Source organism: Neomonachus schauinslandi, chromosome 4, assembly GCF_002201575.2.
Source record: "Neomonachus schauinslandi chromosome 4, ASM220157v2, whole genome shotgun sequence".
NCBI lineage: Eukaryota > Metazoa > Chordata > Mammalia > Carnivora > Phocidae > Neomonachus > Neomonachus schauinslandi.
The window spans coordinates 138113732-138185820 of NC_058406.1; the positions used below are offsets into that span (position 1 = coordinate 138113732).

At 36.8% G+C, this 72089-nt stretch overlaps 1 pseudogene; it reads left to right on the top strand.

Annotated features, from left to right (window-relative positions):
- Positions 1–26748: 26748 nt before the first annotated feature.
- Positions 26749–32295, top strand: LOC110578847 (annotated as a pseudogene).
- The last annotated feature ends 39794 nt before the right edge of the window (positions 32296–72089 follow it).

The following is a 72089-nucleotide window of genomic DNA, read 5'->3' on the forward strand; positions in this document are numbered from 1 at the left end:
AGAAAATTGTAAGCTACCAACATACCACTGAACATGAAGTCCAAGGGATCCAGCCTACTGCTTCAAGTGCCTATTGTTAAAGAAGGTCAAGTGTAAGTTGTGGGCACCTTTTCTCTCAAACAAATGGAAAGACATAAGCAATTTCTAAACAAGATAATTTGCTGGATGTTGACTCTGGCTTGCTGGAGTCAGTATGCACAACATCAGAGAGGACAATTGTGTTTGTCCTTCCCTGTGTTCACTACATCCCTTGAAGGTCCCAAAGTGTTTGGAATATAGTATGTGTCTACTCCAATCCAACCAGGTCAACGGTGATGTGTTAAATGTAAATGTCATGCCCCAAACAGCTATCAGGTCCTGATTTTTTGTCAAATTCTTGCTTATGACATTCCATGGAATTTTTGCTTTTGATCTCATTAGTCTTATTTCAATAGAATTGTTATCATGGCCTGGCTCTTTGGTTTTACAGTCCTCCCCCTACCTCCTCATTTCAAAATCTGCCAATACTTACTTTCCCCAAACCAGATCCTTCTTGGTTCTTGCTCCTTAAACTGTACCTGGGCTTATATTATCACGCAAAGACCTTGGTTTTTCTCTTTTCTGTCAGTTAGACCACAATTTATGCCTACAGTTATCCTATTTACCTACTATTTTTTCCTGAGCAAAATGCCAAGCTCTCTGTGTCAATAACAGTGTAACATAAACCTATGACTAAAACATGACTATGTTGTTATGAAGGCAAACAGAATTATAGATATAATTATAAACATATTTAAAAATTCAGTGTATATATAAACATCATATAAATGATAGGATTTGTATTTACTGAGAATATGCATATATAAATTCTGTAGATGACTCTACATGACAGACTTTCCAAACAATGAAATACTGTAGAGATTTTAATTACAATTGCTAAAATTATTTATTAACCTAATAAAAACACATCAAAAGGATGGTGCTTTTACCATTTCTGTGAGAACTCTTGCATTTAAAAACTGATAATGCAGGACGCCTGGGTGGCTCAGTCAGTTGAGCGTCCAACTCTTCATTTCAGCTCAGGTCATGATCTCAGGGTCATGAGATCAAAGTGCCATGTGAGCCTCCACACTCAGTGGGGAGTCTGCTTCAGATTCCCTCTCTCCATTTCCCTCTGCCCCTCCCCACCACACTCCCTTTCTCTCTCTCAATCTAAAGTAAATAAATAAATCTTAAAAAAAAAAAAAAGCATAATCCTTACAAAATGACTGGTACTTTTTTACTGAGGGTAAATACACAAAAATGTAAAATGAAAACAATTTTTCCCAATATGAAGCTCAGTGAAGTTTCTAAATGCTAAATTAAAATGAAAGAGCAAAATTCAATGCTTTAAAGGCAGTATAACAACACTTTTTGAATACTACACTACTCAAAACACTAGATTATACACTAAAACATTAAAGTGGTTTTTTTCCAAGTTATAGGATTGCAAATGATTTTTTCTTTTCATATATTTTTCCTACTTTCCCCAAGTGAGCGTGTATTACTGTTACAATAAGATGAAAATACAAAATGATGTCCAAAAATTACTTTTTGAAAGGAATATAATGAAGTCAATTTATTTATTTCTATTAAGCACAATTAAAGTAGTTGAAAGAATTATTGGTACATTATTTCTTTTATTATGTTATGTTAATCACCATACATCACATCATTAGTTTTTGATGTAGTGTTCCATGATTCATTGTTTGCGTATAACCCCAGTGCTCCACGCAGTACGTGCCTTCTTTAATACCCATCACCAGGCTAACCCATCCCCCTACCGCATCCCCCTCTAGAACCTTCAGTTTGTTTCTCAGAGTCCATGGTCTCTCATGGTTCGTCTCCCCCTCCGATTCCCCCCCTTCATTTTTCCCTTCCTGCTATCTTCTTCCTTTTTTTTTTTTAACATACAATGTATTATTTGTTTCAGTTTTTAAATGAAGATAAAAGACTTCTTCTTTCATTAAGTGACAGGGCTGAGTTAGCCATTAAAAACTCTATGAAGAGGGCGCCTGGGTGGCTCAGATGGTTAAGCGTCTGCCTTCATCTCAGGTCATGATCCCAGGGTCCTGGGATGGAGTCCCGCATCGGGCTCGCTGCTCCTTGGAAGCCTGCTTCTCCCTCTGCCTCTCTCTCTCTCTTTCTCTCTGTCTCTCACGAATAAATAAACAAAATCTTTAAAAGAAAAAAAAAAGCTCTATGAAGAAATACCAAAAAATAGCAAAAGTTTGGATATAAAATGTTTTGAAGTTAAAGGAAACCACAGGGGCGCCTGGGTGGCTCAATAAAAATCTTTAAATAAATAAATAAATAAATAAAGGAAACCACAAAAAGCTATTTAATAATTAACAAATTTTGAAGGCAGAAGAAAATGTGAGTCAATGAAATGTTTAAGCTACTCTTCCTTTTTTTTAAAAGATTTTATTTATTTATTTGACAGAGAGAGAGACAGCAAGAGAGGGAACACAAGCAGGGGGAGTGGGAGAGGGAGAAGCAGGCTTCCCGCCGAGCAGGTAGCCTGATGCGGGGCTCGATCCCAGAAATCTGGGATCATGACCTGAGCCGAAGGCAGACGCTTAATGACTGAGCCACCCAGGTGCCCCTAAGCTACTCTTCTAAAGAAATTATTTTCGGGGAGCCTGGATTGCTCAGTCGGTGGGGCATGCAACTCTTGATCTCGAGTTGTAGATTCGAGCCCCACGTTAGGTGTAGAGATTACATAAAAAAAATAAAAAATAAAAAATAAATGGTTTTCAAATATTTAGTTGTGGACCTCTCCCTTCAAAGGAATTATACCTGCTGACCAAAGATGCCAAAAATGCAAAAGGTGAGCTGCAATTTTTGAAATAAGAATGGGACGACCCTCACCAGCTGCCCCTTCCATGATATCCCTGGGAACAAACTAAAAATCACTTTTCCGAAGTAAACAGAAAGAGCAATAAAATTAGAACTGAGAATATTAATATCAAGCAGGCCCTAGTGTATACAAGTATTATTTAGTTGAATAGGTATTAAAGTATCCCAAATCCTTGAGGTAAGTCTGTGAACAATGACAGAAAAGAAAGGAAAAAAATTAAAAATAAAGTATCCAGAGCCCAAAGCTTACCCTGGCTAAAGGGCAGAGATTTATGCTGGCAGCAGTTAATGAAAAAACTGACAATGCAGTGTTGCAAGAAAGCAAAAAGGAACACATTTTCATAATCACTACCTTATAGGAAAAAACCTCAGATTTTGAATACACAATTGTGTAACACAACTGTGGTGTGCATAAGGCACAAGTAGAGCAAAATAAGGTTTATAAGTCTTTAAAGATGAGTTTATTCATTGAAAACTGCAGTATGTACATAATACGCAATATAAAAACATGCTCAGGCAATTGTACCAAAAGATCAAAATTAAGCATGACATTTCTATAGAATACTGGATTGAGGAGGAAGAAAACCAGTACCAAATAATATATGCCAAGTAGAACATGCTGCATAGAGCTGTAATTAGTATGATGAACGAGTAGGATTGGCAGGAGGATTTACAAAAACTTCATTTTCTCCCTTTGCCCATTCAAACACTTTCTGTGGGACAAGTTCTGCCCCTGCCCCTGGATGGGATCCAGTGCAAACCCACTTGCTTTTCCACTCATTCTCAGATAATAAAAAAGGCCTCCAGTGTCAATGATTGGTATACTCAGGCCTGTATAACAAAATTTCATTTAACAAGCTTTCATTTAAAGGTAAATCTCCAGTTGAGGTTCAATATCCTCTATCTCCAGATCTTTGAGTTTTAAAAGGAAAGGAAAGACAGTTAAGGAAATTTAAGGAAAAGAAGGGAGCGGGGAGGAGGGGAGAGGAAAATCTCCCAACTTCTTTTAAAGATAAAACTCCCACCCCATTGAACCTGCTTCAGGTTAGCAGGTTGAAAGCTGGGCATCCTTAGCTTCATTTCTTTCTCCCAGTAGCTGGGTCCCCAACTTCTGCTCTTCAGGCTTCTTCTGACTTCCCTAAGGCTGAAGAGGAGGAGGGGAGGGACAGATGGAGGGGAGGGGGAGAGAAGTTATGCTTGACCAGTGTCAATCTAATCTGGTTTTCAGTTCGCATGACCTGACCACATGTTTAAAGCAGACTCTTTGTTCTCGCAGTAGATTTCCCGTCTGGGTGCTATTGACTGCAGCTGCCATGAAGAAGGGCAACCTCCTTTTTGGGTTGCTGCTTAAAATTCCCCATCAGGGTCTGCACCAGTCACCCCACTTGACACTGTTCCACAGGAGTCACACACTTCGGACCCACCAGCAGTGCAAGCAAGCTAATTCCCACAGAGCTTATTCTCTGCTGTGGTGGCTCCTTCTGCCACTCTTACCTTGAGTTCTGCTTGGTTATAAGAACAATTCAGACATTTTGAATTTGTCTACTATGCCTCCCAAACTCCAAGAGACCCAGGTTAATTCTCACACTTAGAGCGATTAGTAAGCCAACTGTCCATCTCCATGGGAGCGGGGGGGATCATGCCACAGCATTGCGACATGCTGTGTAAAGAAGCTCTCTTCCTGATCCCCAGACCACTTCAACATCAATCCTTTATCACCTCATGTGGGCGAGTGTCCACAAAACCAGTCTTCATACATCTCCTTCGCCAGTCCCACCACCTTATTTAGAATGTGGTGGTACTTATCACCTGCAGATTTGTACTTGCCCTTTCAAGCTTCAACAAAACTAAGACAAAAATAGTGCCATTTTGGGGCACCTGGGTGGCTCAGATGGTTAAGTGTCTGCGTTCGGCTCAGGTCATGATCCCAGGGTCCTGGGATCGAGTCCCGCATCGGGCTCCCTGCTAGGCGGGGAGCCTGCTTCTCCCTCTGCCTCTGCCTCTCTCTCTCTCTCTCTCTGACTTTCATGAATAAATAAATAAAACATTTTTAAAAAATAGTGCCATTTTAACACCCTAAAGTATAAATTAATGGGGCAGAAACTATTTTTGCCCTGTTCACATGAAATACAATTCCCTTGGGGTGCCAAAAGTATCATATCTGAAATGAAAACATGATTATAATGATAAAGAAATCTGTAAGTTGGATGGGTCACTTCATAATATCCATGAATGGCTATATTCATTCAATGAATATTCATTCATTCAATATAGCTATATTCAATGACTATATATATATGATCCTGGTAAATTAATAAATCAACTCTTATCGGCATACTTAATTTTAACAAACAAGCCAACACAATAAAAAGTAAAGGGCAAAAATTGAGTAACTATCTCCCTGAAGTCAAATTATAATATTTTCCAACACAATTCACACACACACACCACATTGCATTGATTAAATGGACTGTTGTTTCTTGTGATTTGGAAATGGATAAGAGCATATAAAGATTCTCAGTATCTTAAGGCTTGCATAATGACTCTGGCACTTAGGATACCAAGCAAAAGCCAAGCACAACAAAATAAAGCATAGTATATGTATAGCAACCAAAGAGAAGTGGATAATTGAAACAATTATCTTAAGCATTCATGCCTAATTTGCTGAAATAATCCCTGAAATATCCAGATAACAACAATCACGGACTGTGAGTAGGAAGCTTTTGTAGAGCAGAGTCATCTCAAACCAGTCCTCCACTGTTTGACAATGAAATGTTCTTTTTTTTTTTTTTTTTAATTTTCTGTTTAACATACGGTTACAGAAGGCAAGTCTCTTCCTCCAGGAAGAAACACTAACAAGCACTATGCTAAAAGACCTGAAATCTGATGGGAGGATCTGAAGACACAAGACAATCTTACCCTGATTTATCAGTGGATAATAAAAAATATATTTAAAATTTTCTGAAATTTTTCCTTTAAGTGTTGATTCCTGTACCATTTATTCCTCCCTCCCTACCTCCTTTCCTTTGCTTTCTGGTAAGTTGATCTAAGTGTCAGAGTGTGTCAGAACACATTTTTAATAAACTTTTACATTAGTTTCAGATTCCCAGAAGAGTTGGAGAATAAGCTCCCTTGCACCCCTCACCCAGTTTCCTCTACAGTTAACATCTGACACTACCAAGATACATTGGAGAAATGAAGAAACTAACATGGGCATATTACTACTGACCTAGCTAACATTTCACTGGTTTTTCCGCAAATCTTGTTCTGCCCCAGGATGGCATCCAGGGCACCACAAGATGTTCTATCGTCCTGTTTCTTCAGTCTTCTCTGGTCTGTCATGATTCCTCAGATTTTCCTTGTTTTTCATGAACTTGACAGTTTCTTGAATACCAGTGAGGTATTTTATACAATGTCTGTCAATTTGGGTTTGTCTGATGCTTTTCTCAAGGTGAGACTAGGATGAAAGACTTTTAGGAAGAATTGCATAGAAGTCAAGTGCCCTTCTCGCAGCCTAAGAAGAGTACATGTTATCGACATGACTTACCACCAACCATGTTCACCTTGGTCACCTGGCCAAGGTCATGTTTGCCAGGTTTCTCCACTGTAAATTTAGTTTCCACTTTCCTTGGAAGCAGTCATGAAGTGCAGCCAACACTCAGCGGGGAGGGGGGGATACACAATACATTTTAAAGTGCATAATTGTCCTTAATTGCAAAGTATTTTGAGTCTGATTATTTCACTCAATACAAAATCCATGTTTAGCGGTATCATACTTTGGGAGGAAAACAGAAATTCTATGCAGATTTTCCTATCATTCCAACCCAGACTTTTTTGCCTTCTTTATTGATTTCTTGAGTATGTACCACATGGCAATCACTCTTTGGGACATTCAAGTTTTAAGAAAAATTGCTGCCCGTTCAAGTCGTATTGGAGCATATTGTTTGACAGACACACCCCAGGATTATTTAATTATCTAGGTGAACATACCTTTGTTTGACTTACTATTTACTATTGACTATAGCTCAGCTGCTATTAAATTATGTGGTACTTATAGATTTTTGTTTAGCAGAAAGGCAAATGATTTTTTTCCTGATAGAAACGTATCCTTAACTTTATTATTATATTGTCTTGTAATACATTAACCAGTTTTGTTTCTAAGCTATTAATATTATTCCTTCTTCAGTGCCTAATATACTCAGTTTCTCAAATGTTTTACTGGTCTTACCACCCTGATGGTCCTTTCATTATTGATTTGAATACATCTTTAACACATTATTTATTCAGTATTATATGAGAGTCCTTTTACTTTGACATGGGAATACATTTGTGAACAAAATAGTCAAAAAAATCCTGTGTTCATGTAAACTACGCTATGGTGGGACAGAAACAATACAAAAATAAGTAAGATATGTTGTCCTAGAAATTGATAATTACTACATAGAGAAATAAAGTAAGAGAGTGGGATAAGGAATGCAGGAATGGAAACTAATATTTTGAATAGAGTGGTTAGGCAAGGCCTCTCTGCGAAAGTAATATCTGAAAAAATATTTGAAGGAAATGAGAGCACAAGTCATGGGAATTTCTAAGGGAAGAGCATTTCCAGGAAAGAAGCAGCATGTTCAAAATTCCTGCATTGGGAACACTCCCAGCATGATGGAGATAAGCTAGGAGAACAGAAATATATTGGGGAGAGAATAAGGATGGTATATAGATATTCTATTATTTTTTATAGTTTTTTTATTATGTTATGTTAGTTTTTATTATGTTAGTCACCATACAGTACATCATTAGTTTTTGATGTAGTGTTCCATGATCCATTGTTTGCGTATAACACCCAGTGCTCCATGCAATATGTGCCCTCCTTAATACCCATCACCGGGCTCACCCACCCCCCCACCCCCTCCCCTCTAAAACCCTCAGTTTATTTCCCGGAGTCCATAGTCTCTCGTGGTTCATCTCCTCCTCTGATTTCCCCCCCTTCATTTTTCCCTTCCTTCTCCTAATGTCCTCCATGCTATTCCTTATGTCCCACAAATAAGTGAAACCATATGATAATTGATTTTCTCTGTTTGACTTAATTTCACTTAGCATAATCTCCTCCAGTTCCATCCATATTGATGCAAATGTTGGGTATTCATCCTTTCTGATGGCTGAGTAATATTCCTTTCTATATATGGACCACATCTTCTTTATACATTCATCTGTTGAAGGGCATCTCGGCTCTTTCCACAGTTTGGTTACTGTGAACATTGCTGCTATGAACATTGGGGTGCATGTGCCCCTTTTTTTCACTACACCTGTATCTTTAGGGTAAATACCCAGTAGTGCAATTGCTGGGTCATAGGGTAGCTTTATTTTTAACTTTTTGAGGAGCCACCACACTGTTTTCCAAAGTGGCTGTACCAACGTGCATTCCCACCAACTGAGTAAGATGGTTCCCCTTTCTCCACAACCTCTCCAACATTTATTGATTGTTGCCTTGTCAATTTTTGCCATTCTAACTGGTATGGTTTTGATTTGAATTTCTCTGATGGCTAATGATGTTGAACATTTTTTCATGTGTCTATTAGTCATTTATATGTCTTCTTTGGAGAAGTGTCTGTTCATGTCTTCTGCCCATTTTTTGACTTGATTATTTGTTTGATGGGTGTTGTGTTTGAGATGTTGTTTAGAGATCTTGGATACCAGCCTTAGATTTTTACTATGATTGAGATGGAAAACTTTTGGCAGTTTCTGAGCATTAGCTGATGTAATCGGATTTCTTTTTTAGAGCATCATTCTAGTTGCTTCATTAAGAATGGGTTGTGAGGTCAAAGGACAGGAGGGAAACCAGTGAGGATGTTATTACAATACTGCAGAAGAGAGATGGCAGGGCTCTGGACTAGTGCAGTAGTGATGGAGGAGATGAAAAGTATATTTGTCTTAAATATATTTTGTCATATGTAAAGAAATAATATGTCATCTGCCAAAAGGATTAACCAGACTACCCACAGGGGCAAAAAATACCAACCCAAGGTGACAGAAAGTCTGCATTATGTCAGTAACATAGGGAGTAGAAGACAAACTGAGCAACTGAGAAGAGAAAACCATTTCTTCCCCCTTTGCAAGATTTTCTTTACTGTGAAGAAAGGGTTTTATGCTACCCTGAGAGATATTTTTCAAGTTTTATTTTTGGATTATGATACATGCTTTTTATAGAGCAATGGAAAAATATAAAACAGTATGTACAATTTTTTAAACAATGTCTAAAAGAGTTTCTCTTTCAAGAATAATTCAAGCAACAAAAGCCACCATGTACTATGACTTAGGCTAGTAACCCTAATGTTAGCATGTAGGACAGTGTATTTGGATTTTTGGTTTTTCAGTCATTATTTTAAGTCATTGAATCCTTTGTGCAAATAATATATTACTAGGAAGAAAATAAATAAAACAGTTAAAGGCAAAACTTCTTTACTTGAAGCTGGGATATGGGAAGAGGAACCCAAATTGTTTAGACAACAATCTTGAATCAGGCACCTGGAATATCCAGGACTCAGGAGAGCATGATGGCTTCTCTAACCAGCATTGCTTCACCGAAAGGAAAGATATATGTTCGGTTATATATTTTTCACAATAGATAATAGATTAATAAAAAAAGGTTACAAGCGGGGCGCCTGGGTGGCTCAGTCGTTAAGCATCTACCTTCAGCTCAGGTCATGATCTCAGGGTCCTGGGATCAAGCCCTGCATTGGGCTCCTTGCTTGGCGGGAAGCCTGCTTCTCCCTCTCCCACTCCCCCTGCTTGTGTTCCCTCTCTCGCTGTCTCTCTCTCTGTCAAATAAATAAAGAAAATCTTAAAAAAAAAAAAGTTACAAGTAAAAAAAATATAATAAAGCCAGGGACACTCATGAACTTGTCTTCTTTCTATTTAGCATTCTGAATAAATTCACTTGGTCTAAGAGTTTTAGGAGAGGCCATCCAGTAAAACCAAACCTTGGACCAGGAGTTGAGACACCAATCTAGTAGATCAGTCCAAACACATTGCAGATTTATATCTCTGGTTCTCAGTGATCTCATGTGTTAAATTAAGTGACAGGATAAGAATAAGCTACTTACAAAAGTATATCAACCACTTCTCCAAGAAGGAGTTGACCTTTTCGATCAGGTTTTTTAAATAAAAATAAAATGTTAGGGGGAAAAAAATAACATGATTTACTTAGTATATGCTATTAGGCCTCTATTCTGTTGTCTACCTCCAAATGCACAAAGTACTATAAGATTAAAGTGCATATTTTATTCATAAATGAAAAGCTAAGAGAGAGAGGAAATTGAACTCTTTTGAATGTCCAATAAACATCTAGCATTAATCTTATAAGATTGTGATCAATCAACATCATTTTCTTTGGCTATATTTTAAAGACAAAAATAACTACAAGTTTTAAGAAGATTTGGGGTCACACACGTATTTTAACTTGAGAATACAAACCACAAACATAGACAATAAAAATGCACCCAGAATCAGCCAACATTTACAATGTATATAGACAGTGGATTGATTTAAATAAAACTGGGTCACTTCATGACCAGGTTCATCACTTTGCTACAACTGCAAAGAAGACAAGTCCAACTCCAAATAACCTTGGCAAGGACTCTAGAGCTTTCCTACATGCATTTTTAGTCATCTTTTCTTATCACTAAAGCTTCATTCCACTAAATTTTCTCCTTCCTTTCTCTTCAAGCCATAAAACTGCCATTGGCCCTATTACTCTCTTCTTATCTTAACCGATGGGGTCCCCAGCCTCCCCACACACATTCAGAGTAGATACGTGCACTTTCTTGAGGAGCCTTATTTTTTCATCCATTCAGCATCTCCTATGTGCATCCCTATATACCAGCTTGCAAAATAAAATTTAAAAAAATTTTAAAAGACCATACTAGGGACACCTGGATGGCTCAGTCATTAAGCATCAGCCTTCGGCTCAGGTCATGATCCCACGGCCCTGGGATCGAGCCCCGCATCGGGCTCCCTGCTCAGCGGGAAGCCTGTTTCTCCCTCTCCCACTCGCCTGCTTGTGTTCCCTCTCCCTGTGTCTCTCTGTCAAATAAATGACTAAAATCTTAAAAAAATAAAAAAATTAAAAATAAAGACCGTACTAACAATTCCGCTTTAATAGACAGTGGGGTTATTACAATTTAAAATTTAATGTTTTGTCTCTATCACCTATATTAAACAAAAATAAAATCATGCAACATATTTTGTAACCCACTTTTCCAGTTATAATTATGTTATTTCCCCATATTATTAAATAATTTCAACAATATTTGAATGGCTATCTATTGTTTGCCGTTTATGTTGTCTGCAATCTTATTTGATATTCAAATATTTCTTTGTATTCATCCTTTTAGTTAAATTTTTTATAGCAACCATGATTTCTAAGGAGAAATTCCTAGAAAATAAAATCTGGGGTCAAAGCACATGAATACTTTTAAAGTTGTTAATATATCTTACCAACATTCCCTTTGAGAATTTTATTGATTTAGATTGTATTGCTTACTAAAATGTTTTCACATCTTTTATTTCTTAGATCTTATTTATCCAAATCTTTAGCTCAATCGTGGACTGGCATAGGCCATTTCATAGTTTATATCAAGCTTTACATAGAGAGTTCTCAGACTATAAGTAATAATTGTTCACTTTCCATTTTATTGATACTTAATACAAAAGTGTCTGAATGAGTTCCATTTGGCAGCTTACATGGTTTCATTATGGAAAACATCCATGCTCTTGAATATTTCTCGCTGCCTTCTTTATATTCTTTCTTTCTCTCTCTTTTTTTCTCTCTCTCTCTTTTTTTTTTTTCTGGAATAGTTTCAAACTATTTCAGACTGCACAGTAGGCCCTATGATTTGGAGAGTTAGTATTTCTGCTTTCAACAACTGGACAGCAACCATTAAGGTCTAGGTCATACAATTATTGAAAATTTTGCCAAAGCAGAAATTTGAATGGTGGCACTGTGAGTTTGGGTTGGGAATGAGTCATTTAGTTAATGCATCTGCATCTCTCTGCACATTTTATTTACTGGCAGACTCTTCTCTGGTATCTCTAGGGAAGCACTAATCCTTTTTTACTGTGACAAATAGGGTCCAGAAAAAAAAAAAATCACCTAATAGAGTTGGAACAGAAACAACAGACAAAACAATAGTTTTACTTATTTTTTTAAAGATTTTATTTATTTATTTATTTATTTATTTATTTATTTATTTATTTATTTATTTATTTATTAGAGGGAGAGAGAGAGAGGGAGAGAGAGAGCCCAAGCAGGGGAAGCTGCAGGCAGAGGGAGAAGCAGGCTCCCCACTGAGCAAGGAGCCCAATACGGGACTTGATCCCAGGACCCCACGATCATGATCTGAGCCAAAGGCAGACCCTTAACCAACTGAGCCACCCAGGCGTCCCAACAATGGAGTTTTAAAAGGTTATGGATAATTGTTGAAAAAGTAGAAGTCTTCGTTATATAAAATGGCAGAAACTCTAATTTGGTTGTGGATCTTATCTGAGCTATTTTTACATTTATCTCATGCTGAGTGGAGAAACCTGGGCAATTCTTGCCACTTTATCCAGCAAGGGCCTTGACAATATAGGGCATCAATATAGAGGTAAAATCTGAGAGAATTTAAAAATTATTAACCTATCTTTTAGGGATTTTCGCAGCACACACCTACCTCTTAAATAAAATGCAATTCAGGTTAAATCCAGGAAACTGCACAAACATTGCCATTGTACAAAATATTGCCATGAGTAAAAGTTGACGCTGAGAAATTGAATAAAAATTGAAGAGGGGAAGCAGCTTCAGCCAACTGTGTGCCTACTAAGGCTTAACCTCCTGAGTCAAGCAACTTCACAGAAGGGAAGGTCCACAGACCAGGAAAAAAATAGTCAGTGAAGATAAGCCTGTTTGTATTGGAAGAAAGTGCCTTCCTGACCAGGCAAGCATTTAATCCATGCGTGGCTCAGCAGTGATCATCATTCATCACCATTGATTCACTTTGCTGACTCAGAGAAGTTCAGAGTTAGGTTACTACAGCAATAATGTAATGTACTGTGGAGTTTATTTTAAGGCAGAATTAATTTTAACAGCTTTATAGATTACTTTAGTTCTGTATTTATAGAACCATTAAGGTTATGAAGGGGTCAGTCATATTTTCAGTTATACTTTACAGCATTTATAAAGGAAATTATATGTTATGTTGCTATGAGTGAATTAACAGATCCCGAAAGCTCTAAGGGTGTAGCATTCGAGAATCTATTCTACTCTGAAACACAAGTTATGAGCTCCCCCTCAACCTCAATTGCATCTATTGGTTTCTTTTAACACTCAACTGAATAATTCTCCCCAACACCTACTTTCTCATGGGAATCAACAAATTCTTAAAAACCTCAACATTTTTAAAAAGTAAAATGCTGATTAACCAAAGATAAAACCAAGCTTCTTTGTAAGTGCCTCTATTATATTTATTTTTCATACATCATTTCTACTGGCTTTAAGCACAGGCTGTGAACAGGCAGAGAAGATATGAATTACAGAAGCAAACCTAGAAAAAAAAAAATCCTAAAACTTCCTCTGTCCAACATATAAAGTTTAAGAATTATACTTGAAAGCATAGAAAGTTAAACCTGCTTATCCAAGAAGGTATAAAATTTTAAATGATGGCATCTTAAACTCATGTTTGAAATTGAGGTATTTTCTTAAGAATAATTACCTCTAAGACTATGGATTCTAGAAAAATCATAAAGATGCTGTCAAATATATTTCAGTAAGCACCAAATGAACCTCACTTGCAACCATAAATCATTAATCTTTAATCACCAGCCAATTTCTCAATAAGCTCATTGGCATGGAAATTCTAAGATACTCAAAGGATAGTTCTCGCCGATCTGGCATGCATGCTTGGCTTGTGTGTTTAATTACTGTTTATGCATCGGCAGGATCCAGACTTTTGTATGTAATAAATAGAATGCTGTCATAGTGTCCAGATGGTTTTAGATGCAAGGCCCAGGGAGCATGTTTGGAGATTATAGGACTGATTTACTCTCTGTTTGCACCAGTTCAATTGTAAAAATCATGCTAATAGTAGGCATATCAAGAATTCTGCACTACAGAAATAAATCTAGTGCTTTATTAGTTATTTTGAAAGACATTTAAACTTTACCATCATCATAAGAAAATTGAAGGAAGTTTTAAAGCAAAATTAATATCTTTGTTTAATATGATGTCTTATATTTGCAGGAGATAGGGAATACCTACCTAGGGTCCAATCACTACCCCCATAAAATGGGCTTTTAAATTAAATTAATATATAAACAGATGTTTTTTTTTTTTAATTTTTTATTGTTATGTTAATCCCCATACATTACATCATTAGTTTTAGATGTAGTGTTCCATGATTCATTGTTTGTGCATAACACCCAGTGCTCCATGCAGAACGTGCCCTCCTCAATACCCACCACCAGGCTAACCCATCCTCCCACCCCCCTCCCCTCTAGAACCCTCAGTTTGTTTTTCAGAGTCCATCATCTCTCATGGTTCATCTACCCCTCCGATATCCCCCCCTTCATTCTTCCCCTCCTGCTATCTTCTTCTTTTTTTTTTTTCCTTAACATATATTGCATTATTTGTTTCAGAGGTATAGATCTGAGATTCAACAGTCTTGCACAATTCACAGGGCTTACCAGAGCACATACTCTCCCCAGTGTCTATCACCCAGTCACCCCATCCCTCCCACCCCACCCCCCACTCCAGCAACCCTCAGTTTGTTTCCTGAGATTAAGAATTCCTCATATCAGTGAGTTCATATGATACATGTCTTTCTCTGTTTGACTTATTTCACTCAGCATAATACCATGTCGTTGCAAATGGCAAGATCTCATTCCTTTTGATGGCTGCATAATATTCCATTGTGTATATATACCACTTCTTCTTTATCCATTCATCTGTCGATGGACATCTTGGCTCTTTCCACAGTTTGGCTATTGTGGACATTGCTGCTATAAACATCGGGGTGCACGTACCCTTTCGGATCACTACTTTTGTATCTTTGGGTAAATACCCAGTAGTGCAATTGCTGGATCATATGGTAGCTCTATTTTCAACTTTTTGAGGAACCTCCATACTGTTTTCCAGAGTGGCTGCACCAGCTTGCATTCCCACCAAAAGTGTAGGAGGGTTCCCCTTTCTCGGCATCCCCGCCAACATCTGTCATTTCCTGACTTGTTACATTTTAGCCATTCTGACTGGTGTGAGGAAATATCTCACTGAGGTTTTGATTTGGATTTCCCTGATGCCGAGCGATATTGAGCTCTTCTTCATGTGTCTGTTGGCCATTTGGATGTCTTCTTTGGAAAAATGTCTGTTCATGTCTTCTGCCCGTTTCTTGATTGGATTCTTTGTTCTTTGGGTGTTGAGTTTGATAAGTTCTTTATAGATTTTGGATACTAGCCTTTTATCTGATATGTCATTTGCAAATATATTCTCCCATTCTGTCGGTTGTCTTTTGGTTTTGTTGACTGTTTCCTTTGCTTTGCAAAAGTTTTTATCTTGATGAAGTCCCAATACTTCATTTTTGCCCTTGCTTGCCTTGCCTTTGGCGATGTTTCTAGGAAGAAGTTGCTGTGGCTCAGGTCGAAGAGGTTGCTGCCTGTGTTCTCCTCTAGGATTTTGATGGACTCCTGTCTCACATTGAGGTCTTTCAACCATTTTGAGTCTATTTTTGTGTGTGGTGTAAGGAAATGGTCCAGTTTCATTCTTCTGCATGTGGCTGTCCAATTTTCCCAACACCATTTGTTGAAGAGACTGTCTTTTTTCCATTGGACATTCTTTCCTGCTTTGTCGAAGATGAGTTGACCACAGAGTTGAGGGTCCCTTTCTGGGCTCTCTATTCTGTTCCGTTGATCTATGTGTCTGTTTTTGTGCCAGTACCATACTGTCTTGATGATGACAGCTTTGTAATAGAGCTGGAAATCCGGAAAGCTTGTGATGCCACCAGCTTTGCTTTTCTTTTTCAACATTCCTCTGGCTATTCGGGGTCTTTTCTGGTTCCATACAAATTTTAGGATTATTTGTTCCACTTTTTGAAAAAAGTGGATGGTATTATGATGGGGATTGCATTAAATGTGTAGATTGCTCTAGGTAGCATTGACATTTTCACAATATTTGTTCTTCCAATCCATGAGCATGAAACGTTTTTCCATTTCTTTGTGTCTTCCTCAATTTCTTTCATGAGTATTTTATAGTTTTCTGAGTACAGATTCTTTGCCTCTTTGGTTAGATTTCTTCTTAGGTATTTTATGGTTTCGGGTGCAATTGTAAATGGGATCAACTCCTTAATTTCTCTTTCTTCTGTCTTGTTGTTGGTGTATAGGAATGCCACTGATTTCTGTGCATTGATTTTATATCCTGCCACTTTACTGAATTCCTGTATGAGTTCTAGCAGTTTTGGGGTGGAGTCTTTGGGGTTTCCACATAAAGTATCATATCATCTGCAAAGAGTGAGAGTTTGACTTCTTCTTTGCTGATTCGGATGCCTTTATTTCTTTTTGTTGTCTGATTGCTGTGGCTAGGACTTCTAATACTATGTTGAATAGCAGTGGTGATAGTGGACATCCCTGCCGCGTTCCTGACCTTAGGCAGTAAGCTCTCAGTTTTTTCCCCATAGAGAATGATATTCGCTGTAGGTTTTTCATAGATGGCTTTTATGATATTGAGGTATGTACCCTCTATCCCTACACTCTGAAGAGTTTTGATCAAGAAAGGACGATGTACTTTGTCAAATGCTTTTTCTGCATCTATTGAGAGGATCATATGATTCTTGTTCTTTCTTTTGTTAATGTATTGTATCACGTTGATTGATTTGCGGATGTTGAACCAACTTTGCAGCCCAGGGATAAATCCCACTTGGTCGTGGTGAATAATCCTTTTAATGTACTGTTGGATCCTATTGGCTAGTATTTTGGTGAGAATTTTTGCATCCATGTTCATCAAGGATATTGGTCTGTAATTCTCCTTTTTGATGGGGTCTTTGTCTGGTTTTGGGATCAAGGTAATGGTGGCTTCATAGAATGAGTTTGGAAGTTTTCCTTCCATTTCTATTTTTTGGAACAGTTTCAGAAGAATAGGTATTAATTCTTCTTTAAACATTTGGTAGAATTCCCGTGGGAAACCATTTCACCCTGGGCTTTTGTTTGATGGGAGATTTTTGATGACTGCTTCAATTTCCTTAGTGGTTATGGGTCTGTTCAGGTTTTCTATTTCTTCCTGGTTCAGTTTTGGTAGTTGATATATCTCTAGGAATGCATCACTTCTTCCAGGTTATCTAATTTGCTAGCATAGAGTTGCTCATAATATGTTCTTATAATTGTTTGTATTTCTTTGGTGTTGGTTGTGATCTGTCCTCTTTCATTCATGATTTTGTTGATTTGAGTCATTTCTCTTTTCTTTTTGATAAGTCTGGCCAGGGGTTTATCAATCTTGTTAATTCTTTCAAAGAACCAGCTCCTAGTTTCGTTGATCTGTTCTACTGTTCTTTTAGTTTCTATTTCATTGATTTCTGCTCTGAGCTTTACTATTTCTCTTCTCCTGCTGGGTTTAGGCTTTATTGGCTGTTCTTTCTCCAGATCCTTTAGGTGTAGGGTTGTTTCCATTAATTTCCTGGTTGTCCCATTCATTCTTTAGTAAGATGCTCTTTAGCCTCCATGTATTTGAGTTCTTTCCAACTTTCCTCTTGTGATTGAGTTCTAGTTTCAAAGCATTGTGGCCTGAAAATAGGCAGGGAATGATCCCAATCTTTTGGTACCGGTTGAGACCTGATTTATGACCTAGGATGTGATCAATTCTGGAGAATGTTCCATGGGCACTAGAGAAGAATGTGTATTCTGTTGCTTTGGGATGGAATGTTCTGAATATGTGTGTGAAGTCCATTTGGTCCAGTGTGTCATTTAAGTCTTTATTTCCTTGTTGATCTTTTGCTTAGATGATCTGTCCATTTCATTGAGGGGGTGTTAAAGTCCCCCACTATTATTGTATTGTTGTCAATGTGTTTCTTTGCTTTTGTTATTAATTGCCTTATATAATTGGCTGCTCCCATGTTAGGGGCATAGATATTTACAATTGTTAGATCTTCTTGTTGGATAGACCCTTTAAGTAGGATATAGTGTCCTTCCTCATCTCTTATTACAGTCTTTGGTTTAAAATCTAATTTGTCTGATATAAGGATTGCCACCCCAGCTTTCTTTTGGTGTCCATTAGCATGGTAAATGGTTTTCCATCCCCTCACTTTCAATCTGGGGGTGTCTTTGGGTCTAAAATGAGTCTCTTGCAGACAGCATATCAGTGGGTCTTGTTTTTTAATCCAATCTGATAGCCTGTGTCTTTTGATTGGGTCAATTAGCCCATTTACATTCAGGGTAACTATTGAAAGATATGAATTTAGTGCCATTGTATTGCCTGTAAGGTGACTATTACTGTATATTGTCTGTGTTCCTTTCTGGTCTATGTTGCTTTTAGGCTCTCTCTTTGCTTAGAGGACCCCTTTCAATATTTCTTGTAGAGCTGGTTTCATGTTTGCAAACTCTTTTAGTTTTTGTTTGTGCTGGAAGCTTTTTATCTCTCCTTCTATTTTCAATGACAGCCTACCTGGATATAGTATTCTTGGCTGCATATTTTTCTCATTTGGTTCTCTGAATATATCATGCCAGTCCTTTCTGGCCTGCCAGGTCTCTGTGGATAGGTCTGTTGCCAATCTAATGTTTCTACCATTGTAGGTTACATATCTCTTCTCCCGAGCTGCTTTCAGGATTTTCTCTTTGTCTCTGAGACTCGTAAGTTTTACTATTAGATGTCGGGGTGTTGGCCTATTTTTATTGATTTTGAGAGGGGTTCTCTGTGCTTCCTGGATTTTGATGCCTGTTTCCTTCCCCAAATTAGGGAAGTTCTCTGCTATAATTTGCTCCAATATACCTTCTGCCCCACTCTCTCTTTCTTCTTCTTCTGGGATCCCAATTATTCTAATGTTGTTTCGTCTTATGGTATCACTTACCTCTCGAATTCTGCCCTCATGAGCCAGTAGTTGTTTATCTCTCTTTTTCTCAGCTTCTTTATTTTCCATCATTTGGTCTTCTATCTCACTGATTCTCTCTTCTGCCTCATTTATCCTAGCAGTTAGTGCCCCCATTTTTTATTGCACCTCATTAGTAGCCTTTTTTATTCCGACTTGGTTAGATTTTAGTTCTTTTACTTCTCCAGAAAGGGTTTCTCTAATAACTTCCATGCTTTCTTCAAGCCCAGCTAGTATCTTTAAAGTGATGATTCTGAACTCTAGATCTGACATCGTACTAATGTCCGTATTGAGTAGGTCCCTGGCAGTCGGTACTACCTCTTGTTCTTTTTGCTGAGGTGATTTTTTCCACCTTGTCATTTTGTCCAGAGGAGAATAGATTAATGAGAGAACAAAATGCTAACAGGCTAACAACGTCCCCAGAAAATATACTCTAAACAAATCAGAAAAGACCTGAAGCCGGGGGAAAAGAAAGGGAAAGAGAGGAAAAAGAAAAAGAAAAAAAAAAAGATAAAGATAAAAACAAACAAAAACAAAACAAAACAAAAAAAATCAGAATATGATCAAATATGATCAGGCTGGTACATAGATCAGTGCCACACACTAGATTTTGGGTGTATTTTGGTCTGTTAGAAGAAAGTGCCTCCCAAAATTTTAAAGAAAGAAAAACTTATATATGTACAAAAATAAGGGTTGATATGATGAAGGGATGGAATATGACTGTAAAGATGAAAATTATAAAAATTTTTATAAAAGGAATTGATAAGAAGTTGTTTGAAAAAAGAAAGAAGATGATTTAAAAAAAAAAGCAAAAAAAAGGGAGAGAATGTGATCAGGAGGAGAGTAGAAAAAAACCATACACTAGAGATTTAGGGTATATTTTGATCTGTTAGAAGAAACTATCTCAAAATTTTAAAGAGAGAACAACTTATATATATATATGCCAAAAATACGGGTAACTACTATGAAGGGATAGAATATGACTCTAAAAATGAAAAATAAAAATGTTTTTTAAAAAAGGGATTGAAAAGATGTTGGTTGAAAAAGGGAAAAAGAAAAATTCAAAAAAAAAAAAGACAGTTAAAAAAAATTTAACTTTGAAAGACTAAAGAATCATGGTAAAAAAGCCATGGATTCTATGTGCATTATTCCCCTAGTGCTGGAGTTCTGCCGTTCTCATTGATGGGTAAACTTGGTCTTGGCTGGCTATTCTCGCTGATCTTTTGGGGGAGGGGCCTGTTGCCGTGGTTCCCAAATGTCTTTGCCGGAGGCGGAATTGCCCTGCCCTTCCGGTCAGGGCTAAGTAATCTGCTCTGGCTGCTCCCGGGAGCTTTTGTTCCCTGCAAGCTTTCCATACAGTTTGGAGGCCGAGAGTGAAAATGGTAGCCTCCCAATCTCCGCCCTGGAGGAGCCCAGAACTCAGGGCCCCACTCCTCAGTGAGCCCCCAGAGAAAAGCCGTCAGTCACTCCCGTCTCCCCAGTCTCCTGCCGCACTCCGTGCTCACCCGGCCTGTGACCGCGCGTTTCTATCTCTGGCACCCGACTCGGTGTGGAGTCCCCAAACCCAGCAGATCCCTGCGGTGCGCTCCCGCACCTCTTCTCCCAGGGGAGGAAGGGGAGTCTCCCCGGATCTGCCGCTTGTTGGGTCCCTGCTAGAGGAGCAGGGGCCCGACTGTGCCACGGATCACGGTTTATGGCCACCCCGAGCTGAGAGCCCACGCCTGGGCTCCGCCTCTGCAGCTGGCTTCCCTGCTCCGTTACCTGGGAGCTCTGTCACACTCAGGCACCCCCGGTCTTTCTGTGACTCCGAGGGTCCTGAGACCACACTGTCCAGCGAGGGTTCCACCCCCAGCTTAGCCACCGGAGTGACGTCCCTCAGCGGACCAGACTTTTAAAAGTTCCGATTTTGTGCTCCGCGGCTCTATCACTTGCCAGAAGCGGCCGTCGGAGGCCCCTCCCCCACCGTCTATCCTCCCAAATATCGCCTCGGATTCACTTCTCCGCATGTCCTACCTTCCAGAAAGTGGTCGCTTTTCTGATGAGAGAGTTGCTGCTCTTCTTTTCTTCGATCTCCTGGTGAGTTTGTAGGTGTTCAGAATGGTTTGATCCCTATCCAGCTGAATTCCTGAGACCAGACGAAATCCAGGTCTCCTACTCTGCCATCTTGCTCCGCCCCACATTGTATTTTTAAATCATAGTGACTATAAAGTAAAAGTGAATTAGACAAAATATTTACCTATTGATGATTATTTATTTTCCTCATATGAATTATTTTTTTTTTTTGGAAATTCAGAGCCAGATTGTTAAATTCATATTTGGCTGAAATATTAGAAAATGTTGAACATATGGATAATTCAAAAATCCTTCAATAACATTCTACCTGATTTGAATCATGAGCTTTGCAGCCACTTTAATGAAAAAGAGGGGGAAAAGAAATTTTAAAGATTTTACTTTTTTTAATCTTTTTTAAGATTTTATTTTTTGACAGAGAGACAACATGAGAGGGAACACAAGCAGGGGGAGTGGGAGAGGGAGAAACAGGCTTCCCGCGGAGCAGGGAGCCCGATGCGGGGCTCGATCCCAGGACCCTGGGATCATGACCTGAGCCAAAGGCAGACGTTTAAAGACTGAGCCACCCAGGTGCCCCAGAAATTTTAAAGATTTTAATCCTCTTTTATATGACTAGTTGAGGACTAAAGTTATAATAAACTGGAGAAAAAGAAGTTATCCTGTCTACAATTTCAAAATCTAGGAGAACATTTCTGTCTAGGAGTCTGGAATTGAACATGTATAGGTAAAACATTTATAAGAAAGAAAATTGTCCTAAAACTGGTCTTTGATAGAATTTGTGAATTGATATGATCTATCATCCCTTCTGGAAAATAATTAGAATTCCTGATAAAATGCTTGAGCAATTTTATACGAGATGATAATGATTTCAGAGTCACTTTGGAAAACCTCCCCACTTGAGAGAAGCCCAACCAGTCTTACAAAGAAACCATGATCTTTAACCAATATGCATTATGGGGGGGGTGAAAATAAGTTTAATAATGACTATCTAGGTAGTCTAATTTTCTCATAAAATGTCTTTACCAAGGGAGAAGCTTATGATTTGGCAGGTTTGAAATACAGTTTTCACAAGTGCTCTTAACTATTTGAGAGATTGCTTTAATACCCTAGTAGTATATCTAACATAAGGGCCAATCATGGATCAACTAACAGAGAAGTAACGTGTCTGCATAAGAAACAACAAAAACAAAACAGTGAAACAGACCCACACACATATGACCACTTGACATATGACAAAGGCAACCCTGAAATATATGGGCTAAAGCATGCTCTTTTCATTAACAATGTTGAATCAATTGTATACCAATATGGAAAACAATAAATCTTAATCCCTTCCCCACATCACACATAAAAGTCAATTCCCTATAACTAACAGTTCCACTTCTGGGCATATACTCATCATAAATGAGTTTATATATTTACCAAAATTATGAAAAAGAATGAACATTCTTTTCATTCTTTGTTATGGCCCCAAACAATAAACAACTCCAAGTCTATAACACAAGAAAAGACAAATTTAACAAACTCATATAATGATTAGCAACAAAAATGAGTAACTTGCAAATATAACATATTCAAATGAATTTCACAAATATAATGTTAAGCGTAGTCAATAAGGAGAACCTACTGGATGATTCAATTGTATGAAATTCAAAACCAAGCAAAACTAATCTACTATGCACTAGGGGGCTGGTAGTGACTGAAAGGGAACACAGGAATGGTTTTGTGGTGCTGACAATGTTCTGAAAATTTATTTAGATGCTGGTTAGAGGTGTGTTCATGTTGTAGAGCATCTTTGACTTTGTATGTGTAAAATACATATAGATGTGCATAAATTATGTGTGATTCCTATGTAAGTCATATATATGACTTACTTCACATATGACTTACTTCAATAAAAAATTTACTTTATAATGAGTGAACATTCCTGATTGTTTATATCTATATATCAGGATTTTGTGTATCTTAAATTAATCCTTGCCATCCAGGCATTTTTGCTGCCTACCTCGGGAACTTAATTTTGCCCAGCCTTAGGTCCCAACTCTCTCCCACTTCTTGTTCCCACAGAATCCCTATCATTCAGCCAGTTTTGTATAGCCCATTGTCTCCCATGCAATTCAAAATTGTGACTTTTCTTCAGTTAAGAGAATTGACTCACATGTTGTATCATAAAATAACTAAACATCTTCTCTAATGTCATATATAATTGAGAATGTATTCTGAACTTATATCTAACTTTTTATGATACTGTCAATGCCTAACAAAAGGCATATCAACAATTCTATTGACAGCATAGCTCTTACATGGAAGCAGCAAGGAAGTCCTTTTAAACTTGAACACACAACCACTCCATGTCCTGGAAAGGTGAAAAGCAGATAGGAGGAAGGTCGAGAGGGAGAGAGAGAACAATATCTCTTATTGCAGAGTGAGTTTCTGATTGAAGTAAATAAAGGAAACTGAAAATCTTGTTGATTTATACACGAAAGTAAGAGAATGGCTTCATTGATTAGTATGAGGTGAAATGTCAAAATAGAACATGTCAATGAAGGAATGAACCAGATTCCTGATCCCCATATAAATAATTCCTATAAATGCATTAGTATGTGGTATTATCCACACTTCATTCTCCTCTGCTAGTATTTTTAATAGGAGAGGATATGATGTAACCTCCTGGAAACTTTATTTGAGAGCAAACACTTCTGTTGGCATAGTATATCAGTAATTTATTCCTGGAGAAATTTGGAATAGAATTGCACATCTAAAATTTTAAGTAATTTTTTTTTAGCTTTGGCCATATTATTGTTTTGAATTTTTGAAATGCATAAATATCAAGCTGGTGCATTCTGTGAGACACATCGAATACTATTCATGGATATTTGCTGAATAAGGCAAGCATAAATATAGCCTGGGAAGATTCCAACAGATCAGGTCCTTCCATCTATATCTGGTTGCCTGGCTAGGCAGAACTTCTGTGAAGGTGCTAATGAAAAGTTGCCTGATGCTTGCTTATCTACCTGGATATCTGGAGATTGCATATCTGTTGTCACCTTTCAGCATATTTTCTATGTACTGTGAAGAAATGTTTGAAGAAGCATCTTAGTTATGATAATGCAAGGCAGGTATGCACCTATTGTTCTGAGGAAAAAATGTGATAACACTGGTTTTGTGTCCTCAGGGACTTTCCCTCCTGATAATCCTTTGAGATGCATTTCTGGAGAGGAAGGAAAACGTTTTGCATGGACTCCTGGGAGGAAAAAGATAAGACACCTCACTTTTCCCTTTGAAGTTCAAAGATTTTAGAACTGCTATGAAATGATTCTGACTATTCTCAGTCAAGAGGGCACAAGGACCCAATGGAGAACTCCTTATCATGGTACATTCATATTCGAAAAACTGTTTAGTAGTATCTCCTAAAGCTGGATATACATTCACCTCATGATTAACAATTCCATTCCTACTTTATATTCAAACAGATATTAGTTCATATGCTGACCTTAAGACTTGTGCTAAAATATTCATAGCAACACAATTCATAATATTCCTAGGTGTAAACCACACAAATGTCCATCGACAGCTTAAGAGGTAAATAAATGGGCTCTAGGGACATGATATAATAATAAACAGCAATAAGAATGAAAAAAATATGCAAAATATGGTTGAATCTCAGAAACAGAATACTGAGAGAATGAAGCTAGTGTGAAATAATACATACTATAAGGAGTCCTTGTATTTAAAGTTCAAAAGGGGGGTGCCAGGTTGGCTCAGTTGGCTAAGCGTCTGCCTTCAGCTCAGGTCATGATTCCAGGGACCTGCGATCAAGTCCCACATCTAGCTCCCTGCTCAGCAGGGGAGCCTGCTTCTCCCTCTCCCTCTGTCTGCCAATTCCCCTGCTTGTGTGTTCTCTCTCTCTCTCTCTATGTCAAATAAATAAAAATCTTAAAAAAATAAAAATAAAGAATAAAATAAAGTTCAAAAGGGGTTATAACTAATCTATGTGGTTAGAAGTTATTATAGTAACTCTTGAATAGGGTCATTGACTGGAAAGAGATACAATAGGGAGTTTTGGTGTGCTAGCAATGTTCTTTCTTAGTCCAAATGCTAGTTACATGGGAATATATAGTTATTAAATATTCATCAAGCTGTAGAGTTATGATATATGTCCTTTCCTCTATGTATGTTATACTTCAACTAAACATTTAAAAATATAAGTTGTGACATCTTTTCAAACTGGCAAATTGTTATGCCACTTTTATACATTATATGTTTAGATCTAAATTTGGTGAAATAGTATCATTTAAAGAACATAAATAAATGATATTAATAGAAAATATGCTTAAGGGCACCTGGGTGGCTCCATCGGTTAAGCGTCTGCCTTCAGCTCAGGTTATAATCTCAGGGTCCTGGGATCGAGCCCTGCGTTGGGCTCCCTGCTTCTCCCTCTCCCTCTGTCCCTCCCCACCCCCTCTTGCACTCTATCTCTTTCTCCCAAATAAATAAATAAAATCTTTAAAAAAAATTTAAAAAGAAAATATGTTTATATATTTCATATTGTTAATATTTGTATGTTAAATATATTTATAGAATTTATAAAATAAATATGTTTATTTATAATATATAGCCACTTTTTCCTTATGAACAACATTGTAATATACTTCTTAGTATACCATAATACTGAACTTGGTTCACTCATTTTTTTATAAGATTCAAAATTTACACTTAAAAGTTTGAAAGGGATATCTGATCATGAAAACAGAAATATGTCTTTAATTATAAATTCTCTTATCCCATCTTTTCCATCTACCTTGTTCAACATCAAAAAAAAAAGAGGGTGCCTGGGTGGCTCAGTCGCTAAGAGTCTGCCTTCAGCTCAGGTCATGATCCTAAGATCCTGGGATGGAGCCCCACACTGGGCTCCCTGCTCCACGGGAAGCCTGCTTCTCCCTCTCCCACTCCCCCTGCTTGTGTTCCCTCTCTCACTGTGTTTCTCTCTGTCAAATAAATAAATAAAATATTTTAAAAAAAAAGAAAATACAACTGTTTTATACTGTGGAACAATGACTCCGTGTGAGACAGGCATTGTCCAGAAGCTTTAGTACTGAGGGTGGCTGGAACAGAATGTCTGAATGAGCAGAGCCCCTGAAGAATTTGCAGAGAAAAAGTAAAGTATTATTATTAGAACTAAATCTCGGCAGCCTTGATTAGGTTTTCTATAATTAGCTAAACCCTGAGTTTAAAAGTCACTCCCAAATGAAAGATTGCTAAAGTACCAATAGTAAATAAGTTTCAGGTAGCATGAATTAGGGAAGCATATTTTACCCTTGGTGTTTAATATTTACATGCAAGAATAATATAGATAACCCTATGAAATAGGTATGTATTATTTTTCTCCTTTCATAAATAAAGAAACTAAGACAGAGTCGTTAAAACCATGCATAAGGTCAATAGAATGTGGGGGAGTCTGAATTTAAAACCAAGAATGTCTGATTTCAGAGCCCAGGCTCTTAATCGTCATTCAGTACTGCCCATGATACTATCAAAGGACCCCACAGAAAAGACACATGCGTTACAGACACTTTGAGCCTAAAAATATAATTTATCAGGTATCAAGGGGTTGCTAAAACTCAGGATAATGGAAGACTTTTGTGTATCTCAATATCACAGAGGGAAAAAATATGTTTTCTCTAAAAGTTCAGAGAAAGACAGAGACAACATGTGGCAAGTAAGCTTTTGAAAGTAGATATTTAAGGGGCGCCTGGGTGGCTCAGTCTTTAAGCGTCTGCCTTCAGCTCAGGTCATGATCCCAGGGTCCTGGGGTCAGGCTCCCTGCTGGGCGAGAAGCCTGCTTCTCCCTCTCCCACTCTCCCTGCCTGTGTTCCGTCTCTCGCTGTGTCTCTTTCTGCAAATAAAAAATGAGATCTTTAAAAAAAAAAAAAAGAAAGTAGATATTTAAGGAAGTCTGCCTGGAAAAGGGAACTGTGGTTCTAAGGTTGAATGACTTAAAGTCTTTAAAAAATCTTGAAACCTAAAAAAACAGTTATTCTTAAAGTTGAGAAAATGAAAAAATACAAAATTATAGTTAAGTAAATCCCACAAAATAAACTGGTTCCCAGATGCTGTACACTTTTTATTTTTAAGATTTATTTATTTATTTTAGCTTGAGTAGGAGGGGCAGAGGGGGAGGGAGGGAAAAACTCAAGCAGAGTCTGGGAGCCACACCGCAGGACTTGATCTTGAGATCATGACCTGAGCGGAAACCAAGAGTCAGAAGTTTAACTGACTCCGCCCCCAGGTGCCCTCCAGATGCTGTACATTTTGTTTTTGGTTTTTTTTCAAATATTCACTAAAATGTTTTTTAGAAAGGTATTTATTTATTCTTTTTAAATTTTATTTTATTATGTTATGTTAATCCCCATGCATTACATCATTAGTTTTTGATGTAGTGTTCCATGATTCATTGTTTTCGTATAACACCCAGGGCTCCATGCAGAACGTGCCCTCTTTAATACCCATCACCAGGCTAACCCATCCTCCCACGCCCCTCCCCTCTAGAACCCTCAGTTTGTTTCTCAGAGTCCATAGTCTCTCATGGTTCGTCTCCCCCTCCGATTTCCGGGGGTGGATGCTGAACGCTTTGTAATTGGTATCTGTGCTGTAGGGTTTTTCCTCTGGCTATAATGGCTTTAATTTGTAGTGCTGCCACCATCCTTTTGACTTGTCTAAACTCATTCATCAGTTAGTGTGCATTAAACTCTGCAAGGTAGCAAGATTTAGACTGTGCAATGAGGCTTAAAATATATATATATATATATAAATTATATCATATTATATAAAGTTTCCTATGCTCAAGATGCTCAGTCTGTAAAATGAAATCCATTTGAAATTAATATTTTTAGTACAGTGAATTCACTTTTATTTTAATATTACAGAGAAAGATGGCATCACCCACTTCCCTTCTCAGAAATAACTTAAAACTGATTGGAAGAACAAGGATGAAAAACCCAAATACCATCTTCTATGAAATTAAGAGATATCTACATTCCTGGACTACAATAGCAATCAAGGTCAAAAAGAAATGTCACGGGGCGCCTGGGTGGCTCAGTTGGTTGGACAACTGCCTTCGGCTCAGGTCATGATCCTGGAGTCCCGGGATCGAGTCCCGCATCGGGCTCTCTGCTCGGCAAGGGGTCTGCTTCTCCCTCTGACCCTCTTCCCTCTCGTGCTCTCTGTCTCTCATTCTCTCTCTCTCAAATAAATAAATAAAATCTTAAAAAAAAAAAAAAGAAATGTCACAAGACATTAAGAGAGGATGCCCATTGCTGTTGACATCAGACAATGCAGTAAAGCAACTTGCTCGGAAGAAAGTGGCACACACCTAATGCCAAATAACCCCTTGTTTAGAACAATAAAAATCACTTGACAGACAAGCTAGATTTTCAGAGAAAGGTCTATAAGTGAGGCATGGTGAAGACTACCCTATGGCCTCCAAGCTCTGTTGCATGGGGAGGATTGAAGCCTAAAAGATTTTTCCCTCTCTCTATCCCTTTCTCTCTCTCTCTTACACACACACACTCACACACACACACACACACAATATGTGTCACAGACAATTCTCACCAGCTAGAAATTCAACTTTATCCCCTTCTCAATATAAACATCTCCGTCCAAGAAGAACTCATCTTACAGAAAGGTAAATAATCACAAAGAAAACAAAGGGAATGTAAGATGTCCCAATGACAAAAGGAAAAAGAAAACAGGAAAGGCAGATGGCACATAAAAAACATCAGCCAGAAAAAATCTCTTCACACAGTAAATAAAAACTAAGCCCATAATATAGTCATTAAAATAGAAACTAATACAAAAAATAAATCTATAAACCAAAAGACCAAAGCAGAGATAGAAGAATTTGGAGATAATATGGCAAGACAAGAGATATAAATAAACCATAAGCCAGTAGAACTCAGGAGAGATGGAATTCAAAAAAATCAAGCTAACCGGGTATGACAAATACTATAAACCACCTGACATTGGCTAGGAAGACAGGGCAAGTCTTCAAAGAAGAGAAAAAAGTTAATATAGACCTTAAAGGACAAATGGAATTGAGGTCAATCAGAGGAAGAAAAGAAGTCCAGTCTAATATAACATGAACAAAGGCATGAGTATATTTTCTGGGACCTAAACATGGCTTTCTATACATGAAGAACAGGATATGAGGGAGAGAAAAAGGATGAATGGGACTAGAATTGCAGATAAATACTAGTTTTTGGAGACTGTTTTATGCTAAGCTAATAAATGTAACTTCATATTATTAGCAAAAAGGACCTACCAGTGGCTTCAATCAGAAGATTAATATGATCCTTTATATTTTAGAAAGATCGCTCTGCCAACAGCGAGGGAGTAGGATAGATTAGGATGAATACAGGAGGCAGACAAAGAAGTGAGAATAATGGTAATTCCTTTCTGTAATCTAGATAAAATATAATGACATAATTACAGATAATGGCTGTAGAAAAATGTGAGAAAAAATAAGAAATATTTAATGGGAAATATCTACAAAATAGCTTGGCCAATTGAATATAGCAGATAAGGGAAAGAAAACCTGAAGAATGATTCCAAGTGTATGAATTACTTGACTGGTTGAATGGCATCCCAGCAATCAATACAGAAACACTGTAGGATATACAGGATAGGTGGAGAGAAGTGAGAGGCAGAGATAATGAGTTACGTCTAAGTGAGTATATTATAATAAATCAAATAATCCAAATAATTATTGGACTTTAATAAAAAATGCTGCAGTACCAGAAACTGAATTCCAAAAGGTATTGACAAATTTTGACTGCTGTAAAAACAAGAAAATCATCCCTGTTTTCACATCAGATTTCATAATTTTATTTTATTTTTTTAATTTTTTATTGTTATGTTAATCACCATACATTACATCATTAGTTTTTGATGTAGTGTTCCATGATTCATTGTGCATAACACCCAGTGCTCCATGCAGAACGCGCCCTCTTTAATACCCATCACCAGGCTAACCCATCCCCCCACTCCCCTCCCCTCTAGAACCCTCAGTTTGTTTTTCAGAGTCCATCATTTCTCATGGTTCGTCTCCCCCTCTGATTTCCCCCCCTTCATTCAGATTTCATAATTTTAATATAGCATGGGGTTTATTTTTAGATATTTACTTATTTATTTATTTATTTGACAGAAAGAGACACAGCAAGAGAGGGAACACAAGCAGGGGGAGTGGGAGAGGGAGAAGCAGGCTCCCCACCAAGCAGGGAGCCCGATGCGGGGCTCAATCCCAGGACCCCAGGATCATGACCTGAGCCGAAGGTAGATGCTTAACGACTGAGCCACCCAGGCACCCCAATCTAGCATAGTTTTTAATGTCTTAAAGTATTAAAAATCATCATAAACTGTGTATATCTCAGCATCACTAAAAGCTCAGAGAAGAATTTACACAGAAATTATATAATTTATATTCAATTATATATAAATAAAATTATGTAATTTTATATTTCAATAAAATTGAAAGGCAGTCTTAAAGGAAGTCAACCTAAACTACTGAAATCATGTTATAGACTTGGTTAGGAAACATAAGTACTCTCTACTTAAGAAAAATCTTACCTGTTTTTTTCTTTCTATAGCAATGTGTTCTGTGTTACTTTATAATATCAACAGTGCCAGATAATAACAAATACTGTTCTACTTATTTCAATCTTTTCATTTAACTTTTACTTTTATGTTGCCTAATAAGCTGGATGTCAACCAGATTTTCTGTTGTATTATAGAAATTTAAGGATACCTGCAACATCATTTAACAAAATCCTGTGAAATTCACCAAGTAAAGCAAGCAAGGTTTCAACACTGAAAAAAAAGAAGTAGGACATTCTAATGGCAAGGTACCATTGTGATGCTCTCCATTAAATTGTACCATATTTATTTATTCATCTTTAATGTCTGTGACTACTACATAATGAATGAAGCACTATGCCTTTTCTTAGTTTGAGCCTTTCTTTAAATGCCCTTCTTGGAATTTTGTTCATTTTGTCTTTTGGTATGTGTGATTTGGTCATATTCAATTTCAGCTCTATTTGGCTATTTTTAATTCTGATGAGCTTCCTTCCTATGCAGTTAAGTTACACATAACTTCTATTTAGATAAATGTCAATACAGTTCTTACATTTAAGAACCCTACTGAGGGGCAGGAAGGCCACAATCCAAAGGAACCAGAGCAGTTGAGAAAACTGCTAATTGGTGGCTTGAGCTTTGAAACTACAGATGATAGTTTAAGAGAACATTCTGAAAAATGGGGCACACTTACAGATTGTGTGGTGATGAAAGACCCCCCCAAACAAAACGTTCCAGGGGTTTTGGTTTTGTGACTTACTCTTGTGTTGAAGAGGTGGTTGAAGCAATGTGTGCCCAACCATACAAGGTTGAGGGGCATGTAGTGGAACCAAAGAGCTGTTTCTAGAAAGGGTTCTGTAAAGCCTGATGCCCATCTAACAGTGAAGAAAATTTTCATTGGTGGTATTAAAGAAAACACAGAAGAATTTAATTTGAGAGACTACTTTGAAAAGCATGGCAAGATTGAAACCATAGAAGTTATGGAAGACAGGCAGAGTGGAAAAAAGAGAGGATTTGCTTTTGTAATTTTTAATGATCATGATACAGTCGATAAAACTGTTGTTCGGAAATACTACAGTATTAATGGGCATAATTGCGAAGTGAAAAAAGGCCCTTTCTGAACAAGAAATGTATCGGTTGGATCACAAAGAGGCCGTGGAGGTGGATCTGGCAACCTTATGGGCCGTGGAGGAGACTTTGGAGGTGGTGGAAACTTCGGTGGAAGACGAGGCTATGGTGGTGAAAGTGGTGGCAGCAGAGGTAGTTAGGGAGGAGGTGATGGTGGATATAAGGGATTTGGAGGTGATGGTGGCAACCATGGTGGTGGTCCTGGTTATAGCAGTAGAGGAGGCGATGGTGGTGGAGGACCAGGATATGGAAACCAAGGAGGCAGATATGGCGGTGGTGGTGGAGGATATGATGGTCACAATGATGGAGAAAATTTTGGAGATGGTAACTATGGTGGTGGCAGGAACTATAATGATTGTGGAAATTATAGTGGACAACAGCAATCAAATTTTGGACCCATGAAGGGGGGCTGTTTTGGTAGAAGAAGCTCGGGCAGTCCCTACAGTGGTGGTTATGGATCTGGTGGTGAAGAGGTGGATATGGTAGCAAAAGGTTCTAACAATTTTTCGGAAGAAAAGGGCTACAGTTCTTAACAGGAGAGAGAGCGAGGAGTTGTCAGGAAAGCTGCAGGTTACTTTGAGACAGTCTTCCCAAATGCGTTAGGGGAACTGTAAAAATCTGCCAGAGAAAGAACGATGGTCCATAGTCAGGGAAGGTAGTGGAACTCCTTCTTGTTCCGGACTGTCGTAACCACAGTTTACAGAAAGTGCAGCTACTGATTACTGTGCTGTGCTGTCAGTGACATGTACATTCCTGAGGTCTTTTATCTGTTGTAGCTTTGTCTTTTTCATTTTCATTACATGGGGTTTATTGCCCTGTCAATTGTGGCAGTGGTACCAGGAATTAAAAAATTAAGGAATTTTTAACTTAAAAAAAAAAAGAGAGAGAAAAGGTAAGACAGATGAAGAAAAAATAAGCCAATTTATTATTGACAAAGCTGGTAACAGGTTATGTGACTCCTATCTTCAGATTAAAACCTTTATTTTCCTCAGCTTTTGTATATCCCAAGCTCTCAGTACCATTTTATTCTGCCACTGCTTTTTCTCAAGTGGTGGGAGTACAGGCATTGCTTTATTTCCAACCTGTTCCTCCATGGCCTTCGTCAACTCCCAGCACACCATGATTTTGCTGAGGCCTGGACATTCTTGCTTACGGTCAATGCAAGCAAGATTAAAACAACCCCTTGATTGTGGTCAAAGCTTCCATAAGCTGAAATGATACAGAGAAGTCAAAAATCACATGGGATCAAAGCCCAAAAAGTGTTGGTCCAGGCCTTACCAGTTAAAAGCTAGTTATTATACTACAGTAAAATCCAGCTGTAATGCACAATATAAGCTGCTACAAATTGCCAGAATTTGACCCTATGTACCCAGCCCAACAAAAACTTAATATTCAAGTTACCATTTTGTTTCCTAAATTTCACTCTTGTTTATTGTTCAAGATTTCAGCCCAGTGCAGCAGATGTTAGGGTTTTGAGGAGGTCAATGTATAACACTCCTCTTTTCCTCACTTGAGTTCTAAACCAAAGAAGAAAGAAACGTAAGACAAATTCAGATTATTACTAGGAATGTCATACATATGCAGGCAAGTAGCCTTCTTAATACAGATACCCAGAGTTAGAAAAATTTACCCCCTGACTAAAAACAAGAATTCCTGCCCCTCAAAGGTCCTTCCAGCTGGACTAAGAATCAAATTGACATGAGACAGATTAATAGGAGAAAGTCAAATTCAATAGATGTACCTATGGGGAATCCACACCGACATGGAAATTCCAAAGACAGTCAGGCAAAATTAGACATATATGCCATTCTGAAATAAGAAGAAGGAAAGAGGGGTCTGGGATTTCAGAGGAAAGGAGCACATTTCATAGGGCGAAAAGAAGAACAGATGTTTGGTAATTAAGTGTTTGCCCTATGATACAGATAATAGCCCTTATTCTGCCAAAGACCCCCAATTTAGATTCTTCTGTGTGGTTAAGGGAGAGAAAAAAGTTTCTCTTGAGCCCATAGGGTCTCAAATGCCTTCGGCTCAAAATAATCCACATGCCAAAGTAGCATATTCTGGGGAAACTGTCCTGAACCCCTTCACCACCATCAAGAGCTGAACTGAACGGGAGAAGGCCAGATTGCCAGGTGTCAGAGTGGTCCATCAAGATATGTCAAAACGAAAGTAACAGCCAGTCCTTGAGTTACGTACTACAACAGTCTAAGTAGGAGGCTCCCAGGAGGCAGTGCAGGCTCCCACAGGGTTCTATTCTTCCCTATGGAACCGTGTTAGATGGATCAGCACATATGCAAGGATCCTTTCACTGACAAGGGGGCCCAAGACATTTTGAGGACTCAAGGACCAGACGGGAAGAGAAGGGGGAGGCCTAAGAGTGGAAAATAACTGAATACTGAGGCAGAGTGGGAAAAAAAAAATGTCTGGTGTAGGGAGGGCAGCTCTCCTCCATGAAGCCTGCCAGGTTAAGTCCTTATAATTGCTTATGGTCAGACCTGAAACATCACACATCAAAGTGGTCCACCCCCTTCATCTGGGGGCATGCCTTTGTAAAACTTAAAGTATGGAAGCTAAAATAAAATAAATAAAATAAAATAAAATAAAAAGTATGGAAGCTCAGAACACAAAGTGTGTTTCTCACAGGTAAGAGGGAAGACATAAAGACACTATGCAGGCATTCCATTATTCTGTCAGACTTCACAACAAGTCCCTCCTCAACCCCCTATGCAAATACAAGAACAAAAATAGGCCAGTAGTTGAACAGTAGTGGAGCTCCCTAGATTTTTCTTTACTTTCCATATGTGGGAGCAAATTTATTCCAATCTTTTGGTCGGTGATATTTTATGATTAAATAACATCAATCAATATATAAATAAGATGCTCACAGACATCCATAATTACACAACTTTTTTTTAATTACACAACTTTTGAACAAAACATCATATTTTTTCTAGATTTGTAGTTCTTTTCTTTCTCCTCATAATTTTGATATCAGGTAACGTCAATTCAGTTAATTAAAGTCAGAGGAGAATTCTGGAAAGAGAACAAACATATAGAGCAACTAGGATAGTCAAACAAAAAGACATGGACAGGGAAAAAAATTGACAATGTACCCACATGATTACCAAAATGCAAGAAGGTATGAGGGGGCAGATGGACCCTGATACCTGATGTTTGCATGACAATAGGAGAAGCAAGGAAAGGGGCATCTCGTAAAACTTGAGAACTACCAAATAACCAACAGGGCCTTACATGAAAGGTCAACAAATCATTTTGAGAATAGCAGCAAAACTAGGATGGTGTACGATTGAGTGAGAACAGGGTATCTATGATAAGGCCCAAAGATGTAGAGCATTCTACATCCTATGAACTCTGGGAACTAGTCTAATCTCTTTTCCATGACAATAATCTATGCTCAGGAGAAATGTCTATGACTAAAACTCAAAATGGAAACAATAGAGGCAAAAGAAAAAGGAGGCAGAATACATCGAAGGAGAGAATCAATTAGGAATTCTCATGACATAAATTGCTATATTCTTCAACTCTTCATAAAAACAACAAATGAGAGAAATTTAGATGCAAGTTAGAAATGCTATCTTAAACTTTAATGAAATCAATTTCATAAACACAAATACAACAAAAGTGACTCCCATCCAAAATTATTTTAAGAAGGAAAGATACACTAAGAGACAAAATAAATAACATCCATAAAGACAATGAAGGCAAATTGGAAGAAATGACCACAAAACATCAGTACATCAAAATAGATAAAAAGACAAAGGAAAAGTCATCTAAAATATGAAAGCTCTCTCTCTCTCTCAAATAAATAAATCTTTTTTTTTTTTTTAAATGGGGTGCCTGGATGGTTCATTTGGTTGAGCATCCAACTTTTGGTTTTCACTCAGGTCATGATCTCAGGGTCATGAGATCGAGCCCTGTATGGGGCTTGCTTTCAGTGGGGAGTCTGCTTGAGGTTCTCTCCTCTCTCTCTGCCCCTCCCCCCACTTGCATCCTCTCTATCTCTCTCTCTAAAATAAATAAGTAAATCTTTAGAAAAACAAAATAAAATAAAATAAAAATATGAAAGAACAGTGTAACTAAGAAATGGGCTGACAGAATCAGGGAAGAATTAGAAATTTAAAAAAAGCAATTGTGTCTGAAATAAAGAATGAGGAGCAAATAACTAGGGAGTATCTTAAGGGAAATAGAAGATTTTTTTAAAAAATAGAAACATTTTATAAATCAAAAGAAATGAAAAAAGAAATGATAAAGACTTTATATGTAGTCAAGATTACTGTCAAGTATACAGTTTGCAGAAAATCTGTCATCAGCATGCAAGGTCTCAGGTAATGTTTCTCTGATGAGTCTTAACTCAAAATTTGCTAAATAATGACCTTCAGACAACCAAAATGACTGCAAAGACCTTGACATAGGACTGGTGGTAAAGATTAGAGATTAGTGATTTACCTATAGAATCAAAATCAATGGAGGACATAAAGAAGAGAGTACAGAATGTGCTGGCTGCCTGTTCTGACACTGGGTATACTACAACGGTGAATAAACAGGACAATGGGTAGAGCATTTGCAAAAAAACTCTTTTTTAAACTAAATTGGTGCTAATGTTTGTATTATTATTCTAAAGATGCTGTGTGTGTAATGTAGGATAAAATCAACAATTCTAATTTTATCATCCCTAGTATCCTTGAATTCAGGATGCTCAATGTGGGGGAGAGGAGATATGCATATAAAAAGGAAAGGTTAAGTTATACTGAATATGAGTAGAAATTTCATGTAAAAATCAGATATTTTATTTTTAAAATATATATCTATATCTTCTCCATGCATGTCTATATTTATATAGAGAGATAATAGATGATAGATAGATAGATGATAGATAGATAGATGGTAGATAGATAGATAGATAGATAGATAGATAGATAGATAGATAGATAGATGATAGAATACACATACATATTTTCTAGTGCTGTTTATTGGAAAATTATAGAAACAATTATCAACCTATTAGGAATGGCAATCCTTTGTCCAAACTCTGATCTCTCTATCCATCTCCCACTAAAAGGAATGAGGGCTACTTGGATAATTGGATAATTTCAGGTCTCAGACAGGAAATGTACAATATACTATTTTCCTATAAGATGACCAGAGAAAGGGGGAGCCTCGGTGCCTTAGTCATTAAGTGTCTGCCTTCGGCTCAGGTCATGATCCCAGGGTCCTGGGATCGAACCCCACATCGGGCTCCCTGCTCAGCAGGAAACCTGCTTCTCCCTCTCCCACTCCCCCTACTTCTGTTCCCTCTCTCGTTGTGTCTCTCTCTGTCAAATAAATAAATAAAATCTTTAAAAGAAAAAAAAGATGACTAGAGAAGTTTCTAATAACAAGACATTTGATCAGAGATATAATTGATGAGGGAGAGAATAAATTGGGTTTCTGAGAAAGAACCTTTTTTTTAAGATTTTATTTATTTATTTGACAGAGAGAGAGTACAAGCAGGGGGAGCAGCAGAGGCAGAAGGAGAATCAGACTCTCTGCTGAGCAAGGAGCCTAATATGGGGCTCAATCCCAGGACCCTGGGATCATGACCTGAGCTGAAGGCAGTCGCTTAACCAACTGAGCCACCCAGGCTCCCCAGAAAGAACATTCTTGACAGAGGAAACAGCAAGTGCAAAGTCCATAGGTGGAATTGTGTTTGCTATGTTGAGAAAAAGTAAGGAGGTCTTCCTGGCTGCATCTTTGAAAGTGAGGGCAAGTGTACCAGGCAATGGACAGATCGCTTAGAGGTGGGCCAGAACAAAAGGGTTTTGCAGACCATTTCTAACAGTTTGGTTTTTCCCTGAGAGAAATAGTTCACAGAGTTATTCTGAGCAGAGAATTAACATGATCTGACTTCTGTTTTAAAAGGATCACTTTGGTGGGGCGCATGGGTGGTGCAGTCTGTTAAGTGTCCAACTCTTTGTTTCAGCTCAGGTCATGATCTCAGGTTCGTGAGACTGAGTCCTGCGTCGGGCTCCACAATCAGCAGGGAATCTGCTTGACATTCTCTTTCTCCCTCTTTCTCTTCCTCTGCCCCTTCCCCCTACCCTCTAAAATAAATAAATAAATCTTTAAAAAAATACATAAAAGGATCACTTTGGCTGCTACATTATATTAGATTATTAGGGGAAGAGTGAAAGCAAAAGCAGGGAGACCAGGTGAGAGTCTGCTGCAGTAATCTGGGCAAGACTTGGTGGACGCTTGGACATGCATAAGCACAAAAGTGATGAGGAGAAATGGTAGGATTCTGAATATCTCTTGAATGTACAGTCAGTGGGGTTTTGTGATAGATGGAGGGTATGAAAGAAGGAGAAAATTCAAGACTCCCTGAGGTCCAGGACCTGAGCAAGTATAAAAATGAAGATGTCAATTCCTGAGATGATGAAGACTTTGAGAGGTGCCCATCATCAGGGGACAAATCAAATGTTAAAGTTTGCATAATTGTTCATCATTATTATTAAAATATATTCATTTAAAAATATTTATTTTTTCCTACTATTGTATTTCATTAAAAATTGTAGTCAATCTTTGCAAATGCATCTTTAATGTCACGGGCTTTGTCAAAAATAAGGGCAATTTTTAGAGCCATCTAACACATTTTTAAGGATACATCATCTTCACTTCTATCTGTGTTGTGAAAAAGAGCACCTTTTCAAGTTAGGACTGATACTGCCCCTGGAGATTTGATCCTATGCGTATAACATTAAGACCATTTTTTTTTAAAAGTTTGTCTTAGAAGTGTGAATATGTGATCTCAAAACATAAACCACTTATTATATAATAATAAATCCCAAAACAGTTCTATCAAGTGTTCTTCAAAGAACTTAATTAAAATATTATGCACCTATTTGCAACGGAGATATTCACACTTTAGGAGAAAAATCATTCAAACTTGTTAAATTCCTTTGACTTATTTTTGAATTACAACTGATGGTTTCGTTCAAAATGAGCATGGGTTTTGATTGAGGTCATTCTAGAAGAACATGTCTTACCTAAGTAGTATTCTGTTGTTTAAAATAAAGTAATTGTGAGACTAGCTTTTAATATGAAAGGCATTACAAGAACAGCATAAGAAAAAACTCTATTTTTATTTTTTTAAAGGTTATTTATTTTAGAGGAGGGGTGGGTAGGTAGGGGCAGATGGAGAGAGAACCCTAAGTAGACTCCACACTGAGCACAGTCCCCACATGGGGCTCGAACTCAAGAACCTGAGATCACAACCTGAGCTGAAACCAAGAGCCCCATGCTTAACCGACTGCACCACCCAGGCACCAGAAGCAACTTTATTTTTAGAATGATGATGAGGGAGGAGATAAAATTAAAACAAACAAGTTAAATACATCATTCAGGAATAGGTATTTCCCTGACTCAGATTTTTTTTTTTAATCTTTCTCTACATTGTTCCATCTCTGTAAATTCATTGCACCTTTACTGGTTTTTCATTCCATATTTAAACATTTTTATTTAACTTAGGAATCTGGGGGAGGAAAACTAAATTTAAGCTGAATCTTTTAACCAGCAAAAGAAGAAACTTAAAATTACGGAACATATTCTTGTTAACATTTTCTTGACAAGATAGCATGATGAAAAAAACATTTAATATTTAATACAAGTTTAAATATTAGTTATATTCCACAACTTAACAAAGATTATTAGTCTGATGACTTTCAATTCCTGCTCATTTACATTTTTAGGAGTAACTTAGTAAGGTTTGTTACCAAATTTCATTTGTTATTCATATACAGGGGATACAATAAGGACTTCTTTAAGAAGTATAAGTTACTGGGGTGCCTGGGTGGTTCGGTTGGTAGAGTGTGTGACTCTTGATCTCGGGTTGTGAGTTCAAGCCCCATGTTGGGTAAGAAGCCTATTTAAAAAAAATAAATAACAGGAAGAAAAAGTAACAAGTCACTATTGTGCCATTAATTTTAAAGAAACTAGTATCACTGTTGGAGAGTTAAAGTTGAGATTAACTCATAACAGTCCAGGGAGGAGTTATGTAAAGTGTCCCTATGAAACAATACTCCAAGGTCAAGACATTCTTTGACAAAAATTGAATGTATTCATATAAAGAAAGAATGTATCAAATAGAATGATACTAGTAACCTACAGAGAACTAGAGGAGACTAAGGGTAGAGACATTGGTATACCCATGTGTCCAGGGATGAGAGCATTTTACCTAATGGGATTCAGGTATTTTGCTCTCTCTGGCAAAACCATTCCCATTGAGATAAACACAAAAGGTTGTCCTTTTCAATTTCTCTAACCCCTTCATCCTGATTACATGTTTTCAAAAGAACTTCTAATTATGTTTTCTTATGGGGAGAGCATAATCTGATTTCATCAAAACATGTTGAAACAACTCAATTCAAATTTTTTTAAAAAACAGAATTTGATTTCACGTATCATTGTCCACCCCTTTGGTCCCTTCTACGTTATTCTTCCAGAAACTCATCCTCAGTGTCTCTTGATAATTCCTTTCTTCTGTACCTACACAAACCAGTATTTTACCCCTCACTGGCCACTGAAACAGCTCTTGTGAAGGTGACTATCGCAATGCCAATTCCAACAGTCAATACAATATTGTTCACTATGGGCAAAATGTTGTACATTAGATCTCTAGAATTTATCTTGCATAACTGAAACTTCATGCAGTTAAATGGTGCTCCCCTTGTCCTTCTCCCCTTTCTATGAGTCTATTTTGGATGCCTCATATAATTGGAATCATGCAGTATTTGTCCTTCTGTTACTTGTACACTATTGGAAAAAATGTAAAATGGTGCAGCTGCTATGGAGAAAAGTATAGAGTTTCTTCAAAAAATTAAAGATAGAACTACCATATGATCCAGCAATCCCACTTCTGAGTATATATCCAAAGGAAGTGAAAGCAGAATCTTGAAGAGTTAATTGTGCTACTGTGTTCATTGCAATATTATTCACAATAGCCAAGACATGGAAACAACTAAAATGTCCTTGATGGATAAATCAATAAAGAAAATGAGGTAAATACATACAATGGAATATTATTTAGCCTTTAAAAAGAAGGAAATCCTGCCAAATACGATAAACCTGGATAAATCTGGAAGACGTAATGCTAAATCCTTACATATTCAAACTATGCCCTTTACCTATCATTCAAATATATTATCAAGATTTTATCACATTTTCCTTTTTTCATTCACTTAAGTATGTAAAACTCATAAAGATGAACTATGCTAAGGCAAATTCCCAATATTATGGTATTTCATCACTATCTACTTCAATATGTGGTTCTAAAACTATAAACATTTTCCTGCAAAAAACTCAGAAATACATTATCATATCTAACAGAAGGAATAAAAATGAAATTAACAATTAAATAAAATAAAATCCAGTCCATAGCCAAATTTCCTCAATTAACTAAAAAATGTGTTTGCGTACTTACTTTATGCTAAGGAGGATCCAGACAAGGTCAACACACTAAATTTGGCATTTAGTGTTCTGTTCTGTTTTGTTTTTTTAAAGTCTCTTTTAGGTGAATTAGCTTCCTCCTGGGTTTTTTGTTGGTTATAGCGGTGGGTTGTTGTTGTTGTTGTTTTAATGGCACTGAAAATTAGTCAGCAGTTATACATTTTGTATGTTCTTTCCAGAGCAAAATAGAGTGGATTCCTTGATATGAGTGGGTCAAAGATAAATGCATATATTATTTTTCTAATTATTGTTCAATTTCTCGGCATAGGGGTTTAACCATTTTTCATTCCCACTGACTGGATATGAGTACTTATTTGCTCACAACTTCTTCATTGGGGAATGTGGTCAAAACTTTGGATGCTTTCCAACCCTATAGATAATAAGTGGTTTTTCAGTGCAGTTTAAAATCATATTCCTTTCCATTGTGTACAATTAACTTATTTTTATGTGTTTAAAGGTCATTTTTACTTTTTCTTTTGTTAACTACCCTCGATATCAGCAGCTTTTGAAAGGTTTCATCACTACCTCTTTAATAAAATAGTTTTCTTCTTTGGACTTTGAAGACATACCACTCACCTTACTTCTCTTCTCCCTCACTGCCCTTTCCACTCTCATTCTCAGGCCAGATTATTCTCCTCTTCTCAACTTCTGTCAGCTATCCCCAGGGCTCAGTCTATGAACATCTTCTTTTCTCTATCTATACTCACTAGGGGACTTCATCTAGTCTCCTGGGTTAAAATACCACCGACACACTGATGACAGTTCCCAAATGTGTATCTTTAGTTTTTAGCTTTACCCGCAATTACAGAAAAATGTAAAATTCACTACTCAATATGCCATTTCAATATCAAACCACACTCTTGATCATCCCCACACTCTAAAGCAACTCCCTCCCCAATATTCCCCTGCTTCCTGCCTTCTTTCCTATAATTGCTCAAGTCAAACCTCATAGAGTGATCAGGAATTCCTCTCTTTCTCTCAGATCCCTTTTCTAATACAGTTGACTCTACCAGATTTTTGACCATCTTACCACCATTTGCACCATTACAGTTCTAGCCCAAGACAACATCATCACTCTCTTGGATTTGGGGATAAGTCCTCCTTACTGGTCTCCTTGCTTTCACCTTGTGTTCCTGACATACAGCAACCAAAATGATGCCTTTAAAATAAATCAGATCAGATCCAACAGTTTCATTTCTGGATATATATCCAAAAGAGTTGAAAAAGTCTCAGAGATACATGTACACCCATGTCCAAAGCAGCATTATTCACAATAGCCAGTAGGTGGAAGCTTATTGTGCAAATGCCTGTCAACAAACGAAGAGATTTATAAAATGTGATAAATAAAGTGGAATATTATTCAGCCTTATAAAGGAAGGGAATTCTAACACATGCTACAACATGGATAAACCCTGAGGACACACTAAACAAAATAAGCCAGTCACAAAAAGACAAATACTATATGATTCCACTTATATGAGGTTATCTTAAGTAGTCAGACTCAGAGAAACAGAAAGGAGATGGTGGCTGCCAGGAGCTGGAGTGGGAAGTAGCAAGTTGTTTAATGGGGACAGACTTGCATCTTTACAAGATGAAAAAGTTCTAAAGGTTGGTTGAACCACAATGTGAATATACTTAACACTACTGAACTGACTTAAAAATGGTTAGGAGGGTAAATTTTATGTTATATGCATTTTACCACAATTTAAAAATATTTTTAAAAATTAAAATAATTCTTTTTGAAAAAATCAAAGTCAGATCTCCTTCAAACCCATCAATAGATTTCCTTCTCTCTCAGAATAAGTCCAAAATTCTTTCCAGAATCTTCAAGGCCTTATATGACTTATACCCTTTCCCCACCCAACACCTACCTCCAACCTCATCATCTACTACTTTCTCTCTCATTCTCTCTCTGTTTTCCTACTGTGTCTCAAACTTGTCAAAAACACTTCTCCCTCAGGTCCTACACACTTGATGTTTCTGGAGATAATTCACATAATTCATTTTCAATTTCAGTTAACTGCTCAGAGAAGCATTCCCTGGAAACCCTATCTAACTTGTACCTTCTTCTTGTAACTCTTTAACCCTGTATTGATTTATTTTGCTTCATTACACTTATATATATATATATATATATACATCATTTGTTCATATTGTTGGGGAAGAAGACTTTCCTCTGTCCTATGGTCCTTTTGCTAGACTTGGAATCAAATTAATACAAAACAGATTAATATGAGAAAATCAAATTCAATAGGCATATATACAGGAATCTAAATAGACCTGAAATTCCAAAGGCAATAAGGCAACAGGAAACTTAAATGAGCTAAGGAGAAGGGTAGGGTCTGAGGATACAAAGGCGAGAAGACCATTTGTAAAAAGGTGAAAGATGATTTCTAAAGCAAAGGTTGCCCTATTATGTGGATAAGTTTCTTAGGTAAAGGGAGTCTCTCTTAATAACTCTCTTCCTGGTATAGGCTCTCTTTCCAAAGTAAATTTAGGCAGTTGAGGGGGAATCAGAGAGCTTTTCTCGCATCTGCTAAGTTTTGATTACTTTTAACTCAAAATAATCTTTATGCCAAAGTGGCCCATCTTGGGGCAGCCTACTCTTGGCCCCGACAATGCTTAACTAGTTTTTTCTTCTCTTCAATTATTAAAATCTATCTCTTTCATTTTCAATCCCTCTCATACATAAATGGCCGTATGTATTTGGATTTGCATCTTTACTATTTTCTTCCCTGTGACAATATATCACATTGCCTTCATTTCTCAACATTTCTACCAAATCTCAATATCCATTAGGTGAAGAATCAAAATGTCTTTCAAAACTGGTTTGTCTACCCTTGCTCTTTTATTGTTCATATCTATATAAAATCAGCTTGTCAAGTTCCATGGGAATTTTAATTGGAATTGCATTGAATTTTTATATTGTTTGCTGGGGAATTTATACGTCTCCATTCCTGGATCTTCCCATCCTTGCATATAATGCAATTTATTAAGGTTGTTAATGTCTTTCAATAAAGTGTTATGATTTTCTGAGAAAAAACTTTTATATATCTTGTGAGATTTATTTTTAGTACCTTATATTTTTGGTTGTACTCAGATAATATTTTTTTTTAAGATTTTATTTATTTATTTGACAGAGAGAGACAGCGAGAGAGGGAACACAAGCAGGGGGAGTGGGAGAGGGAGAAGCAGGCTTCCCGCTGAGCAGAGCCCGATGTGAGGCTTGACCCCAGGACCCTGAGATCATGACCTGAGCCATAGGCAGACGTGCTTAACGACTGAGCCACCCAGGTGCCCCGGATAATATATTTTTTAAATAGAAGTTTCTTTTATTTTCTGATGTAGAGGAAGGCCATAGAATTCATTTTATATCTAGCAACTGTACTAATCTCTCTTATTAATTCCGTATATTCTTTGGGGAGTCTGTGTTGTAAATCATGTATCTGCAAATGCTGATGTCTATTTCTTTTTCAAAACAGTATGTCTTTTCCTTTCCTTTTCTTGGCTAATCCCTTTAGGACAATATTGAATAGAAATCAGGACAGTGAGTATCCTTGTCTTATTCTTTATTTAAAAGAGAAATGCTTTTGACATTTTACTATTAAATGTTAATTTTTTTCTTCAAATTTTATCACATTAAAGAAGTTCTATTCCCAGGTTGCTAAGTATATTTTTGTTTTAATTCATGAATGATTATTTTATGCACCTGTCGGGATGATCATACTTTTACCTTTAATCTATAAATGCAATAAATTACATTAATATATTTTCTAATGTTGAACTAGATTTTCATTTCTAGAATAAATCAATTTAGTTGTGTTGTAAAGTTACTAGATTTGGTTTGCTAATATTTTCTTTAAGATGCACTCTTCACGTACACAAAAGAGATTACAATATAATGTTTAATTTTCATAGGGTTATTTTCTATTTTTGCAGCAAGATAAACCTGTGCCATAAAAAAAAAACAGTTGAAAAGAGGTCTGTTTTGTTTTTTTCTCATAAACGTGTGCAAGACAGCAATTATCTTTTTTTTTAAGTATATGTTTAAATTGTCCCCAGCATTTTCCTTATGGGTAATTTTTTGAATATTCATTCAATTTCTTTAATAATCATGAGGTCAAAACTTCTGTAGCTGAAATCATGCAATCGAAATATTTTGTGTTTGCCTACTGGCAATGTTATATAAAATAAAATATATATACCATGTCATGTTCTAAAATCTGAAAAACTCTTAATTTCAAAACAAATAAATTTCCCAAAAATTTTAGGCTTCTAGTTGAATTTCTATTCTTGAATCAATTTTAGTAAGTTACACTTTTTCTGAAAATTTGTCCACATAATTTATGTTTTGAAAATTATTACCATCACAGTATCACCCCACACCTGTCAGAATAGCTAAAACCAAAAACTCAAGAAACAAGTATTGTTAAGAATATGGAGAAAGGGCGCCTGGGTGGCTCAGTTGGTTAAGCGACTGCCTTCAGCTCAGGTCATGATCCCAGGGTCCTGGGATCGAGTCCCGCATCAGGCTCCCTGCTCTGCAGGGAGCCTGCTTCTCCCTCTCCCATTCCCCTGCTTGTGTTCCCTCTCTCGCTGTGTCTCTCTCTGTCAAATAAATAAATAAAATCTTTAAAAAAAAAAAAAAGAATATGGAGAAAGAGGAACCCTTGTTCACTGTTGGTGAGAATGCAAACTGGTGCAGCCACTGTGGAAGATAGTATGGAGGTTCCTTAAACAATTAAAAATAGAACTACTCTATGATCCAGTAATCACATTACTGGGTATTTACCCAAAGAATATAAAAACACGAATTGAAAAGGATATATGCACCCCTATGTTTATTGCAACATTACTTGCAATAGTCAAACTACTGAAGCAGCCTAAGTGCCCATTGATAGATTAATGGATAAAGAAGATGTGCACACCATCCCCATAGTTATCTCCCCCTAGCAACCACCAGTTTGTTTCTCTGTATTTAGGAGTCTGATTTTTGTTTGTCTCTTTTTTGTTGTTGTTTATTCATTTGCTTTGTTTCTTTAATTCCACACATGAGTGAAATCATGTGATATTTGTTTTTCTCTGACTGACTTATTTCACTTAGCATAATACCCTCTAGTTCCATCCATGTTATTGCAAATGGCAAAATTTCATTCCTTTTTATGGTTCACTAATATCCCATTGTATGGGTGTGTGTGTCTGTGTGTGTGTGTGTATCACTTCTACTTTACCCATTCATTTATGGGTGGACACCTGAGCTATTTCCAGTCTTGGCTATTGTAAATAATGTTGCAATAAACATATATATATCTTTTCAAATTAGTGTTTTTTTTTCCCTTTGGGTAAATATCCCATAGTGGAATTAGTGGATTGTATGGTAGTTCTAATTTGAATTTTTTGAGGAACCTCCATACTGTTTTCCACAGTGGTTACACTGTTGAATGTTCTCATTGTTTTTAGGTTTTCTGTACTTACGCTTACTACCTCTGGTTCAAAATGCCATTTGTTATTATAAACATGATATTCTAGGAAGGAATTAATTTCTTAATACTGAAAATACTTTCTATCATCACAATTGTGAGCTTTAGTTTCCTCCTATGTTAGATGAGGATGAAATTATCTACCTTGAGAGGATCTGACATGACATATGTGAAGTATTATCACAGTTCCCTGACAACAGTAATGTTTAAAAAAATAACTGAAAAATAAATGGACACTTTCTTGGGTGCATATATGCATGTGTTTCATGTACTTGATTACATTGAAGGTTTCTTGAGGAAAGGAGTAAGTCTGATTCTTTTTTGTATCCTTGTTGTGCTTTCTAATGTAATATTTTGCACAAGGTATGAAATTAAATACAATTTGTGATTGATTAATTGATTGAATAATTGTGATAAATTATAAGTCAATCATTTGTAGGGGCACTTGGCTGGCTCAGTTGGCAGAGCATGCCACTCTTGATCTTAAGGTTATGAGTTTGAGCCCTGTATTGGGCGTAGAGTTAACTTTAAAATCTTAAAAAAATCATTCGGAATTTTCTATCATTTTTTTATTTCAGATTTTGAATGTTAATATTAAATAGAAGAAAAGCACACAATGATGAATAATGGTTAGTCATTAAAATGATGTTGAATTGACTATACACCACTTTGTGTACAGAGATTTCCTAAGAGTGGTTCAAAGAATGGTCTCTTACGGAGAAATGCCAAGGATGAACCTTAATACAAGAGGTCCTAAATATCTGGATTTGTGTGTGTTTGTGTGTGTGTGTCTGTGTGTGTATACATACACAAACACACTCTAATCCTTCAGTAAAGTCCATTACACAAATTCCATTTCTTGGAATGGTGCCATGGGAATTAAAGGACATAATTCTCTCCTGCACAATTAAGCTGGTAATAGCAGTATCCCAGCAAATATACAATGATTCCAGATGGGTCACCAGAAATGAAGAAAGAAGCCACTTCAAGAGGATTTGGGGGAGGGGTCCCTGGGTGGCTCAGTTGGTTAAGTGTGGGACTCTTGATTTTAGCTCAGGTCATGATCTCAGGTCATGAGATCAAGCCCTGCATCCAGCTCTGCACTGTGCATGGAGCCTGCTTAAGATTCTGTCTCTCCCTCTCCTTCTGCCCTCACTAGCATACGTGTCCCCAACCTAAAAAAAAAAAAAAAAAAAGAGGATTTGGGGGAGGTACTGGGAAGCATATGGCATGGAGAAGTAGATGCAAATGGAAGATTTCTGTTGTTTCCAATTTCCTTCTCCTCTTCCTATCCTCCTTATAGTCTCGATCTGTGCCATCTCTACTCCTACCAAAAGTCCTGACTTACATATTCTCTCTGATCCTAACCAGGTCTCCTTCACATTATTTATTCATCTATGTACTGTAGCCGCTCAATTAAATATTTTGAAGAAATGCTTCCTACAGCCTTTACCTTGATACCCCTTTATACAAACTTCCAGTAACTCCTTTCATGTTTAGTTTTACTTTCTAAGTCTATCTTAAATCTTTTATAATTCTAGTCTTCCAAACTACCATAATCTCTTTCTTAGACAAATACAGTAGCCCCTACAGCCTTTTTTTGCACTCATTCTTGTTCCCTTCCTAGCTATAGCCAAACTGATGTTTTTATAAAGTTCATCTAATTCCCTCATCCCACCCTCATCAAGAACTTAAGGTTTTACTAAGGATTTACATTATTTTAAAAATAAAGACCTAAATCTTTAAATGCTCCAAAGGTCAAAATCTATTCTCTACTTACTTCTCCTGGTTCATCAGCCTTCCTTCTGTTCCTGGAACGCACCATGCTCCCACCTGCCTCAGAATACGAGTGTCTGCTGCAACCTCCACCCACCTTTTTCCCCTTTAGCCCTCTCTCCAGTAAGCTGCTACTCTCCATTCAGAATGACACTTGATCTTTTTTTCAAGTAAAAAACTATCAATACCGATAATAATATGCTTAAGAAATTTCTTTGGTATACATTTCAGGAAAATCCTCATCATTTTCTCTGGTTAAATAGATTTGGTTGAATAAACAAAAGTGATCACTTAGGAAGCAGAACAATTATCAGGGAATCCATAATACTAACACTGAATGGTAAATTTCTGGTAGCATCAAATAATTTTATGCATATATTTCCAAAAATATTTTAAAATGTTAAATTTACATATTTGTCAAAGAAGCTAATTAATATTGGATAATCAGTATCAAGAGAAAACATCTAGAAACCCCTGCTTGAATTGAGAATAGTTTAATTGACAATGTTAATTTACGTAAATACACAATTACAGTAGATGAAAATGCAATAATCAAGCAAATTCAGATTTGTTTTTCCTCTGTAGCTGGTTGGTTTAACTAATGAATGGAAGGTTGGATTTTACTTCTGACTCTTAGGTAAAGCATTAGATATGAAGAAGTCAAATCAATAGAGAAGTCAAGAGGCAAAGCAGGATAAAGACTGGTAAGTACTTTGGATCTAGCAAAGAGTAGGCTATCGTGCTTTTGGAGAGAACAGAAATACTGCAGTGTGAGTCAGAGACCAGGTTGCTAAGATTTGAGGAAAACATGGTTGGTGACAAAGCCAAGATAAGAATGCCAAGTGTTATTGCAAAGAGCATGATTCTAGGGCAAAAAGAACATTAGAATCCTAGATTAGAATGTAGAATAGATGGGGGTCTTTTCTTCTTCTTTTTCCTCTATCTTCTTCTTCATCTTTTTTAGATTGGAAATATTAGTTTGAAAATACTTACATACTAAAAGAACAGTGCTGGTGTATAGATGGGTTGAAAGTGAAGATAAGATGGGGTAACATTTGGGGATTGAGATTGTTAGAGGCGATGGGAGAGGATGGGATTTAAAGTACAGGAAAATGGTAGGTGTTATCAGAAAAACCTTAAGAAATGCCAGGTTTATAGTCAGGTTCTAGAAATTAAATAAATGTATATATTTATTAAGTACCATGTAAGTGACACTTTTAAGAAACCAGGATAGAAGCATAAAAAAGAGATGTGACAGAGAATAATAACACAGTTTTTTGCTTCAAAACATTGGTAATTTTGTTGGGGGGAAGAAAGGAAAGGATAAGCCTTTATTATGTGCCAGACACTGTGCTGGACATGTCAAATGCATCATCTCATGTAATCCCATAACCTCCCGAAAGGGAGCATTGTTATCTTCATTTTACAAACAAAGATAATTAAGCTGAAAAAGATCAAATAACTTGCCCAACTCACAGACTAGTAATTGATTGAGTTGGGATTCAAGCCGAGATCTGTTTGAATCTAAAACTTATCCTTTATCCATTAAGGTACACATTTGAAAAAAAAAAAAGCATCAAATCCTAAATGATCCTTATGTCCTCTTGATGATCGAAGAGAAAATTGAAAACTAAGCAGTCAGATTTCAGCTTATAGTTTCCTTTCTGCCAAAAATGAGATTGGTTGGTTTGAATAATCATATTTGTTATCCTGATTGCTTAGACAAAATAAAGTTTTGGGTATCAAAGGGCCATAAACAAAGTCACTTATATCATGCATAAATCAAAATTGTAACAGAAAGATAAATTATTTCAAGGACATGATTATAATATTTAAAACTTGTACACATGCCCAGATATTTATGTATGGGGAATATTTTGCCAATTAAGGAAAAGTAGAGTTGGGACAATATCCAGCTTCCGGTAAAAGAAGTGAAGTTTTCAATACGAATTTAAATGTTTGGCAATTTGTGTAATTTTGTGAGAGGAAAAATATAAGCCATTCTTTTGATATCTAATGTGTCATCGTGTCCTTCATTATGATGCTAATCGCATTGCTGTTGCTGGTGCTTGACACGAAGCATCTGGTACATTTGGAATGAAGCTTCTGAATTTGTACTAACAATACATGAATTAGATCTCAGGCACTGCTCTGTGAGCTCATTTCTTGAAAGAACTAAGGAATGGTAATTTGCATGACTTTTGTGTTTATTTACACTTAATTTTAGAATTTCTCAAACTAATCAGCTTTCTAAATCTACCTACACGTTTTTAGGTAGTCAGCAGGGGTACTTTGAAAATTTGGATGATGAACTGGTCATCATGGAAAGAAGGAATCACTGGTAGAGTGACCACACAATTTGTCAACTCAATTGGAACACGTTTTAGAGCAAAAATGCTAATATGTATGGACACCAGCACTACAGGTCTTAACTAGGATTTGCCAAAGGAAACAAATGCATAATTCCAGACTGGCTCCAAGTAACATGAATCAGGAAAGGGACCTAAACACACACTTGTCAGTCCAGCTTTGCCCTCTCTGTATCCAATCTACTCCACCATATCGGTTTGCCTGAGTTGAACTTAGTATCCGAACACATGGAAATGTAAAGAAAAAAATATTTGGGGATACCTCAGGGAAAATCAGAAGTTTTAAAAATTTGAAACTATTACCAGACTGTAGGTTTCTTGATGATTATATTGTATCTGATATTATGCTTTAACACTGCAATTCCTTTTAAAATAGCAAATAATTAGAGAAAATATTGTTTTATGCTTGTTAATTACTTAATTAACAAATACTTGCTGAGCAACTACTATGGACTTGACATGGTCAAATATCTTGGTAGGAGAATAAATTTGATATAATCCCTGCCCTCAAAGATGAGGACAAAAGTATGTGATTATTTCTTCAATCAAAAATGAATTCAAAGCATTTTAGATTAAGGATAAGTAATTTTATAGGTCTTCAATAAAGTGATTAATTCACAAAGTGATAAAATTTTCAGGTTGCATGTTAATATGAAAGATTGAAAAGAATTAACATTGAAAATAATTTGTTAAACTCCCTTAACTACTTAATGATATAAACTCTTTATAATTCACTTAGAGAAAACCTTAAGTTTACAGCAATAAAAACAAAGACACAAATGCACAGAATGCTTCAGAATGTGGTTTCAGTAACTGAGACAAATGCAATTAGTTTTAATTCAATAAGAATATAATATTTAACACATTTTATCAAATGTAAATATTATTTGGCAATGCCACAGAAAATGTAAGTCACTGGATAATATGCAGAGTATGGCTAATAGCAATGAAACTGTCTAAGACCAATAACAATATTTCATTGGAGGCATCCGATACCTAACATGTAAGTAAGGAAATAAAATTAAGTCAAGTAGGGCGCCTGGGTGGCTCAGTTGGTTAAGCAACTTCCTTAGGCTCAGGTCATGATCCTGGAGTCCCTGGATCGAGTCCCGCATCGGGCTCCCTGCTCAGCAGGGAGTCTGCTTCTCCCTCTGACCCTCCCCCCTCTTATGTGCTCTCTCTCATTCTCTCTCAAATAAATAAATAAAATCTTTAAAAAAAAAATTAAATCAAGTAAAAAGCACAGTGTTTTTTTTCTATTCTACCACCATATATTTGTTTAGGAGAGATCATTTTTAGACATAAATACTTCTGAGGGTGAGATAGGGGTGTCACAAATTGGTAACTGCATTTCACAGAATATAGTACAGGACAACACTCAAGCACTTTTTGTATTAACCAGAGCACTACACAAATAAAGATACCCTGCCATTACTCAAAACAGATTCACATTTCATTTAACAAATGCAAAGAGAACCCTTTCTGCAGTTTCTCAAAATTTTAATTTAACTTAATGTAGTTAATAGACATGGAAGAGAAAGTCCATAGGATTCTCAAATGCTGTGGTTACTGCTTAATTTAAATTAGAGCTTATCTGTTACCTATAAATGTATAAGGTCTTTCTTGAAGGGTTTCTCAGACTGAACCATTTCTTGGGATTTAAAGGACACTATTAGTTTATCACATTTGCATATTACGGGACATTTCAGGTTAATAGAAAATATGAGGTACTGCATCGTAAGTATGATATAGCAAACTGGCTAAGATCAATGATAATATCTGGTTTGCTGGTTAAATATCTAGGTATCACTTACCTAAAATAACTGGTAAACAACTGATATAATCAATTATGATATAAGATAACTTTATATTCTTCCCAATTAGATTCTCTCTCATTGTCTCAAATTACACAAATCATTCTAAAGTACAGTTCAGGTCTCCCTCATCACAATGCCATCCTACAGATTCTGATCCACAGTATTTCTTTTATTCACACTCTAATAATTCTGGATGCTTATCTTTTTTGGCTTGGACAACTTATCTTTTCATATGCTTATTGAGTGTCCTCTGAATACTAGACTCTTCTTGTGTTTTGAGCAAAAGAGACACAAATCCCTGCCCTCAAGGTGTTTAAAGTCCAGTGGGGGAGACAAATAATAAATAGCAGAAATAAGTTGATTCTAGCATATATTAAATGGTAATAAGTGTTAATGGAGGAAAACAAAGCCTGCAAGAGGACTAGGAAGTGTTGGGGAGGGGAATTGCTATTTTTAATAAGATAATTACAGAAAGTCCAAAAAAGAAAGTGACATATAAGTAAAGACCTCAAGGAAGTAAGGAGCAAGCTGTGAAGTGAATAGGTCAAAAGGTGTTCCCAAAGAGGCACATCAGTACATCAGTTGCATAGGCTTTGGGGGGTGGGGGGGGGGTGGGGTGGATATTGTACCTCTTCTGTTCCAAGAAGAGCAAAAAGGTCCTGAGCTCACGTGACCTGACCAGAGAAAGCAAAGAGAACAGTAGAAAGAAATGAGGTCCGAGAGCAAAGGGAATGCAGACCAGGTGAGAACTTAGAGATCAAGGTGAGGATGTGCCTATTTTGATCTGACTTAATCCAACAGGATCGTTCCAATAGCTGTATTGAAATAGTGCAAAGGGGGAAATGAAAAGAAAGATAGAAAGACTTTGGATTATAGAATCTCAGAATTTTATTGGGTTCATGATTTATTGAGAACTTATGAATTAATTTTCTCACTTAACACTCACAGTTTATTTAATAATTGCTTTATATTCATTACCTGACTAATACAACTAAAAATTGAAGCACATAATAATATTAAAGAGAAGCTGAATTTGCCACTCCAACATAGGTCTTTCTGGCATAAAGACTATCTTGAGCTGGTTATTTTTAAGAAAGAGCAGACATAGGAGAAGCTCTGAAAACCAACAGAAATTACTCTTTTGTAGGAGGTATTTACATTTGTAAGGAAAATCTCCACTTGTAAGGGCATATTCCTCTTTGTATGGAGATCACTAAAGCTCTAGGGGCCCCTTGGTGGCTCAGTCAGTTAAGTGTCCAACTGTTGGTTCTATAGGTTTCAGCTCAGGTCATGATCTCAGGGTCTTGACATCGAGCCTCATGACAGGCTCTGTACTCAGTGTGGAGTCTGCTTGAGATTCTTTCTCTCTTCCTCTCCCTCCCCCTCTGTTCCTTCCCTTGACCCTCCCAACCCAGCACCTTCCACCGCCGCTTGCATGTGAGTGCTCTCCCCCTCTCGCTCCCAAAAAAATAAATAAATAAAATCCTAGAGAGAGAGAGATCATTAAAACTCTAGAAACTTTCATTAGTGGAGAAGGCAGGGACCCAAATTTGCATAACAACCTTACCCTTGTTTGCTGTGTTTTGTCTGATAACCTCCCATAACTGGCTCCCCACCCCTAAAATCTTTTGTCTTTAGCTGGAGATGATATTTCATTTCAGGGAGTTAGTTTTTCTGCATATCTCCCATGTATCTGTATACAGAAGCTATATAAGTTATTAAACTTCTGATTTTTTTCTTCCTGATAATCTGTCTTTTATTGCAAATGGTCTCAGACAAGAACCTAGAAGGTTAGAGAGAAAATTATTTTCCTCCCCTATAATATCACCCCACTTCCCAGATGCAGAAACTGAGATGTAAAGAGATTGGGTAAATTGCCCTAAATCACATAGTAAGGGGCAGAGCTGGAATTTGAAACCAAACCACCCAAATCCTGTTACACTTACTCAACAGCACTCCCATACATCCACTTACTGCTGGTGATTGTAGCAAAAACTGACCTTGAGGTGAGCAGCACAAAGAGAAACTTTCAAGGGCATAATTATTTTTATGATTAATTATTCAGATTTGAACAATTTTTTTACCATATCAGACTTCTTGCTTCCATCATTCATAAGTTCAACATTTTGCTTTTACAGGTTTTGGGTTTGCTAAGAGGAAGCTAAGTTTTTTATCAGAGTCTTATAATATTAACTATAAGAATATCTCAGATGGCAAGGTATTCCAAAGCAATTAGCTTTTGAGAGAAAAAAAAAAAAAAAGAAAGAAAGGAAACCATTAATGAAAACCTTGGGTCATTCAAGTCTATTTTGCCTTCAGGAAACAGTAACAGATTATCTGGACAAATCTCTTACAGAAAGATGACAAGGCAGATTCAAAAGCTTTTGAGTCTTCTATGCAGTTCATGCCAATTTTGTTTGAAGATTAAGCTCTAATAATAAGTTTCAATCTCTTTGGGGCTTAAACCTCTAATACTCATTAATTCTCAAATCTTTAGAGCATGGTCTTCTCACCAAGCATAGTGCACTAGCATTTAGTAGACACTCAATAGATAGCTATGAGCGAATCAATGAATAAATGAATAAATGAATTATTAGCATCAGAAAATCCCAACCCACACTCAGTCCCTCCATATATAAAAGAGGCTTTACATTCAATCCTGTTAACTTTTTAAAAAAATTGCACTATCAGGGGCACCTGGGTGGTTCAGATGGTTAAGTGTCTGCCTTCAGCTCAGATCATGATCCCAGGGTCCTGGGATTGAGCCCCACATCGGGCTCCCTGCTGGGCAGGGAGCCTGCTTCTCCCTCTGCCTCTGCTGCTTCCCCTGCTTGTACACTCTCTCTCTCTGTCAAAAATAAATGAACACTTTTAAAAAATTGCAATATCAAAAAACTCAGAATTCCCAACCTTAAAATTCTGCACTTATGTGTTAATATTTTCTACAGAGCAGGTTCAATGAAAGCTTTTCGAAGTAAATAAACAAAAAGGATAAAGATTACCCTGGAAGCCTGAAGAAGACAGACAACAGCCTTAGAATGGCAACAACAGATGAACCACAAAACAGCAGTAGTGGGTAATATTCACTGAGTGATTATTATGTGCCAAGCATTGCACTAATGGATTCTCATTTACCTCTTCATTATATCACCCTATAAGGTGGGTATAACATAGTAACTACAAAAAATTGGAACATGGGAGTCAAAATTCCAGTGTTGCTGCTAGTTAACTATGTGAGGTTGAGAAAGTGGCTAAAACCCTGTTTCCTTTCTGTAAAAAAGAATATTAGTAGTATCTATTGTGTAGATTTGTTTTAAAGGTCAAATGTGTTACTATATGTAAGTTGCTTAGAATTATGCATGGAGAACCTGGGTGGCTCAATTAATTGGGTCTCTGCCTTTGGCTCAGGTCCTGATCTCGGGGTCCTGGGATCCAGCCCAACATCAGGCTCCCTGCGAAGCAAGGAGTCTGCTTCTCCATCTCCCTCTCCCTTTGTCTCTCTCTCTGCTTCTCCCTCTGTCTCTCCCCCTACTCATTCTCTCTCTCAAATAAATAAATTAATTAAATATTTAGAAAAAAAAGAATTATGCCTGGCACTAAGCAACTGCTCTATTCATATTAGCCATTTAAAATTCCATTTTTAAGATTGAGTAAATTGAGGTTTACAAAGCCTGTATTTCTCCTAAGCTGCTGATTGTACCACCAATCCCAATTATAAAATAATTCCATTTATCAAAATGGACAGTGAGTACAAAGAAAATGCTCATTGTGGTGATTAAAATAGCTCAAATCAGAGATCCTCAGATATTAAGTTCCTCTAGCATCAGCTTTCTTCATTATCCACAAAGATTAGAAATATATATTATTATATTACATATGTTTTATATATGTAACATGTGTATGTATATGTGTGTATATATGTGGTTCATATAAAGTACGGCTCAAACAAAATATCAAATTGCCCAAAAATCAACAGCTTATTAAAAGCAAAGCTACCAAGCTTTCTAATTCAATAACACCAGTATGATTTTAAGTAGGAAATAAACAGAGAAATGAGGACATTCCAAGAAAGAAATGATGGCATTCATTATGCTCTGAACTTACTGTCGTCAACAAGGTAATTCTGAAAGAAAACGGTACATGACCAGTGTGAGGACAAATACAAATTAAAAATAAGAAGTTTGATTCTCCCTATTGAAAATAAAGGAAGAGATTTGCTTCCCTTTCTTTTAATTAGAGCACTTACTTTAAAAAACTTTTCAGTACCTTTTCCTGTCTTCAAATGTATACGAATTCTTTTGAAACTAGATAGGCCTTTTGTCAGCTTTACAACCCAAAAAAGTCTTGCACAAGGACCTGAGAGCCATTTCTTTGAAATGTAAACATCAAAGGATAGCACCCCTATCTCCCAGTATCTAACTTTGTTGGGTACCTTGCTCCCAAGGTACAAGATGCAAAACTAACTCCTTTTGTAAAGATCTGAGAAGTTTGTTTTTCTTCTGGATAAAGTCAGTTAGCTAACATAGTCACCCCAATTGCCAGGTGAATCTGGGATGTATTATGCATGGTAGTAGTGCTATGCAGTCCTCTTCCTCGAGGACTAGTTCCTGTTTATCTTGAGAACATGTATGGGTTAGTTTCTATCTGGCTATATAAAAGGGTGAGGTTTCTTTCTGTTTTTGCAACCTCTTAGCAGATTACCTATGATGAACATAATTTTCTGATTTAATGCTTATTTAATAATTAAAACGTTTTGTGTGTATGTGTGTGTGTGTGTGTGACAAACAGTATTTTCTTCTTACAAAGACATCACTCTTCACCAGTAATTCTTGCTTATTTGTTTCTCTTTGATGCTATTTTCACTTCTATTCTCTGAGAACAGTGCAAGCGCCAGGTAAAAAGAAAAACAATGAAAAAAAAACTGTTTCTCTGCTGCTTTTATGGAGAATTTTCTGGGTTGGGAGAAGATTTTGTTTTTAATTTTATTTCCCCAACACCAGTTATCTAAGAAAATACATATCTGTTATCAGGATGGTATTAAATCAGGTGATGTAAATAATTCATTCACAGCCAATTTTTGGTATGGCAGGAAAACTCTCTAGTTATTAGCCAGGAATTATTTTCAATTTCATGATTATATATTTGGCCTTTCTAAGATATGAAGAAATATACAAAGAGAGATAAGGAATGTATCAAAACAATTTCAAGTGATTAAAAAGCTAAGTGGCAGAACATTTTCATCATTTCAATTAGACATCTACCTAAGCATCCTAGGTAATAAATATTCTACAGGTTGAATGGTATAAATAAATCAAGTAACTATTATGATGCCAGTTGAAAAATGCTTTATCCATCAATTAATTCATTCACTGAACTTTTATTTGAGTGACTACAGGCTGATAATCATTATTCTGGTTCCTGTACAGAATACATTGTAATAAAATAGAATTTTCTAAAGCACCTGAGAGTATTAATGGCTTAGTGCAAACTGCCACTCAGTTTTACTAGTGGGCTAGGAATAGCGCTGGCCTAAAGAGAGACAGACTGAAATGAGCAAGTGTTTTATTTGAACAAATTCTAAGTATAAACCTCTTGCACAGACCTGATTCCTTCTACTCCCTCTTCCCTACTTATTCTAGGAGGAATACAACCTTTGATGATAGCAAATACATTCTTTATTATTATTATTATAAATTAGATCATCATTACTGGTAGAAATAATGGTAGAAAAGAATGTTCATGGCTGGAAGCCCATTTTGCTTTCCCACTGATCAGTCTACACTATGGATCAACTAAGGTTTTCACCTTACTCCCTGATAACCCACCAACATGTCTGACAAATAAAATGATTCATTAACAAATGAAAGCCAGATCCCATGACTTGCCTCCTCCAATCTGGCTCTTCTGGAATAAATCCAATTGAGTAAAAAAAAAAAAAAAAAAAATCCTTTTTGTATTTCTTTATTACTGTTAGATTGCATGATTTTAAATTTTATCAATTGTTAAGCACTTACTAAAAAAAGAAATACAATGCTTAATTCAAATGTTTTTATAAATAAACAACAGTATGTATCTATATGGTTTTCTTGTGTTAGATTTTCTCCTCAGCATAGACTTTTATATCATCTTTGAGCAGGGCTGTATCAGAGTATTTTGATTATTTCTGCTTTAAAATTATTTATTACAGGACATCTGGGTGGTTCAGTCAGTTAAGCATCTGCCTTCCACTCAGGCCATTGGAGTCCTGCATTGGGCTCCCTGCTCAGCCGTGTGTCTGCTTCTCCCTCTGCCCCTCCTCCTGCCTGTGCTCTCTCTAACCCCTTCTCTCTCTCATGCTCTCTCAAATAAATAAAATCTTTAAAAAAATAAAAATATTTATTCCATATATCTAAGCTACATATTTTCTTAGGAATAACATTTGTACAATTTTATGTTTCATAATACTTTACTAATTTATTTTCTGCTGAATCTTTACAGTTTTATCAGAATATTAATTTTAAAATGTGTATTTAATTTTTTGATATGATAATATCTGGCACATAGTTTACTCAATAAAGTTTCTTTTCATTTTAAGTCAAGAGTATTGATACAAGAGTATTCAGATAGTTATTCATTCTTTCATTCAGTATGTGTTTATTGAATCACATATGGGCAAGAGACTGACAGGTACTGCCTATGTTGAAATTAAGGTGACAAAAAGAAAGATCAATAGATGCCAATTAGTGAGGTTTGCCTGAGGAATCAGAAACTTGAGAGGACAGAAGTATATCTAGACTCTAATCCTCAACATTTGCAAGAGAAACTCAGTTATGTCATTTGGAGGCAATGGTTTGACTCTAGAGAACATGTTCACCCAATCTAACCCACAGTAAGCAAATGTTGAGTTATAAGTCAACTGCTGAGAATATCTATCTAATGATCCTAGTGAGTTTATACTTTATTAGTAAAGAGTACTTAAATAATCAAATTAAAAGATTGTTTTGGTACTATGGTAAAGTGAGATTGTTTGGTACTACAGGACAATTCTAAGTGATACTATCACCAAAATTGGACAGCCTGAAATAGTCCCTTACCAGATGAAGAACAAGATGTGTTGTATAGTGAAGAGAAAGACTTTTGGAGTCAGATACTACTTGGTTCAAACCTCAGTTCTATTACTAGGTAATCACTGGATTATCACTTTTTCTGTCCGTATTTTCTCATTTGTGAAATTGGTATTGCTTGTAAGAGAAATATTGGTCTGGCATGCAGAAAAACAATTTAAATCATGACTGAAGTTTCTCAAAGGGGTTCCAAAAGAAGAATGCTTTCATAATATACAAAAAAGGTCTTAATATCTATTTTCTCTATCTCTCAATATTTTAGAAGGCTGTGTTCCCTGAGAGATAAGGGCCCTGGGGAAATATTTTTTTGTGGGCCCCTGCCAATATAAACAATTCGATTAAAATATGCAGTACAAAACTCATGGGTCTATATGAGGTATACCTATGTATTAACAAATATTTTTATTTATTTATTTATTTATTTATTTATTTATTTATTTATTTATTTGAGACAGAGAGAGAGAGAGCACAAGCGGGAAGGAGGGTCAGAGGGAGAGGGAGAAGCAGACTCTCTGCTGAGCAGGGAGTCTGTTGCAGGGCTCGATCCCAGGACACTGGGATCATGACCTGAGCCAAAGGCACACACACTTAACCGACTGAGCCACCCAGGTGCCCCTGTATCAATAAATATTTAAATTAGGGAGTAGAAAAAAGGGATTGCATATCTGTTTATTGTTCAAACCGTACCTGTGAGTATAGGGGAAGAAAAATTTTTCCTTTACCCTTCTAGATTCTATTGGTTGGTCTGTCAATTAAATTGACATAGACAGAGTAACCGGAGAAAAATTTAATTTTGTATGTACAGGAGCCCCACAAAGACATGAGAGGCTCAAAGACAGCCCAGCCAATTGAGGCTTATTTGCCATCCTGAGCTCGGGAGAAACGGCTAGTGGTCTAGGGCTTCAAAAGGAAGAAAGAGGATCCACAGGAAGATGGGAAGAGTAAATGTTTGGTAAACAAGCGCTTGTCATACCATGCAGAGACAATGGGACACAGAGAGGATTTTAAACAAACAGGCCTTGCCAACCTCTCACCAACTTACCATACATAACCCATACTCTTTATAGTTATCTTTGGTGATAGCCTTCTTCCTGGAGGAAACTTCTATCCAAATTCCTAGAGGCAGTTAAAAAGGAGGTAAAAAGCCCTTTCTGAGTCTTTTGGGCCTTCATTGTCTTGAGCTCAAAATAATCCACATGCCAAAGTGGCACATTTTGAGAAGTCTCCTTTTGAATGTCTTTATAAGGCTCCTTCTTGGTGTTCAGGCTCCTGTTTATGCCTAGAAGCCATTTCTTCTTATTTTTTTAATTGTCAAATGTATCATTACTTGCTAATTTCATATCTCCTACCACAGAAAAAGGTAGCAACATTATTATTACTCATAATGCCATGGCTTTTTGGAACCTGTTTATACTGAAACAAGAGAGGCCTTCTTCTCTCTACAGTTCCTTAATACCATTCATTTAAAAAAAAATACCTTTCATTTGATATTGCTTATCTTTTTACCCATGATTCTGGATCACCCATCATGACGTCTGGATGTATTGGCTACTAACGACTTTCTCATAGGTTATTCCTGTGCTTTGGGTCCCTCACATGCAAATCTTAACCAGAGAATGCAGAAAGAAATGTGAAAAATAATTCCTTTTCTAATCATATTAAACTTACTATTGGGCGCCTGGGTGGCTCAGTTGGTTAAGCGACTGCCTTCGGCTCAGGTCATGATCCTGGAGTCCCGGGATCGAGTCCCGCATCGGGCTCCCTGCTCGGCAGGGAGTCTGCTTTGCCCTCTGACCCTATCCCCTCTCATGTGTTCTCTCTCATTCTCTCTCTCTCAAATACATAAATAAAATCTTTAAAAAAAAAACTTACTATTATAATTGCATAGACTAAACAGAACATATCTTTAAGCCATGTTTTCTTTTGAAATCTTTAGAGAGTAGTAACTGCATACCTAGAATTCGATTTCTTTCAGTGTTTAAGATGATTTCCCTAGGGATTTATGGAATAGTCATGACCATGAGCATCTTCCATAGCACTCAACAGTGAAACATATTATTTAAAAAGAAGGTTTTCTCATTTTTTATTAGAACCATAATGGAAAATATGTCTATTTCATTAGCAGCATGTTTATTGCAATATGTCACATTGAGACAAATGAAATGATAGGAAATATGTAGGAGGTAAACTAAAATTCAGATTACAAAACAGAACATTTCTTTTAAATACAACAAATGATAAATCTATGAGCACTTAAGTAATAATAGAGGAAAATGCCAGGCAAATGTCAGGTGAATGTGCAACATTTTATATAGGGATTCTGAGCTATGGGGATCTGGAACTGTCTAATCAAAAATAATATAAATATAATAATATAATCCTCTTCAATTAGAGATTAAAACCACACAGGATAGAATGGTTTTCTAAAAAGCAGAATATCACTGCCCTGCTCAGTGGAGCCTGTGTTTACCAATCCTGAACTAACATTGTTCTCTTTGGGCCCATAGACACTTTGAGTTTTGGTATCTCCAGTAGATACCACAGATTATGGATTTGCCAAGTAAATCCTAGATTACTTGGTCTGACCAGAGCATCTGGAGAAAAGAAGAAGCCTGGTATTTAGTGAATGATTACTACATGCTTTGATAAGGAAATATGATTTTATTTTATTTCTCAAAAAACATAATGGGATATTGTTATTTTCACTGCATTCAATTCTTTAAGCTGAAGGTAACAAATCAGCTTTTCATCTTACAAAGCAAAGTTCAGTATTTACACAGTGGCCATATGATCTTCTCACCAATAAGATATAAGTACAAAGTATGCGTGAGATACTTGCGTTACTTGCTCAAAAGCAAACAGCTTGCCCTGGATGTCTCCCTGCCTTTCCTTTCCTCTGATCTGGAACACAGAAGTGTCAGAGATGCACTGTAGACCCAGAAGACGAGGACAGTGGTGATGAATGGACAAACCAGACTGAAAAAGAGAATCTGGATCTCACAGTAATCTTGTAAAAGAGACATCCCCACCAACCTAGACATGCCTGACACTTGAGGTGAAAGGGAAGTAAACTCTCATCTTATTTAAGCCACTGTATTTTTCCCCAGTCTTTTTGTTACTGCCATTCGCCCTTTACCTTTCTAAGTAATACAAGTGATTTTGTTCCTGGATGACCTAGCTATCTAGCATTGGTTTCAAACTTGTAGAGTTCTAGTAGGATATAGTAGGTACTTTATGCTTAGGGTTCATTCTCCACTGACTAAATTACCTGCAATTTCAATGTTATGTCCAACGACATGTTGTTGATTTATACTTTGGATATGTGAAATGTAAGCAAGCCTTACGCAAGTTGTTCAAATGATCTACATCGTTTCCCACAAATCTCATAAAAAATTCAGTATTTTTTTGTGATTCTAAAAATGTTAAGGCTTGAATCCCATTGCTTTGGTTTTTAACAATCATCTTGAATTCATTCAAGAACTCTGCTTAGCAAGCAGGAATTATATATATTTTCCCCTATTTTGCATATCTATACGAAGTTAAGAGAAATGTTTTGGAAGGCTCCAGCCTTAAATTTTCAAATAAGCAACTTTACACATACTACAAGTACACAAGAAAGGAATATATATATATATATATATATGTGTGTGTGTGTGTGTGTGTGTATATATATATATAATGAAAGGAATATATATGAACAGTTTTTCTTTTTTTTTTAAAGATTTTATTTATTTATTTGAGAGAGAGAATGAGATAGAGAGAGAGAGCATGAGAGGGGGGAGGGTCAGAGGGAGAAGCGGACTCCCTGCTGAGCAGGGAGCCCGATGTGGGGCTTGATCACCGGACTCCAGGATCATGACCTGAGCCGAAGGCAGTCGCTTAACCAACTGAGCCACCCAGGTGCCCCATGAACAGTTTTTCCTGATGGACATCTCATGTATGTGATCCACATAGGTATCCCCAGAAACCTACCTAGAAGCCCCTTTTGTGCTCTGACCTGGAGTTGAAAATTTTCAACATATACATGAAATTATCGCTCTTACCTAGTAACTAATGGCTTCAAATTCCTACCTTTGGAATTCTTTCTTTTACTTATAATGTTATTTTTAGAACTTTCTGACTAAATTTGTTGCCTGGCAAAGGAACTACCAACACAATAACAGAAATAAAAAGTATGAAGGAATGAGACCAAAGAGAGAATTAATTTTGCTGTTGATGGGGGAAAGTGATAGAGTATACAGAGCCAGCTGAGGAAAAGCAGATCTGAGTGAAAAGATTCAGTGAGAGGCTTTGCTTACTTAAATGGGCAGGCATGAAAAGCAACTGATAGAAGCACTAACATGGGAAATAAAAGAGGTAAAGGGATGCTCAAGTCACATTTTGCCTGCTTCCCAGGGTTTCTGCATCATACGATACCAAGACCTTTGCTCTAGACAAGTATCTTACAAGATATATAGCTGACCTCAGCTTCCTGTATTTATTCTCTTGGAATAATCACTTCTTAAAAGGGAAAGGTGATCTTAAGGGAGAGATTATAGCTAAAAAGATTTTGTCCAGAAAATCCAGGAAGAATCACTTTTTATAAGGTTAGGAGTTAATCTCTGCCACATACCACGTCTCATGGGTGGGACAGTTCTAAAGCTGTAAGCATTCTCAATCACTTTGATTCATCTCAACTCCTTGGAAGTTATAAGAAAGTGTTCTGAGACCATCTCAGATTTGTTATTACAGACGAGATCTTATTTTCCAGTTTTCCTGAATTAATCTATGGTTGATATGTGAAAAGAATAAATAAAGATGTGCTGGGAGAAGGTTACACAGGTATGAAGTTAAGAGAAATGTTTTGGAAGGCTTCAGCCTTAAATCTTCAAATAAGCAAATGTACACAACCACATTCGCAAGAGAGACTTCCATTTGTTAAATGTCAATAATAAGAAGAAGGAAGAGGGCAAGAAGGGGAGGGGAAGAGAAGTTCACATTTTTGAACACTTGCTTATTTATACTCTTCCCATTCCTTGTTAAGGTCTTTTTCTTGTTTTTGATGACCTTGACAGTTTTGGGGAGTACTGATCAGATATATTACAGAATGTACTCCCTATCTCAAGGTTAGACTGTGGTTTAGATCATAGGGAGGAAGACCACAGGCAAAACATTATTCTCATCATATCAAAACAAGGATACATGCTATCAACATGACTTACCACTGTTGATGTTAACCTTGATCACTGGGCTGAGGTAGTGTAGCAAAGCTACTCTTTTGCCCCTTTCTGCATTATACTTTTGAGAAGGGGATACCATGTGCAGCCTGCACTTAAGGAGTAGGGATTTATGCTTCCCTTCCTTGAGGACAGGTAACTACAGACATTATTTGGAATTAATCTGTATGAGAAATTTGTCCTTTGCCTGCACTTATTTATATATTCAATTATTTAATTTTATCAATATGGGCTTGTGGATATTTATTTTATACTCTGGGTTATAAGTCAATACTATTTAATTTTGTTGGTCACATTTTTCCATCTTTGGCCATTGGGAACTTTTTCAGTTGACTTGTACACAAAAGTGTAGAATCAATGTGTTGTGGGATTTTATTTTATTTTGTTTTGTTTATTTTATTTTGTTTTGTTTTTTCAGTGTGTGCTTGTGTGTGTGCGTGCGTGTGTGTGTGTGTTAGCATTTCCTTTCCGGCTCTATGAGATGTTCTAGGATCACCTCTGCATTCCCTATCTTTTTTTTTTTTTTAAAGATTTTTTTTTTTTTTTTTGAGACAGAGAGAATGAGAGAGAGAGAGCACATGAGAGCGGGGAGGGTCAGAGGCAGAAGCAGGCTCCCTGCCGAGCAGGGAGCCCGATGCGGGACTCGATCCAGGGACTCCAGGATCATGACCTGAGCCGAAGGCAGTCGCTTAACCAACTGAGCCACCCAGGCGCCCTGCATTCCCTATCTTAACCCTAAAATCAGCTCTTTCTCCAAGGAGTTCTGGTTCCTTTTATTAGAGAATGGTATTAGAAACCAGTATCTAGGAGCTGTGTGGACTGGTTGCTTTTGAAAATCTTGACTCCCTTCATTTGCCAAGCACTGAGAGCTTCTGTTACCTATTATTTCAGATTATTCTCTGCCTGCCTCTCAAATATTGATATTTTTTAATCCACAATCCCTGCAGGGCCCATTCCATAAGCCATTTGAGGGATTTCTTCTATTTTTATGTCTTACACTACCAGCTCTGTGCTGCTGGCTCCCAACTCTATAACCTGACCTTTTCCCTGAACTAAAGATTCCAACTGCCTGATGAACATAAATGATTGAATTCCAAAGGTACCTCAAACCAGACATTCCAAAACTGAGTTCCCCATCTTTTCTTCTCCAAATTGGTTACTCTTCTCCCAATCTCCATTAACACCACCATTGTCCACCAGTCAATCTGTAATCACCAGTCATTCTAGTCCCTTCCATGGCTCTCATTCTGCCTCCTACTCAATAATCAAGCCCTGATCATTTTACCTCATAAAAGGTTATCAGATTAACTTTCTCCTTTCTGTTGCTTCACCTTCCCTCATTCTGGTCTAGTTCCAGTCTTTACCAGTTCTCATGTGCACTATTGAAAGTCTCACTATATCAAATTTTGCCTTCTCAAAACCATCCTCTAACCTGAGGTCACAAAGATTTGTTATAAATGCTATTCAGACTCTTATCATTCTTCTACATATATACCCTATACCATCAGACAATTAAAAAAAAAAAGAAAGAAAGAATAAGAAAAGAAAAAAGAGCCTGTGTTTTTTCATTATCATTGTTTGAGAAGTTGGCACAAGCCTGACATGGAATAAAAGCATTCACAAATAAAACATCCTGATCACACCAATATTCCAAGTTTTTATTAGGACTGTGGCAGGTGCTAGAGCAAAAAAATACTTCAAAAGAGGTCTCTCAAGGTTTACTGAAACTACTGAAAAGTGAATTCCAAAAGTAAACATCAACATGGAAAGTATCATGGTTATCAGGACAGAAGAGTGATCATAGAATCAGTGTAATAGCACTTTAAGGAAAACCTAAGGATCAAAATGCAATGCTGTTTCTTTATGCAGTTGTCCTTCATTGCTGTATAGCAAAGCTTTGGTGTAATACACTCATTATTTTTGAGGCTACAATTTGCTACTACTAATAAAGAACTGAAATATGCAAATGATTTACATGTTTGATAAGTTACATTTTCTAACATATTCATACAACAGTGTTTTACTCGTTTCTATGGCAACGCGCTTTCTTGAGAGGAGGAGGAAAGCTGTGCTTACAGTTAGTAAGCTGGTAACCCTGGGGAGTGTCGTGTTCATTTGAACAGCCCTCTCTGATAGGAAATCAAAGAGGCAAGAACTGTTACCCTATGTAGCAGCAAAATAGAGCTGCTGGTGAGGTCTTTAGGACTCTGAACCACTTTCACCAACAACATCAGGATGACTCAACATGATGGGTCCCTGACACGTGTCCCTAAAGGATCACTCACTCCGACAAAATATTTATTAAACAAGCATTTATTCCAATTCTGTGAAATGCATGAGACTGACAGAATCCCAGGCTGGCAACCATCATGCATATCACCCTGTTTAAAGGTGGACAGTCACATGTAACCTAGGTGTGCTTTCCAATTGTAAGTATGATTTATGCCTTAGCAAAGTGTTTAAATAACTAAAGTGTGTATGTGTGTGTGAAAGAGACTGTGTGTGTGTGCCAGAGGTTTAAAGAATACCCAAATAATACCAAGGATTAATTCCAATATACCAGAGCACTATGTTTCAGATCCCATCCCTCAGCTTACTATCAACTACGATACTGTATTTATTTTTTATTCTATCCAATAATATTATGGTAACATAATTCAGAGTATTTAGTATTCCTCTGCTCTCAATGACTTCAGAATCTAGCTAGAAAGAGAACACAGACTTTTTGCCTCTCCCTCTCACACACACACACATACACACACATTGTTAAGTAAGAAGGTAAATGAAATAGAACATACTAGATACTCAAAATGAGTGGTACACGTAATTTTTTTTTTTTTTACTATTTTCGTATAATATGAAAATGTCTGAATGGAGAGTAGGTTTGGGACTTAAAGTACAGGCTATGTGGCATTCATGGAGTTCACTTTGGGGTACCCAGGTGGTAATGCAAAGAGATCACAATAATGCTCAGAGTAGCTGAAACGGAAGTATGAGTCCCATGTGGATGTTAACTGCAGCAGACCTGCCATACTGATGAGATAATTTGGACAGAGAAAAGCACTGTTTCCAAACATGAGGCCCAAGTTAAAAGCCAAAAGAGCAGGTACTTCAATTTGTAGGTGCTGGTTTGCAATTGAGCTGCATCTTACACAGGGAACTCTATGAAGCATACTCCAAAGTGAAGAGCAAGGGATTTACTTAAAACTGTGGTTTACTGAATTTCAAAATAATATTGTGAAAGTCAACCAGACTCTAAGTGTAATGGATTCAGCAAAAGAAGAAATTGCTGTTTGCTAATATGATCGAAGGAAAGTATTAGAATGTGATTTTAAATGATTTTGGGTCTTTAAAAATGGGTATACTCTGAAATAAAGAGACAAGGAGTAAAGCTTCTTAAGACAAGGAAAGAGATACAAAGAAATAACCTGCTTTGACTGCAGACGTCCAAGCCAGACCATTTTGTTCAGTTATAGGGACGCATTTGTGATGTCTGGCTGACACTTCAATTCATTTCACCTCCCAAATTCCCGAATATCAATCAAGCAATTCCCTGAAGTTCACTTCTCAGTGAATTTCTGCTACTTAGAAAGGGGCATACTATCCCTCACACAGTGTAACTCCTAAATCTAAAATTGACCAAACTTGTTTCAGTGGAAGATCATGTTACCCATTACTTCTCCAAACTGCACTGGATCTGTCCCTACAACACTTTTTTTTTTAATGAGATGAAACAAAATTTAAAATCTTGTTTTAGTTGCTTTCTTCCCTTCAGCAGGAATTTTCTTTCTGTACTTTAGACTCTTCCCTAACTACACAGAAACTAACTCCTCGCTATGTTCCCTTTCTGGGCAACTACTCAATCCATTTCATTTTTTCAGTTCACATAAGTTAGCGAGCCTTCTGTTACATATATTCTACATTCTTCTGCCAAGACATTCCTCTTAAGTGTGTAGGATTTCCTCACCGTAAAATTAACACGTGTGTGTATAAGATTTGTTTGGGCTGCTGTGTATTACAAATATCTAAAAACCAAAAACTAATTACAGCTTTACAATACTCATGTAGAGAACCACAAAAAATGCTTTTTGCATTAGTAATGTCATTATAGACCCAGTTGGATAATAAGGTGTCTTTAAAATGGGGTCAGCATAACTTATGCCCTTGATTTTTACCAGCATGTTTATATCTGACTAATTTTCAGCACCATAATGCAAAAGCTGTAGAAAATACCATAAATTATAAATATCATTCTACTAAAAGAAATTTTGTTTAAAATTACTACATAGACATTGTAATGTATAGCAATGGAATTACAAGACTGTTATTTTTCAAAGATTGGCTGGAAAATTTGACTCTTTTCACTAAAAAGATGGTTTTTTTATTAGACAGTTTTACTATTTTTCCATAACACAGGGAAGTTTATAAATATCCTTTTATATCCATATATTTTACCTTAAATATTTTGACAGTTCATTTATGGTGATGGTGGGGGCGGATATTTTTCTCTTTTCATAAATGAGCATCACATTTGAGAAGAGTAGATTTACTTGTTTTAGAAAATTATGTGGGCTGTTATAATTACAGTGCTAGTCAGCATCAATAAGTTTATACTCTAATGACTATTCCTTTTTAATATTTTAATGTTACTATTGTTTGCAAATACTCTAATAAGTTCAATCTTTCCTTAGCATGTGCGTTCTTCTTTTTTAAAAAAAATCCCATTTAAAGAAGTGATTCATGAAATCTGATTTTAAGTTGGTTTTATATTGCTACTTGCAGGTTGCATTTTTTTTTAAATTTTATTATGTTATGTTAGTCACCATACATCATTAGTTTTTGATGTAGTGATCCACGATCCATTGTTTTCATATAACACCCAGTGCTCCATGCAGTACGTGCCCTCCTCAATACCCATCACCAGGCTAACCCATCCCCCCTCCCCCCTCCCCTCTAAAACCCTGTTTGTTTCTCAGAGTCCATAGTCTCTCATGGTTCATCTCCCCCTCCAATCCCCCCCCATTTTTCCCTTCCTTCTCCTAATGTCCTCCATGCTATTCCTTATGTTCCACAAATAAGTGAAACCATATGATAATTGACTTTCTCTGCTTTTAAGCTGACTATTGGCGTCATTATAAACTCAAAGCTGCCTTTTTGAAGAGATGCAGAGATAGACAGTAGAAAAGAAGAGAATACGTGAATAGCGATGAATTTCACAGGAACTTACACTATCCCTCTCTAGGAATTCAGCAGGAACAAAGAAATGAACATTTAAAACAAAACACATAAGCACCTTATTCATATTCATATCTCATCATTATTTTAAATTTACAGGAAAAAGATCTTAAATTTTTCTAATAATCCTAATAGAAATATTCAATCTTTTTTATTTCTGTCAATAATCTAGCTTACCAGTTTCCATTTGTAATTAACTTCTGGCTATCTTTGGTAATGGAGGCTCAATATAAAACATAGAGAAAATAAATTGATATAGTTCAAATATCCATTTTTTACTCACCTTTCCTTTTTCACGTTTTGACTTCAAAAATGTTTTTAGCAGCAATTCTGCTGAATTAAAAAAAAAATTCTTCCCCTAAATTTTCTGTAATTTTCAGACGATTTCTTTATTGAATAAACAAATATTAGTGCTATTGCAGTTGTGCTATACGCCATGAATCTAGTTAAAAATACTACAAGACACAGAATCCCTGTTCTCTTATTTCTTAGTATCAGATAATAGATTTGCATATCCACAAACAGTACTAGTTGCTTTAATAAAACTTATCTTCCTCTCTTTGTTAACAAAACCCTGATTTCCTTAAAGTGCTAGTTAAACATAGTCACCTTTCTGGCTTCCCTTACCTTTCTGCCTTTTGACCTTCTCTGCTTCCTCCTGAGCAGAGCACAGCTGTGATGCCCGGAGTTGAAGCAGCCGTCTTGGTACCAGGATAAAAAAAAAAAAAAGGCCACAAAAAGATCGGTAGAGGCTGTTGGGTCTTGAGGACTTCTTTAGACAAACGTCCCAGCCCTGGAAATTTTGGGATGTTGAAGCAGGACAGTATGAGACAGAATTGGCAGCAATCAAGTCTGTAAATCACATTCTTTGCTGCTATTTACTGAATCCCAAGTTCAAAAATAACTTCCTTTTTGATACAGTTTCTGAAAGTTTGGTTAAAATATTTAAGTTTTCTTGGGTAATATATCTTTTAATTTGGAACAAGTATTTATTAAGACCCTTAAGTGCTCATTTTGGTTGCCGAATACACAGGCAAAGACGTCTAAGAAAAATCTTTAAAGTTTGCTTTCATGTTAAAATTGTAAAGTATGAGGTTGAGAGCCACATCAGATGATGCCATCTGCAAACCGGGGCAAGCTAAGTTTGTTTTCTGGTTAGAAAGCCTGACTTTTGGGTACATTTAATAACTCCTTTCTTGTTCTAATTGGATAATGTCAATCAGTTGAAGTAAAATTTAATTTTTCTGAGACGTGTTTGAAGTTCTTTTCGCTGCCCGCCCCCACCACTTTCCACGAAAGACAGTACAAGCCTTGTTATTCATGCCAGGCTTGGTACAGTTTCAACTATCTCATGGCACAGGGAGTTGTTGGGTTTTAAATGGATACTCCCGCTATGGGAAATGGCAGCTGTTTTTCCCCATATTTTCTCTTATCAGCCACAGATAATTAGTTCTGCCTGACAAAGCACATCGCAAGGGACAACTCCATAGCTTTCGTAAGCACCTCAGCAGTATCTTCCTATGGCTAATTCTTCGTGAACCTGTTTAAGACTGCTTCACTATAATTATTATTCCTCATCACTTGTCCACACTATAAATGTAGGCAGTATTAACAATATATGTAGCAGATATCTGCATGTCATCTTTTTAATGCTCTGAGATATTTGCATAGCAGGAAACAGGGGCATTAAAAAAACAAGCTTATTCCTCTGACCCTCAGCATCCATACTCATATACCACCACTGGAGCCCCTATTATATTATTATTATATATAATATTATATTAATGCATCATAAA